This window comes from Mesoplodon bidens, assembly GCF_964165515.1.
Source record: "Mesoplodon bidens genome assembly, chromosome: 2".
Taxonomy (NCBI): Eukaryota; Metazoa; Chordata; class Mammalia; order Artiodactyla; family Ziphiidae; genus Mesoplodon; species Mesoplodon bidens.
The window spans coordinates 154180430-154241377 of NC_138177.1; the positions used below are offsets into that span (position 1 = coordinate 154180430).

The following is a 60948-nucleotide window of genomic DNA, read 5'->3' on the forward strand; positions in this document are numbered from 1 at the left end:
GTACCTCTGTCCCTGGAATACCACCCCCTTGCCCTTCCTTGTCTAGCCGATTCCTACTCCTCTTTCAAAACTTGATCATGTCTTCCAGTAATCGTCTCCTCACTGCAAATGCCAGCTGGGTTAGGCATTCCTGGTTTTGTGCTTATTTACATCACAGCAATTATGGTGAATTATTCATATCATTATTAACAATTATTATCATTATTAACCAGTTATTGAGCTCTTATTATTATTATCAGCTAGTGTGCTAAACACCCTGCAAACATGATCTCATTCTACCCTTACGACAGCCCTGCAAAGCAGGTATTATCCCCATTTGTCATGTTAAAAAAGGAAATCTCTCTCAACCCCACTTCTCCCTACAGCTACCACCCCATACTTTTTGCTCCCTTTTCTGGGAACAAAAGATTGTATAATCTGGCTTCTAGCTAGACACCTAGTAGACATCTCAACTTTAACAGGAGGAAAATGTTAAAATGCTCTGCCCCTCCAAAATTCCTCCCTCGTCCCCCTCTCCCCATCTCAGTTACTGGCAACACCATCCCTTCTGTTACTTAAGCTAAATATGCTGGAGGCATCCTCTACTCCACTTTCTGTCTTGCACCTCACCTCTGACCCATCAGCAAATCCTGTTGGCTCAGCCTTCAAAATATTTCCAGAATCCAACTACTTCCCATCACTTCCCTGACTACCACCCCAGGTTCCATTTTTACTTCTTGCTGGAAGTATTTTTTTTAAACATATTTATTTATTTATTTGGTTGCATGGGGTCTTAGTTGCGGCAGACGGGCTCCTTAGTTGCAGCACGTGGGCTCCTTAGTTGTGGCACACAAACTCTTAGTTGTGGGATGCACGTGGGATCTAGTTCCCTGACCAGGGATCGAACCTGGGCCTCCTGCCCTTGGGAGTGCAGTCTTATCTACTGTGTCACCAGGGAAGTCCCTTGTGGAAGTATTGCAAGAGCCTCCCAACTAGTCCCCTGCTTGTACCCTTGCTCCTCAGCATAGCAGCCAGTGATCCTGTTAAAACTTAGACCATGTCACTCCCTGGCCCAAAACCCTCCAATGACTTCCACTGTAGTCTAATAAAGCCTGAGTCCCTCCAATGGCCTACAAGACCCTGTAAATCTGCTGCATCCCTACCCGTCAGACTTTATCTCCCACCATTTCTTCCTAGAACACCCCACCCCAGCCTCTCTGGCCTTCTGGTGTTCCTCAAACAGCAGGCCTGCTCCCACATCAAGGCCTTTACACTTGCTGTTCGCTCTTCCTGGAATGCTCTTTCCCCAAACACCTGCAGAGATCACCCACTCACTTTCTCCAGGTCTTCGTTCAAACATTACCTTCAGTGACATCTTTTACCAACTCCCCTCCTCCCCCCACCCCACAAACACCTCAGGTCCTCCTTTTTCTCTAAGACATGCATCACCATTTGATATCTGTTTTGTGTATTCTGACTGTCTATTTCCCACACTAGAATGTAAACTCCACGAGGCGGGGACTTTCTATCGTTTACTTTCTAAAGTGTTCCCTAGCACCTGGAGCAGAGCTTGGTACAGCGCATGGGCACAGTATTTGCTGACTAAATGACAGATGGAGAAATAAAGGCTCAGTCAAGTTCCTCACCCGAGGTCTTCCTAGTAAGTGGTGTGTTGCATTCTAGAGCCCTGCCCCGGATCTTGACCCTAAGTTATGCTTCCCTGTTTGTCAATCATCAGGCAGAGAGCCAGAGGGGAGCTCTGACCTGAAGGCACAGGTTATTTGTTAACTGAGATGCCAGCTTCATCCTGCTTGCTGGGTAAGAACAGTCCTGGTTTCACAGGTTTTTAGAACACATGGAGGTATCTTCCTATCTGTCTCTGGTCATATTGTTTGGGAAACCCTCCTCCCTGGAAACTATCCTGGATAATAAGAGAAGAGCCAGAGGTTTCCCTATCCATATTGTCTGAATAGGGCCATACCATCCCACTATGGATTATTCCTGCTTTTCCACCAAACTGTACACAGCCTGACACAAGAGTTACTTGCTCACATCATCATGATCTTGAATCAGGAGTTTCTGGAAAGAAGTTCTCTGTACTTTTCTTTGTATAGCATCTATGACAGAACTGAAGGCCCTCAAGGTAAGCTTTCTGCTAAGGTAAAGCTTTTCTGCAAATGACGATAGAAAACTCAAAACAGTCAAAGCTACATAAAGTATATATGTATAAACGAATCCAAAAGATTGATGACAAAGACCAAGTGGAAGAACGAGTCCTCAGGGAGGGGAAATACCACATAAAGGATTAGGGGTGAGCGTGAGAATATACAGGTAAAGGGCAAGCTGGAACCACCATGGATACTAAAGTCGTTGATTTAATCCCAGCTCCTATCCTAAACAGAGGTAGGATTTACTAGTAGCTCTCAGACTTCAGCAAAAAGCCAAGTCAGATAAAGGCAGTATGTACACACAACAAGGACTCTGCCTTAGATTCAGAGATAAACCCTGCTGAGGTCATGCCATTTTATCTGAGGCCTTGATCTACTTCATTCTGCCCCCTGCACATCCACCAAATATTAGGGTGCAGAGTGCCACCTCTTTCCCTCCTTGGCTGGCCTCTTTACTCCTTCCCCGGATTGGTCAATACCTCAGGAACCTACCAGTATCCTCTGGCCATCCCTACGCCTCCCATAAACTGTAGGTGACCAGGTCAAAACAATCACATATTAAAAAGCTAGTTACTGGGACTTCCCTGGTGATCCAGTGGTTAAGACTCTGCGCTTCCACTGCAAGGGGCGCAGGTTCGATCCCAGGTCAGGGAACTAAGATCCTGCATGGCACGGGGTATGGCCCCCCCCCAAAAAAAAGCTAGTTACTGCTGCCACATGAAAGGAAGACTAAAGAGGCAGCTGGAGCAGACCAAACAGGCCCAAGACAATGAGAGGTTATGGGAATGGAGTAGGAATGGTTCTGAATGACACTTCTGAGAGAACATCAGCAAGAACCAGTGGCACTCTGGAGTGGAGCACTGAAGAGGCCTCCGAGTGAGGTGCAGTGATGGTCCTGCTGCCACTCGGCACTCAGGCCGCTCCTTCACACTACTCTTCACGTAGTGGGTTGGCCAAAAGGTTCATTCTGTTTTTTCCGTAAGATGGCTCTAGTAGCCCTTAGTTGTCTTTAACTTCATTCAAAATAATTTTGTTAGATTGTACGTGACAGCTGTCATATCAGCGTGCATTTTAAAAAGACTTATCGGGCTTCCCTGGTGGTGCAGTGGTTGAGAGTCCGCCTGCCGATGCAGGAGATACGGGTTCGTGCCCCGGTCTGGGAAGATCCCACATGCCGCGGAGCGGCTGGGCCCGAGCCAAGGCCGCTGAGCCTGCGCATCCAGAGCCTGTGCTCCGCAACGGGAGAGGCCACAACAATGAGAGGCCCACGTACCGCAAAAAAAAAAAAAAAAAAAAAAAAAGACTCATCAAAGTTGGTGAATTTTTATGTAGCCATTTTAATATTGAAGATGGAAGAAAAAAGCAACATTTTCAGCATATTATGCTTTATTATTTCAAGATAGGTAAAAATGCAACCGAAATGCAAAAAAAAAGATTTGTGCAGTGTATGGAGAAGGTGCCGTGACTGATCGAACGTGTCAAAAGTGGTTTGCGAGGTTTCGTGCTGGAGATTTCTCAGTGGACGATGCTCCACGGTTGGGTAGACCAGTTGAAGTTGACAGTGATCAAATCGAGACATTAATTGAGAACAATCAACGTTATACCACGCGGGAGATAGCTGGCATACTCAAAATATCCAAATCAAGCACTGAAAATCATTTGCACCAGCTTGGTTATGTTCATCGCTTTGATGTTTGGGCTCCATATAAGTTAAGCGAAATAAACCTTCTTGACCATATTTCCACATGTGATTCTCTACTTAAACGTAATGAAAAGTTCCATTTTTAAAACAAATTGTGACAGGCGATGAAAAGTGGATACTGTACGAGAATGTGGAATGGAAGAGATCATGGGACAAGTGAAATGAACGACCACCAACCACACCAAAGGCCAGTCTTCAGCCAAAGAAGGTGATGTTGTGTATATGGTGGGATTGGAGAGGAGTCCTCTATTATGAGCTCCTTTCAGAAAGCCAAACAATTAATTCCAACAAGTACTGCTCCTAATTAGACCAACTGAAAGCAGCACTTGATGAGAAAAGTGTCCAGAATTAGTCAACAGAAAACGCATAATCTTCCATCAGGATAACACAAGGCCGCGTGTTTCCTTGATGACCAGGCAAAACTGTTATAGCTTGGATGGGAAGTTCTGATTCATCCACCATATTCACCAGACATTGCACCTTCAGATTTCCAGTTATTTTGGTCTTTACAAAATTCTCTTAATGGAAAAAAGTTCAATTCCCTGGAAGACTGTAAAAGGCACCTGGAACAGTTCTTTGCTCAAAAAGATAGAATGTTTTGGGAAGATGGAATTATGAAGTTGCCTGAAAAATGGCAGAAGGTAGTGGAACAAAAGGGCGAATACATTTTTCAATAAAAGGTTCTTGGTGAAAATGAAAAACGTGTCTTTTATTTTTACTTAAAAACTGAAGGCACTTTTTGGCCAACCCAGTACTCGCACTTGGTTCCTCTAGGGTAATAAATATATAACTACTAGGTAACAAATGACAGACAAATTTTGTCAAATTAAAGACAAAGAACATCAATATGCATTGACAATTTTTAATGTTTCACTTGTGCAGAGCTGAAATTTGTATTTAAAGGCACAGAAGGAAGGAAAGGCAGTTATCACAGCATGAATTCACAGATGAAAGATGCTGGATCAAATCATAGCACTGTTCCTCTTTAGCCTTAGGAAAATAAATAATGCGGTACTAAACTAGATGTTTATTTTTATTATATTTCCATGTAAAGACATCACCCAAATATCAGCTGAGCAAAAGACTTTCTGGCCAGATACCAAGCACGCACAGTTGATCCCACTTTGGAATAAATGCCCAGAAGGCACATATCACCAGTGGGTGGGAGCTCTAGGCACAAAGTTGGGTCTCATTCAGAAAGTGGACAGAGATTTGAATCAGTCAAACATGCAGCTTCAAAAACTGGAAATCTTTCATGACATTTGTTTTGAAAATAAAAATTGTCTGCATATCAAGAACTATAATTTTCTAAAATGGAATCAGACCTGATTAAATAGCACTTATGACTTACTGATAAAAATTAGAAAAATAAAAACGGAAACTCTTCTGTCCTTGAAAGAGATAGAAAATTATATATTTTCCTGTAATATCATAAGAGAATCATCAGTCTTTCAATCTTACATCTCTTAAAATGTCATTTCTTCTTCTTTCCACATTCTCCCACTTTTAAAATAGAAAAGCCTGTTCAACATGGCAATTTCTGCTAAGTAAAAGGATGCACTATTTATTGAATACAACAGTATGAATGAGAAAAAGCTGAATGTTTAGAAAAATACTCGTGTACCCCTAATGGGATCATACCCACCAGGTGGAAAGAAAGAGAAAGACTTTCTTAAAAACAAAACCAAAACCCAGTGATTTAAAACATTCTGTACATAATTTCTAATTTCAAAGCATTATTAGAAACTCCTGATCAGTGTATAGCAAGAGGGGGGACAGAGAAATTTGATAGAACAGGAGAGAGCATATTTCTAACTACTTTCATTTACAAAACATCAGCCTTACCAATTATTATCTTTCTTCCTTATTTAAGACATTCACTGGCCAGCTTAAATCATAACAGCATGAAAGTAAAAATAAGTCTCAACTTAGGTATGAACACAGTGATTCAGGACCACTGTTTCTGCCTTACAGTGAGGATTCAGAGGTGGTGTTCCCTTTTAAACATATGCCCCCAAACGCCTTATATGCAGGTTCCATATAAGCATGTAAATAAAACAAGTTCTGTATTTTCTCAAGTAATTTTACAAGTGATGGTAAACTAGATTTTAAAGATAAAACTATGCCTTTAAAAACATTAAGCCTCAAAATTTCCTCCAGTGTTTTCTTTAAGAAATGGATTATTAAAATCATTTTTGAAATGAGATATTAAATGTATTTAAATCTTGGCTTTTCCTTACTTAATAATTTTTCTTAAAAAAAAAAAGTTTAAAAACATCAAGAGCCAGAACAGGCTGCCAGGACAGAAATAATCAGAAATGTCTTCAGTTGCAGACCCTGGGCAACTCAGTCTTGTTTTGAATTTTTCAAAGCCTGAAGTCTCTCTAGTAGTGGAGGATGAGAATAATGCCACATAGAAAACAACCAGTCAGAAACAGGGAAACCCAAGTTATCTTTGTTTAGTTTGATTAAAGCAGAATATAAGTCTTTAGCCTTCCCAAGTTTCTTGGCAAATGCATCAGCTTGAAATTCAAATCTGCGGCTTAGGACTGTTAGGCAAAAAGAAAGAACCTGAAAAAGTAAATAAAAGTGTTTTAACCACCGCTCCCCTCTTTGTTGTCACTAAAGGTTTCATGAGCCAAAACTGTAGAGGAAGTTTGGCTCAGGATAAGAGAAACAGCAGGCCAAAGGAAAGATCACTCATATTTAGGGAACCTAGGGTGGGGGAATTATTAAAAATTGAGCCTTTTCCCCCCAAGCCAACAGACCAGGAACAGATATATATCCAAAGGAATGTCAGTCTTAACAAAGAAATACTAATATTTGAGAACCTGCCATGTGCTGGGCACTGAATTGACGCTTTACATATTCTCCAACAATCCTACAAGGTAATTACTCTTACTCCTGTTTTACGGATGAGGAAGGTGTATCTCAGAGAGGTGAGATAACTTGCTTGTAGTCACACTGCTAGAAGATGGCAGTGCTGAAATTCTTGATGATTCCAAAGCCCATGGACACTACCTTCCTCAGATACAGGTAAGATGTGGTGATTTATATTCAGACTCTTCTTTTTCTTTTTTAAAAAAATTCTTGCTCACTTATCCACCTTTAAATGATAACTGAGAACATTCTAATATATATATACTATAGCCACTAATGACAATCTCAAAATAGAATTTTCTAAAGTGTTCTGAGTTATGGTAGCTTCATCAGAATAAATGTTCAGTCCCTGAAGGTGACAACTATGAAGAGGACAAATTTCATCCAAAAATATAAATTTTGAGGGAAAAGTAATTTATTTGCATATTGAAGTATTACAGGTTGAATGACATGATGTCTATTTCTTACCTTAAAATATGTCAGCAAAAAAAAAAAAAAAGTTTAAAAAGTCTCTCCTCTGTACCTCGTATTGCCACTAGCAGATGCAGAGTTTCAACATAAAGTCTGGGAGTTCCTGATACCTTCTTAGATATGTTCAAAGCTAATATCTGAATTCTACCTGAAATTTCTTTCCAAATCTTGAATGTACTTTTTGGGACAGAATCATTAACTAGTATCTATCTATCTATCTATCTATCTATCTATCTATCTAATCTATCTATCTCCTGATTTCAAGTGTCCCAGGCTAACTGTTCCTTGAATCTCACTGTAAGACATAAATAGAAACATAAGCAGATACTAACCTATATCTACCTACTCTGCTGTAGGTTTCCAAGCTCTTCTTGATGGGGCAATTTCCCCATTTTCTGGGAAAATATGTCTTTCCTATAATGACCTCTTAAATGCTGACATTAAACATAAGATTTTCTGTTTAAATATTTAGTCTTTTTGAAATGAATCTCCTGGGCTCACCAAGGTTTTTAAAACAGTTGCTAATATCTCACATTTCAAATTACTCTAATACCCCACATTTACTTAGACATTTTTTGAAGTGAACTCAACTACTCAATATAAGGAGACAAAGACAAAAACTGAGAGGCCAAATTAGATGCCCAAAGGAGAACCACTAACGTTACTGGTGCCTTACTTATAAGAGGACACTTATACTCAGTCAGAATCTAGTAACTTTTACTTAATGAGTTTGATTATCTGATTTCCCAGTCTATGATTGGTTGAAGAAGAAAATTATAAACAGATAATGACCATAACAGAAAGTTACACTGATATTAGAAAGGATTATCAGCCTGACAGTGAGCGAAGAGATAAGAAAATTAGTTAAACAAATAAACAAACAAACAAACAGCATAACTGCTTAAAGAGCAAAGCAGTCTGGGGCATTTCATACACATAGCTCAGTGTCCTTAAGGCATTCCTGAACTGTGACTGAAGACAGAAATGACAATTGCCACTATAAGGTGTTCTATAACCTCTTTAAGAAGTAACAGTCTGTATACAGCATTTTATAAATATTCTCAGCAAAAGGTAAAATAAAAAATTAAAACATTTAGAGTTTAAAGATAATAAATCTCAGTTCTCTGGAAAAATGAATGTAGATTAGGTGGACAACGCTATACAAACATGATCTATTCCTCTCCATTTTTCTTTGCTGGTGCCTTACACCCCAGCCCACCCCCACCTTTTTTAGAGAAAGTTAAAACCTTAACTCTACAACCTGTCCCAAGAAAGAATTCTTCTGAATGGAGACATCTCAAGATCCCCGATACTACTTCTTGGCTTAAAGTGGAAGTCTAATCAATTAGTATCAGGACATGTTGCCATCACTAGATTTATTCATATACAGTCTCATTAATCTATGTCTTATCACATATACGGAGTCCCCCTACTGAGTGGTTCTTAAACTACACTCATCATAAACACCCAATTCTGATTCAGAGGGTCTGGGGTGGGATGCTAAGGCTATTATGAATCAGGTGGTCAGGGAATACAATCAGAGGAACACTGTCATACAGCCTCCCTTATCCAGTCATACTTACACTCAATTATTATTTGCTTTGTCCCCTCACACACAGAAGGTTTTCACCCAAGCACTGGTGAATATGTGGTCTAGGACATAGCATTCCAATAGTTAATCTCCATCTACCAAGTCTCTAGGTACCTGTTATATCAAGGTTTTCACCACTAAAGTCTAATTCTCCACTTTTTTCCCCCCTAACAGTATGCAAGCACTTATTATTTGGGATTGGGTTTTTCTGCTATTTTCTTATACTAGCTAGTAAATCAAGGGACTAAAACTTTGTTTCATCTGCTTGTTAAAACTATAGTTTTGTTTTGTTTTTTCACCACCCTAAAGGTTCTATATTTGAAATAGACAAGGGCATATGTGAGATAATTTTAAAGAATATACATTACCTCATTATAAGGCGAAAAAATAAACTGGAAGATGATCAATAGTCCAATTAGAGTGGGTTGGCTGTCATAAAAACCAAATGCAACAAAAAGCTCCTTTCGACCAATTAATACAGCAAACAAGAAAAAACACAGGAAAGAATTCATCTAGAAAGAAAGATACAAAATTTCTAAGTTATTTCTAAGCTGATTTCACTGTGGGATCAGTAGAACAAGACATCATGATGTGATTTTAAGAATGATGTTAGTGTAATCACAGAAGAAGTTATTTAGGTAGTTTTATAGTTTTACTTTTATTATCGAAGGAGAGAGGGCCTGAGTTGAGGATATATATACTAATTCATTGTTAGTGGATAAATAATGGTTTAGCTGGATGATTAGGGCCTTGGAGAAAACTAGTGGATGGCTAATAAGAAGATCTGGAAAGAGGTATGTGGTAAAACTTCCAAAATTAGCCCAGAGTATGATAATACTTAGGTCTAACGTGAATGTTCACCAAAAGCGTTCCACAGTAGAGGAGGCCCTCTCAATGATCAGGTGGAGAAGATACCTGCTCTGTGGATGTTAGCCAGCTTCTTTCCTTAGCCACTCTAGGACTTGGTCAAGGGCTCATGAACAGAGTGGCCATGGTGATAGGGATGGAGTCAATGCATTAATCAACAACACAGACATCCCCCCACTGGCTCTTGCTGAGTGTCCAATTTTTCAGAAGAGGCAATCAACCCTAGCCCTGATGAGGTACCTCAGGGACCAGCCCACCACCCTCATGGTAGGCTGATTCTATTGGACCCCTTCCTTCATGAAAGCAGCAGTGATTTTCCTTATTAAACTGAATAACTTACATTAAACTTGGATTTGGACTTATTTAATGTCTTACTCACTGCCATGTATCTGTACAACATAGCTTCCAGCCAAGGAATTCATTTTTATACCTATAGATGTAAGGCAACAGGAAGGCACGTACAGGGGTACACAAGTCTTCCCATATAATCCATCACCCAGAACCAGCTGGCCTTTTAGAAAGGTACAAAGACCCATTTAAGTCTCAGTTGAGGCCATATATGCTCAGAACCAGTCAACAAAACACAGTGCTACTTCACTTAGAGCCTTAAAACTGTGGTCACTCTGTTGGTTTAGTGGTATTAATACCCAGAAGAGGAGTATTACAGAAATTGTTATCTTCTTTATATTTACTACCTTTTCCAATTTTTTTTCTATGGGTATATAATGACTTTTTTTAAAGAGAAAAAATGTTCTTTAAAAAGTATTTTAGGGCTTCCCTGGTGGCGCAGTGGTTGAGAGTCCACCTGTCGATGCAGGGGATGCGGGTTCGTGCCCCAGTCCGGGAGGATCCCACATGCTGCGGAGCGGCTAGGCCCGTGAGCCATGGCCGCTGAGCCTGCGTGTCGGAGCCTGTGCTCCGCGGCGGGAGGGGTCACAGCGGTGAGAGGCCCGCGTACCGCAAAAATAAATAAATAAATAAATAAAATAAAATAAATATTTTAATACCCAAGTTATCTGAGCTCACTCCTTTTGATCTTCACAGCTCCTTACCTGAGCGACTCAGGAGGTGGTGATGATGACAATGATGATAACAACAGTAAATACTTATATAGTACTTACCATATTCCAGGTACTACTTCAAACTCTTTACATGTATTAACTCATTTAATTCTTACATTAGTCCTATGAGATATCATCACTCAATAATGGAATGGAGGCAGAGAGAGGCTCAGGAACTTGCCTGAGATTACACAGGTAGTAAGTCAGGGAGCCGTGATGTGAAGCCTGGCTACAGAGTCTGTCTTAACCTCTCTACTATATGAACTCTCATGCCTGCTATATTTATGCCTGCTATATGGCTATCCTGCCATAAAAAGAGAATTGTCACTCCAAACTTACCTGGCTAATAATGATATTTTTGACTGTGTGTCCCAGCTTCCAGTGTCCCAGTTCATGGCCTAGCACAGCAAGCACTTCCTCATTTTTACATCCTTGTTTCTTATTCTGAATCGAAGAACAAATTGAAAATAAATTATCAACAAACTTCAAAAAGTTTATACCTTTTAACCCAGAAAGAGCCCTTCTTAGATTCTAACTTAAGAAAACAATCGGACTTTTGTGCAGAACTGTTCATTCACTTAACAAAACATTCCCTGAACCACTCCACATTAAACACCGGGTTAAGCTTGAACACAGAATCATGAACAAGACAGACATATTCTGACTTCATGAGTCTACTTTAGATTAGAAAAAATATAAACTTTTATCAATAGGACAACAGTTAAATAAATCATGACATGGTCATGTGACAGCCATATTATAAACCCATTAGAAATTTTGCTTTCAAAGATTATGTTGCAACATGGGAAACTGCTCATGATAGTGCCAAATAACATTTATGTTATACATCCACTAGATGTATATCCACTAGATGTTTTCAAAGATTATGTTCTGACATGGGAAAATGGTTCATTAGGTGAAGAAAGCAGGAAACAAAACTAAAAATATATAGTATGATTCCAATTATGAAAAAATGCAAATGTGTATGTAAAAATACACAAATATAGAAAACAGACTGAAAGTATATCAAAATGTCAACAATAGTTTTTCTGTATGGTAGAATTACAGTGATGTTTATTTCATATCTTTCCTATTTTCCAAATTATCTGCTAATAAGCACATTTCACTTATGACCTCCAAAAACACCAGGAAATGCTATTTAAAAAACTGAAACTTCCAAGCTAAGATGGCAGAGGGAACATTCACATCTAATTTTTTTTTTTTTTTCACATCTAATTTTATTCCCTCTAAAAACTCCAGTAAAACTACAATCAAGAGTTGTTTTTTTTTAAAGATATAAACCCACAAGGATAGGGAAAACAGGTGAGGTGGAAATAGCAACAACATTTTGGAAGCAGGAAGGCAGACAGACAAATGATAATGGACTATGCAGGCCAAAGAAAGTTACATCATAAGCTAGCAGTGGAGAAAAGAGAACCAGCCTGATTTACACTGGCTGAGAACACTGATTAACACTGAGAGTCTTTAAAGGGCTCGAGAACTAACAGTACCAGGTAATTCTGGAACTGGGGAACAGGAGGTGGTGGCTGAAATAAGAACTGAGAGCTGTTTGAGAAATGGTTAAAGCTCCAGATTCCTTCTCCAACTCCACACCAAAAGGCAAGTGCTCCTCCTCGTTCTGGCAAAAGCCTGAAAGCTCATTCTCCCTGGATAGGGCAAAAGAATAGGACACTTCAACTGGGAGTTCGACATAGTTGAGGGCCTGGGTACACTAGCAACAGACCATGTATTTGCTTACCTAATAGTATGGTACACTGAACACTGAGAACTCCCTCTCCCAAGCTAGTCCTCTCCCCATAACTGGCTCCCAGATAACTACCCACCAGGCAAAAGATTAGAAGAGTACTCCCTGGGAACTGACCATTCTACCAGGAAAGACCTGAAGATACTAACAGTAGGTATTCCTCAACTACAAGCACACCCAAGTCAAGCTACAGTGAATCTCAAAGTTGATAAGCCTTATCTATAGGCTCAGAGATTCCAATCAGGTTTTCAGTCCCATTCCTTTACTAAGGAGTACACGAACAAGGATTATCAGGTATACAAGGTAAGTAAGCTGCTAAGATGGAGACCAGATACAGAAAAAATGCAGTATGGAAGAAACAGAAATTATAGAAGGAGAAAATTCAGAGATAAGATATTACATTCGTGGAAAAACAGAGGATACTGTAAAAATGGGAAATTCAGAGAAAAATAAATCTTGGAAATTAAAGCTTAATAGAATGATTGGAAGGACTTCCCTGGTGGCACAGTGGTTAAGAATCCACCTGCCAATGCAGGGGACATGGGTTTGATCCCTGGTCTGGGAAGATCCCACATGCTGTGGAGCAACTAAGCCTGTGTGCCACAACTAATGAGCCTGCACTCTAGAGCCTGCGAGCCACAACTACTGAAGCCCACGCGCCTAGAGCCTGTGCTCAGCAACAAGAGAAGCCACCACAATGAGAAGCCCACACACAGCAATGAAGACCCAATGCAGCCAAAAATAAATAAATAAATTTATTTTTTTAAAAAAAGGTTGGGAGATGATGGAATCTCCCAGAAAACAGAAGAAATAAAGAAATGGAAAAGCAGGGGAGAAAAGCTAAGAAAGTTCAATATAAGGAAGCCAACATTCAAATAATAGGAACTCTGAAAAGAGAGACTAAAAAAATGGAGAGGAGAAAATCATCAACAAAACAATTCCAGAAAGTTTCCTAGTACCAAAGAACCTCAACTTCCAAATTAAAAGGGCCCAATGCATACCCAGCACAATGGGTAAAACCAGACCCACTATGTTATACATTTGAAACTAATATAATATTGCAAATCAACTATACTTCAATTTTTAAAAAAGGCTCACACCAAGGCATGTGAAATTTCAGAACACAGAGAAAGGATCCAACAGTTTTCTAGAAGCGTAAAAATTAAGGTAACATACTAAGGATAAGTAAACTGAATGGTTTCAGACACCTCACCAGCAATGTTGAAATCAAGAAGATGATGGAGAGAGTTCCCTGGTGGCCTAGTGGTGAAGATTCTGGGCTTTCACTGTTGCAGCCCAAGTTCTATCCCTGGTAGGGGAACTGAGATTCCACAAGCTGTGTGGCGCAGTCAAAATATTAATTAATTAATTTTTAAAAATAAAAATAAAGCAATAAAAAAGATGATGGAACAATGCCTTCATGATCTTGAAGAAAAAGTATTTCCAATCTAGAAATGTAAACCCTAGTCAAAGTGACAGAAAAGAATGTGACAGAAAAGTGAAGGCATTTTGATGCAAGGACTCAAAAATTTTACTATGCAGTCTTTCTCAGGAAGGTACTGGATTGAGGATGTTCTTTACCAAAATGAAGGGGTAAATTAAGGAACAAAAAGTCATGGAGTACAGAACACAGGAGACCCAATGTAGGAGAGAAGTGAAGGAAATCTCTAATGGTAAAGGGCAACCCCAGAATGACATCTATACACCAGCTAGAGAGGGTAACCCACCCAGATTTGAACAGTGTGACTCGAAAGAAAATCTGTTGAGGGCTGCCATGATCACACTCTCAGTCACCATATCACCTTTTTAACCTGAAGAAACTAGTAGAAGATGTACACTATCAAGAGAACACAGCAAATCAACATGGAATCAAGGATGAGCACAAGGGAAGTCCAGTATGAGAGCTGAAGAGCAGGGCTTCAGGGAAACCACCCCAAAGAAAGAAAATAGAGACCTCTCTCGGGGTGTGGCAGGGATGAGGGGGACTAAAACTAATAAAGTTAATGATGCAATTAAACTTGTAGGAAATTATACTGAAAGACAGCAGAATTTGTGAGAAGAATTAGCAAAAAGATAAAAGGATAACTAAGCACACTTTAAAAAAAAAAGCAATTATTAAGCAAGAGGGAAAAAAGGTAAGGCATGCTCAGCAGTGAATAGGTACAACACTGTTTTACAATAATGTTTACAAAAATGTTTTGATACTGATTAAGCCAAGAACTGTAACAGGACTATATTGGAAGAACTGAGGGAAGGGAGGAGCAGAGCGGATGTTAGGACAAGAGCTAAATCCTCATCTACCGTACGTGAAAGTTAAGAGTTATAGTGTCAGGGACTTTGCTGGCGGCCCAGTGGTTAAGACTCTGCGCTTCCACTGCAGGGGGTGCAGGGTGGATCCCTGGCTGGGGAAACTAAGATGTCACATGCCGTGCGGTGCAGAAAAAAAAAAAAAAAAAAGAGATAGGGTCAATAAATAATAGTACACATACAATATAGAAAAATGATATGTGTAAATGTCAGAAGAAGCTAAAAGAGTTGCAGTCTGTGGGGAAAGGGCCCTGGCAGGACGTGAGCAGCACAGAGAAGAGAGAAACATGAAACTGCTATATTTTATTATATACTTTTTTTGTACTCTGAATTCTAAACAATATGTTTGTGTTACTTTAATAAAGTAAAATTTAATGTTAAAATTTATTGGAGCCCTGCTTCCCTAACTTTATGATAGCCTCTCAAACCAACATTACAAATATATATGTAAATACACACATACACACACACACATATACACACAAAAATATATACATACACATGCATACATATTTTTTTTTCCTTCAACACATATGAAGAATAGGCCAGGAAAGATTTAAAAAGTAACAACAAAGTGGCTAACATTTATTAAACAGTGACTATGTACCAGGTCCTCTGTGCTAAATACTGTATTATAATTCATTTATACATCATAATCACCATATTAGATAAGTACACTTATTACTGCCCTTTAAAGATGAGAAAATCTAGACAACTGATGGGAACATACTGTATAGCACAGGGAACTCTACCGAATGCACTGTGGTAACCTAAATGGGAGGGACATCCAAAAGGGAGGGGATATCTGTACGTGTATGGCTGATTCATTTTCTTGTGCAGTGGCGGCTAACACAACATTGTAAAGCAATTAATTAATAAAAATTAATTTAAAAAATAAATAAAGCTGAGAAAATCTAGGTACAGAGAAATTAACTAATTTTCCTATGGCCACACAGCCAATAAGTAGAAAAGCTGGGATGCGAAGCCAAGTAGTCTGATGCCAGAGACCAGTGCTTTCAACTTTCACACAGCTATAGATATAAAAGTAAATTATTCAACATTTATCAAATAAACAATTTTTTAGTTAACAGATATGTAATCATTTGCATATTATTATAGTACTGGTTTTAAAATAACTAAACATAGGGAATTCCCTGGTGGTCCAGTGGTTAGGACTCCATGCTTCCACTGCAGGGGGCACAGGTTCGATCCCTGGTCTGGGAACTAAGATCCTGCATGCCTCATAAAAATAAATAAATTAAATAAAATAACTAAACCTAAATGGTAGGTGGTCATATGAATGATAAAATATAATGTTTACAAAGCCAAATAAAATTCTCACTGTTTATAAACTTTCCAGATTCAATTTAAATAGTGCCAGGACACAATGAACAATTTAATCTTATACACACACTCTCACATGTGCATACCCACATTCACTCACCAACACACACATACTATGAAAAAATCTTAAAATGCTTAATAAGGTAAAACAAATATCTTTTAAACATACAGTTTAGTTTATTTTAAAGTAAGAAAAAGCCAAAGATGAGGAGTTGAAATTAACATCCCTTGCATGATCCCATGAAGGGGTATACTCTGAGTCAAAGAGTGAGCCAGAAAAAAAAAAAAAAAATTGCCGGCAAAGTAGTCCAACTCTGTCAAGCTCATCTAAAGTGGAAAAAAAAAAGAAAAGTCTCCATTAAAATTCAAAAACATTATCTGCATGATCCAGAAAACCCCAAGATGAGATATTAAAGTGCTTCTGGCTTGGTAGCACTGGAGCCAACTGATAGAAGCAAATACAAATCCTCTATTGAGGAATGTACCCTAAACCCAGATGCTTCAAGATTCCCGAAGATTAAGATCATTGACATATTATGAACTCACAATAAAAATTACCAAATACTTCAGAAAACAAGCCACAATGAGTAACAATTGGAGCTAGCTGCATTAGCTCCTTAAGAATTCAGATACTGGAATTATCAGATACAGAATAAAAAGAAGCATGTTTTATACAAACAAGGGAACTAAAAACATGAGGAAGGAATAAGAGACTACCAGAAATGACTGATTTGAAAAAGAACCAATTAGAACTTTAAAACACAATGGACTGGTTAAAGAACAGATTAAATATAGCTAAAGAAAGAATCCATGAACTGGAGTGTAGAGCTGAAAAGTTACAGAATGCAGCTCCAAGAGACAAATATAGAAGAGTGGTTAGCACCCATGGGAGACAGAATGAGATGGTATAATATTCATCTAATTGGAATTCCAGAAAGATAGACTAGGGAGAACGGGAAAGAAGGAATACTTTAGATAATGGCAAGGAATTTTTAAAACTTCAGGAAAGAGTCCTTAGATTTAGGAACCACAGTATATCCCAAACAGGACTGGGATAAAGAAGTCCATACTTTCACAACACGAAAATCAAAGAGAAATCTTAAGAATAACCGGAAAGAACTAAAAAAAAAAAAAATACAATAGGCTCAGAGAAGACTTTTTTTTTTTTTTGGCCATGCTGCAGGCAGGATCTTAGTTCCCCGACCAGGGATCGAACCCTTGGCCCCCTGCAGGGGAAGCACGGAGTCCTAAGCACTGGACCACCAGGGAATTCTCAAAGAGCAGACTTTTTCAACAGGAACAAAGGAAATCAGAACAGAATAGAAAAAAATAAGTAAATATTAGGATGCTAGGATAAATAGCTGTCAATCTTGAACTGATATCTAGAATGAGAGTGATATAAAAACAAAAACAGGGACGACTCCCCTGGTGGCACAGTGGTTAAGAATCCGCCTGCCAATGCAGGGGACATGGGTTCAAGCCCTGGTCGGGGAAGATCCCACATGCCGCGGAGCAACTAAGCCAGTGCATCACAACTACTGAGCCTGCGCTCTAGGATCTGAGAGCCACAACTACTGAGCCCGAGTGCAACAAGTACTGAAGCCCGCGCACCTAGAGCCTGTGCTCCACAACAAGAGAAGCCACTGCAATGAGAAGGCCGCACACCACAACGAGGAGTAGCCCCCGCTCGCCGCAGCTAGAGAAAGCTCGCGTGCAGCAACGAAGACCTAATGCAGCTGATAAGTAAGTAAGTAAATAAATAAATAAAACAAAAGCAACTTTCCAAAGAAATTTCTAAAGCGTATGCTCTGGAAGAAGCAAAGTAATTTCTAAAAGGAAGGTGTGAGATGAATACAGAATGGTAAGCAAAGACACAGGTAAGCACATAGGTAAACTTAAATAATGACTGTATAAAATAATAATAATGCTAATTTTAGGGGTAAAAAATAAACAAGATAAAACTAAAATATAATATGAAGGGGGTATAATTAGATCAAAGTGTTTATTTAAGGTTCCTGGATTGTTCAGGAAGCAGTGAAGATATTGTATATTTTAAGATTTTAGGTTATAGGGGCATGATTTATTTTTAACAGCAACCATTAAAAGAATAGTCATATATGAACCTTCAAATCTTAATGACAACCCAAATATCATTTTTTAAAAACCTTCAATAAGTTCTAAAAATAAAGCAAGATGAGGATGTGTGTGTATATGTTTGGGGTGGAGGTGGGGGGGATATGAAAAGGATAGAGGGGAAAAAAGGCATAAAATAATACGGTAAAAATAATTCCATATATATCAGTAATCACAATATACATGAATAAATAAAGCTTGTCAAAAAAAAAGATAGTGAGTGCTAGATTGGATTTAAAAGCAACCATAACAACAAAGTCTATCTATGTATGAGACATCTAAAATATAAAAACAGTAAGGTTAAAAGTAAAAGGATGGGGCCTCCCTGGTGGCGCAGTGGTTGAGAGTCCGCCTGCCGATGCAGGGGATACGGGTTCGTGCCCCGGTCTGGGAGGATCCCATATGCCGCGGAGCGGCTGGGCCCGTGAGCCATGGCCGCTGGGCCTGCGCATCCGGAGCCTGTGCTCCGCAACGGGAGAGGCCACAAGAGTGAGAGGCCCGCATACCGCAAAAAGAAAAAAAAAAAAAAAAGTAAAAGGATGAATGTGATATGGTGATGGTTGCACATTATATACTAAAAACCACTGAACTGTACACTTAACCAAAACATTAAACAGAAGCAATATTGTAACAAATTCAATAAAGACTTTTTAAAAATGGTCCACATCAGGGACTTCCCTGGTAGTGCAGTGGATAAGACTCCACGCTCCCAATGCAGCGGGCCCGGGTTCAATCCTTGGTCAGGGAACTAGATGCCACACGCATGCCACAACTAAGAGTTTGCATGCCGCAACTAAAAAGTCCGCACGATGCAATTAAGACCTGGTGCAGCCAAAATTAAAAAATTAAAAAGTAAATATTTTTCAGGACTTCCCTGGTGGCTCAGTGGTTAAGAATCCGCCTGTCAATGCAGGGACACGGGTTCGAGCCCTGGTCCGGGAAGATCCCACATGCCGCAGAGCAACTAAGCCCCTGCGCCACAACTACTGAGCCTGTGCCCTAGAGCCGGTGCTCCCAACGAGAGAAGCCACCTCAATGAGAAGCCCGCACACTGCAACGAAGAGTAGCCACTGCTGACTACAACTAGAGAAAGCCCGCGCGCAGCAACTAAGACCCAATGCAGCCAAAAATCAATTAATTAATTAATTTAAAAAATAAAGTGTGTTATTATTTAAAAATAAATATTTAAAAAATATTCTTGGGGCTTCCCTGGTGGCACAGTGGTTGGAAGTCTGCCTGCTAGTGCGGGGGACATGGGTTCGAGCCCTGGTCTGGGAGGATCCCGCATGCCGCGGAGCGACTGGGCCCTTGAGCCACAACTACTGAGCCTGCGCGTCTGGAGCCTGTGCTCCGCAACGGGAGAGGCCAAAACAGTGAGAGGCCCGCGCACCGCAATGAAGAGTGGCCCCCGCTTGCCAAAACTAGAGAAAACCCTCACACAGAAATGAAGACCCAACACAGCCAAAAATAAATAAATAAAATTAAAAAATATATATTCTTAAATAAAAAATATTCTTGTTTTAAAAAAATAAACAAAATAATAAAAAAGCTTCATCTATGGGACACATACCTATCCCGCAACAATTACACAATATATACCTCAGAAAGTGAAAGCTAACAGTTTTGAAATAAACTCCAGCTACTTAAAAGAGTGAAGTACAAAAAAATATAGACAAAAAGGGAACTTATTTTGTTTTATACACCTTAGAAAAATGCAACCTAATGGAAACACAGGCAGCAAGATACTGGAATCTAGATATTCTACCACTTTTCCACTCCTTCACCAATTCCTCATTTTTAAGGAAAATGATCACTTAAAAATGAGGCTGGGTAGAGGGATAGATTAAAATGACTGGCAAGATAGCATTTACATTTATTATCTCTTTTCCTTTTAAACATCAGTATTTAGGTCAGAATACATTTGGTAGAGAAAGTAAAGAATGAGATAACTAGCCTAGTTTCTTAAATGGCTAAGAGACACGTGTACCTGTACCTTCAGGGAATGGCCATCAAGAGGGAATAACGAACAAAGCACCAATTAATAGACATGTATTCTAAGGGGGAAATAAAGAGGTGCAACTGAAGATTTATATACAAAAATATTCATTGCAAGAATATTTTTAACAGCAAAAAACTGGAAACAACCCATACACCCAATAAGAGGAGAATTATTTTATTTTATTAATTAACTGATTTATTTATTCATTCATTTATTTATTTATTTTTGGCTGCTTTGGGTCTTCGTTGCTGCGTGCGGGCTTTCTCTAGTTGCGGCGACCGGGGGCTACTCTTCGTTGCAGTGTGCTGGCTTCTCATTGCAGTGGTTTCTCTTTTTGAGGAGCACAGGCTCTAGGTGCGCAGGCTTCAGTACTTGTGGTACGTGGGCTCTAGAGCACAGGCTCGGTAGTTGTGGCGCATGGGCTTAGTTGCTCCACGGCATGTGGGATCTTCCCATGGGACCTTCCCGGACCAGGTCTCAAACCCGTGTCCCCTGCATTGGTAGGCGGATTCTAACCACTGAGCCATCAGGGAAGTCCCGAGGAGAATGGTTTTAAAAAATGATGATTTAGGGCTTCCCTGGTGGCGCAGTGGTTGGGAGTCTGCCTGCCGATGCGGGGGGCCGCGGGTTCGTGCCCCGATCTGGGAGGATCCCGCGTGCCGCGGAGCGACTGGGCCCGTGGGCCGTGGCCGCTGGGCCTGCGCATCCGGAGCCTCTGCTCCACGGCGGGAGAGGCCGCGGCGGTGGGAGGCCCGCGTACCGCAAAAAAAAAAAAAAAAAAAAAGATGATTTAAAATAAATATATATAGTATACTATATATATTTATAGTATACTATATATATATAAAGTATATATATAGTATACTATATATATAGTAAGATGTTTATGGTTAGTTGGATTATTCATGTTTTCTAATTTGTCTATTAGTTTAATAATAAGCAAAATAGGCTGCTTTGTTTAATGATAACAGTTCCCGCTCATTAAATGGTCTATGTACTAGACGCTGTATTATTAGATATTTTACATATAGTTTGTTAATCTCTACTACTACAAGGCAGCTATCATTATCCTCATTTTATATAAAGTAACACAGTCTTTAGGTTTCTATTTTCACTAGTTACCTGCTTCCCAGTATGGACTATGAATTAATTCTTTTATAAAACAAGCAGGTCTCTATTAGATAACATAGGCTCTTGTCTCTTGGTTTAATGTCTGGGTTTAGGAAGCTATTCAGAACTGCATGGAGTCACATTCAAAGATATGGAATGAAAAGAGCTTAAATAAGGGTCACTTTCTGCAGAAAGGAGACTTGTTTATTGGTGGTAAATTCTTAGACAAATCTGGATTTTCTTTTCTTCCCATGCAAATTTCACATACAAGAACAAAAATAAGTACCACATATCTTTCACTTTTCTATAGCACTTTCCTTTTCATAAAATTCATATGCTGATTCATTTGATCCTCACAACACCAAGCTGCACAAGATGGGAAGTAATATCTTCATTTTAGAGATAAAGGACACTGAGAAGTTAAAATGTCTTAAGATCATCTTGCTAATAAGTAGTGGGTAAAAGCCAAACCCACATCTCTGGATCTTGTCCTCTATTATACTTATCAACTGGGAATACTTTCACATGACCCTAGCACTTGCTGGGGAAATACTTGTTTTCTTCTATAAAAGTACAGCTTTTATATATTAAAATTTTTCCTTTTACTTAAACTGCTTTTGAGACAGGTTGTTCCAGTGATCGAATTTGTCTTCTGAAGGATAAAACTGCAGACAGTAAGTTTCCTACACATCTTTTAAAATGTGAATAGCCAGTATGGAGATATTCATCAAAATGTTAATAGTAGTTATCTCTAAGAGGAGGGATTTCAGATAACTTTAGTTTTCTTCTGTTCAAAATGAAACACTTCATCCTTTCTACATGATCCAGACTTAAAACCATTTTTGCATCCTCCACTGTGTTGTACATAGTAGGCGTTCAGTAGCAGGTGCTGAATAAACCACTATTTCCTAAACTTCTGCCACACCTATGTATTCTCTGTGTGATTATTTAATATCTTTTAAAAAATCAATTCACTTTTTAAAACTTAACCTTACCCTAAATGACAATTTTCATGAAATCATGATAAGCTAGTTCTAGCTTTTTCCTAATATACATTAATACACATATAGCCATTCAAATTTCAAATATTGATATACTACCTAAAATCACCTCACCTGTGGTACATGCACTGGCATTCTGCGTCAATTTTTGACTTTCTCCTTTACTCCCCATAATAGCAATCACCCAAGTACTTTAAATCCATCTTTTATTATGACTCCACACTTATTCTCACCTCTCACTCTAGTGTAGGCCCTTATTTCATGCTTATCTTGGTTATCTTGATGCAATAGGCCCCTAGAAGTCCCCCTTGCCTCTAATCTTTGCTCTATCATATATGTTGCCACCAAATTTTAAACTTCCTAAAACAAGCTTTGGCCTCTACCCAAATCAATCTAAACTTTCCAGGCCACTGAAAATGACCACTCAATGTCTTCAGGAAGAAGTACTTTACAAACTGGTCCTGGCCTATCTTTCTATCCCCTTCTACAAGAATCCATTTATTCATTAGTCTCAGAATAGCCATTGTATAGTTGTCTTTATAGCTTTATTCATTCCATATCTTCAACCTGAAAAGCTCCATCCCCAAGTCAAAATTTTGCCTAGTTCAAATATCCTCTTTTAAGAAACCTGTCTGACCATTAGCATCTGCATTAATTTCTTAATTTCTAAAAGCCACACTATTTCAGCCACTCATTTACCACCCTCTGCCTTAAACTATGGGCTATTTGTATACATATCTACTCTCCTCTACTACAGGTTCTCTAGGGTAGGACTATGTAACTTATATATAGATGCTAAAATATTTGCAGCTACTCTTCAAGAAGCGAACAAAATAACTCAAACTCCATTCAACATGGTTCAAAAGACTAATCTTTTCTAAGATTTAAGCCAAAGAATACTGTTCTCACAGATACTAAAGGTCAGTTATTTCATTACTGAAATCAGCAGACCACTATCTAACACCCAGTTTTGGCTATAAAGTAATCCACCCTGTATGTGGATACCTCTTCAGCAGGTTGACTTGCTGAACTTGCATGATTCCCCACTGTTGTCACCTGGTTACTCTTTTTGGACTTCAGTTTTCCTGTCTATAAGATGACCTTAAGAGCTCTTCCTAGCTTAAAATCCTATGACTCTTGGTCAGACCAAAATGACTTTTATTCCAATATCCGGACAGGATAAACCCACTTGTTTCCCTTTTTTTTTTTTTTTGGCCCCACCACACGGCATGTGGGGTCTTAGCTCCCCAACCAGGGATCGAACCCGTGCCCCCGGCATTTGGAGCACAGAGTCTTAACAACTGGACCGCCAGGGAAATCTGATAAACCCACTTAAAAATAAATATAATCAAAGGAGTTAACCTTCACCCAATGCTGTTTAACCCCTTCACAGAATTTTGTTCCATCTACATATTTATAACAGGCTAGGCACTCTATTAGACCATCTCTTTAGAGGCAAAACAGATGCTTAGTGATAATAGTTATTTTCTGGTACTTAAAGTACATAGAGTACAAGGTTATTCCCATATATTATTTCATTTAATCTTAACAGCCCTAAAAGGTAGGCATCTTTATCCCAGTGTTTTTCAACTAGGAGTGATCTTGCCCCCTCCTTCCAGCACCCCCCAACCCCGGGGACGTCTGGCAATGTCTAGTGACATTTTTCATTGTCACAGTTGTTGGGAAAGGAGGGATTGATACTGGCACCTAAAGGGAGAGGCCAGAGATGCTGCTAAACATCTTATGATGCACAAGATAGCCTCCCATGATGAAAAATTGTCTGGTCCAAGATGTCAATAGTGCCAAGATGAGAAACCCTGATGGCATTGTCTTTCAGTTAAGAAATCAAAGATTTAGAGAGCTTAAGTTACTTGCCCAGAGTTACACAGATCCCAAATCATCTCTGAATGACACCAAAGCCAGTGGCACATTCCGTCACACACACAACTACTGGAGACTGTTTCTAATGAAATATGTACTGTTTTCTTATCAGTGTTTCCCCTCCCCATTTAGTCTTGGTATACTTTAGATTTTGCTAATCAGCATTAGCTGACCTCATCCAGGAGAAGATTCAGAAAAAGCTTTCTCAGACTAAAAGGTCAGATTTAACAAACGTCTTCTCTTGTGCTCTCACTGCATCCAGTATTTATAGCTTCAATGCAGCTATTACCATATTGTACTGTGCTTGTATGACTTTCTCCCCTTTAGACTATAAACTCCTTAAGAGCAAGGTTTGCCTCTTTATTTTTGTATTCCTAGTGCCAAGGAAAGTATCTCAGCACAGAGTTTACATTTCATAAATATTTGTTAAACAAAAGAAAACTGACCAAGTTACATAGTACACCCAAGAATGCACAGCTACTAAATGACAGAACCAGGATTCAAATTCAAGTCTCTCCACTGCCAAAGCCTATAGTTATTATATCTCAATGAAGCTAAAAATGAGATGTTTATCGCCTTTTTATCTTGCCTGTGGGAATTCTTCAATCATAAACATGTCAGGAATTATATATAATAAGTCCCTGTTTTAAAGACAGCTTATAATCATAAGAATTTTCCTACCTTATACATGTGTACATTCTGTGAAAGCTTGCAAGGTAGTTAGCATGTAATGATAGTAATAATCTCTCCCAAATACCACAGTTATAAAGGGGCCACTGTGTTTTTATTTGATAGTCTCCCTGAATTCAACACTCACTACATAGAAATTAATGTTATTTTGAGTTGTCACAGGAACTGTTCATAAAAACTAAGCCAGGGTCTCTTAGGAAGAGAAGAACTCACTTTAACTTTAGCTTTTATTTCTTCACTGTCCCCTTCTCCATCATTGCAGGGTTCCATGCCAGACTCCTCCTGGATGTCTTTGTTTAGTACAGAATACTCTTCTAGTAGAGTGTCAAACAAAACTATTCGCTTGTTCTTGAAGAAGCCATAAAAATAAGCATTGCTGTGGGAAGAGCGTTTAGATCCTAAGGAAAAGACAGTTCAAAGCATGGAAAATAATTAAAAAGTATGGGGTTTTTTGGAGAGACTCCTAGAAACTGAATTACTGGAAAGGACATTAACATTTTCAATTGTTTAACACCTGAAGAATATTATATCAACATAAATCACCACCAGCAGTGGAAAGTGCCTGTTTCTTTGCAGTCTTGACAACAAATATTTATGCTCATTGCAGCTTTATAGCAATAAGTAAATAAATAAAGACTAAATATCCAACAGTCATGGAATGATTAAATTATGGTAAAGCTATGAAATGGAATTTTAAGCTGCCAGAAAAAAAGTATACTTTTGAAATATTTTAACAAGATAGGAAAAAGCTCACCAACATAACTGAAAAGGATGTAAAACTTCATGTATATAAAATTCCATTATTGTCATGAAAAAATGTACATGTAAATAGAAAAGCAGAAACACAAACCTATTAAGAAGTATATTAAAATACTGAAGCGTTTATCACTGGCTTCTAGAAATATGGATTTTTGTTCCCTCCCTTATACTTTTCTCTGTTCCAAGGCTTTTAAAGTCAGTATACTTATTTAATCAGAAAAAATTAAAACTATCTTAAAAAGACTGAAAAAAAAACCCTAAATTTTTAACAGTGGCTAACAGTAGCTGAACTACGGTTGATTTTTATCTTCTTCTTTATATTTTTCTTTATTTTCTATACTTTATTTTCTTTATATTTTATGTTCTAGCATGTGCAGTGAATTTAGTGGTTCAGAATGACTTTAGGTTCAAATCTTGGCTCTGCCATGTATTAGTTGTGTAAATGTAAGAAACCTTCTTAATTTCTTTAAGCTTTATTTTCCCGTTTATGATATGAGGCCAGGACTTTTTGGTTTGGTTGCCTGGAAGTTAAGAGCCAAATATGTGGTCCAATTTTATCAATAATATAGGATCTTAGGATCTGGAAAGCTGGGTATCTAGGTCTTATACTTCTATCTCATTTCTATCTTCTCTGATTCTAATTTTTAAATTAATTTTAAAATATTTCTTAGAAGCTACCTGAAGTTATCTATGGAAGTAGGCAGATAAATAAAACAAAATGAATGTCTTAGTATCTCCCACTGGTCTAAGTATCTCCAAGTGTGGCCCAAAGAATGCCTACACCAAAATCACCTATGGGTACTTGTTAGACGTAAATACTAGAAACACCCAATATCTGAGAATGGAGCCAAGGAATCTTTAAACAAACTCTCCAGAGAATTCTTATACTCACTAAAGTTTTAAGAGTCCCTGCACTAGACCATAAGCTTTTTGGCATAGTATCACTATGCCTTGCATGTAGTATTTATTCAATAATGCTTGTTTACTGAATGGATTTATCGTACCACTTGAGGTATGAAGTAATGTATTTGGGAACTCTGAAAACCAAAACGTTCTATGAAATTATAAGGCATGGCCAGCTGTCTCTTCATCTTTCATTTATGATGTCTTATCTTAATCAACTTCTTGGCAGCATTTGATACTGTTGACCACTCGCTCCTTGAAACACTTTCTTCTCCTATCTCAAGAGAAACACCATCTTCTCCTGGTTTTCTTCCTACCTCAATGGTCTCTCCTCTTCAGCCTCCTTTACTGGCTCTTCCTCCTCTGCTGACTCTGACCTGAGCCCCCTTCTCTTCTCTAAGTGCCTTCATCCAAGGAGGTATCTACATGCCAGATACAGATACTTCCATATCACTATTTCTAGCCCTGACCTCTCCCTAGAACTCTGGATTTATATATCCAGCTGCTTATTTGACAGGCCTACATCTCCACATGGATGGCTAAAGTGCCTATCTGTTGTTTATATTCTCAAGTATAGTTTTTTCCCTGACCAGTATTAGAATTCCCTTGCAGAGTTTAGGGAATTTCGTATCATGCAAGTCTTGTGAGAGACTGCTTCTCATTTGAGAAATCTAAAAAGCTAGCTATCTGCTTCCCCAAGCACTCCTGGCAGCTAGCCCAGTGCCCTGGCTCAGTTAATCAGATGCACCCACTGGGGACTCTGAAACAGTTAGCTAATTACATAAAGAAGCAGGGCAGTAAGGAATGAATTCTGCAGGTGCTAGTGGAAGGGGTGTCAGGGATACACACTGCTGACTCCAACATCAGGAGCTACTAGCAGTGTCCTCCCCAGACTGGTTCTGCAGGACGATTCTGAGTTCCTAGTCTCCTGATGGAGAGCCCACTTCCCAAGTTTGGTAAACTTAACTTTCCCGGTGACTTTGTGAATTATCAAATATTGTTTCAATAAGGAATTTCTCTGGTTAAGTCAGCCATAGTTGGTTTCTATGGCTGGCGTGCAACTAACTACTGCTTGTAGAACTCTAGTACAATGTTCAATAGGTATATAACACACCCATCAGAACTTAAACCCTCACAGACCTGCTCTTCTCCCAATTTTTTCCCATCTCAGTAACCTACCATTTATCCAACTGCTTAGTCCAAAAATCTAGGTCGTTATCTTTGATGTCTCTTTCTCTCTTATCCCTTTACATGTCATCTACTGGCAAATTCCATCAACTCTACCTCTAAAACACATCCCCAGTATATCCACTTCTCTCCATCAATTACTACTATTCTAGTCTAGGCCACATTATCTCCTCCTGAACAGCACTGGCCTCCTAACTGCTCTCCCTGCTTCTACTCTTGCCTCCCCTACCGTCTATTCTCTATATAGCAACCTAAAATAGGTAAAAAGTACAAACTAGGCCATGTCACTTTCCTGCCTAAAACCTTCAATAGCTTTAACCCTAGACTTAAAATAAAATCCAAGCTCCTTACTCTGATTTACAAAGGCTTATGTGGTCCGACTCTCGGCTATGTCTCAGATTTCATGTCATAACACTTTCCTGCCATGTGGTAGCCACACTGGACTTTTTTCTGTTTCTTGAAGATACAAAGCTCTGGAGGGTCTCTCCATTGATCTTGGCATGGATGGCTCCTTCCTTCAGATCTCAGCTTAAATTCATTTGCTCAGAGATGTCTTGTCTGATGACCTAATCAAAAGTATCTACTCAGCCTTTCTTTACCACTTCACATCAGTTTAATTCTCTGCACAATACTTACTGATACTTTCTGAGAGCAAGACTCTTGGTTTTTCACTCGGTTTTTCCTTTCAATTTACAAATCCATCATGTGTGTTGTTATTGTTATTAACAACATTCATTCACTCAAAATATTTTTGACAACATGATTAACAACAACAGAAACATGCATTGCAGATTAGTAACTTCTGTTTAGCAGAGGTAAGTTGTCCAAAGTCACACGGGGAATCTGTGCTAGAACTAGAATTTAAACTCAAGCCTATTGGCTCCACAGCCTGACCTCTGAAATGCCACCCTCCACCTACTCAAATCTTGATTTTCCACAAAGTCCCAGCTCATGTTATAACCCTCCATAAAGCCTTCCCTGACTATTTCAGCAAAAATCTTATAGCACTGATGGTATACATCACATATCTTCTCGACTACCTCTATTGTTATAGCATTAGCATTCAAGTTATCTGATTATAAGTGATCGGCAACTTAGGTTGCCCCTTCAGTAAAAGCGCCTCAGAGATTGTTCTAATACTGATCATTGTGCTACTAGTTTAATATTATTAAAAGACTAGTAATCTCAGAGGCCAAAGCAGTAGTATGAATTGGCTTCTTTTTCTACTATTTCCCCATAGACATGTTCCAACTGTGCCTTTAGTTGGCCACCAAATGCCCGAGATTTCTACACTCTTCTCGTTGCTGTTAATTAATTCTTTCCAATTGTGACCATCTCTGTCCTCCCAGACCCTGCAATTACTTCTCAGTTTCTACTCCTTCATCCGCCATAGCTACTTCTCAATGGTGATTTTTTACTTTAGAGGAGGAATGGGCAAACTATGGCTTGCAGGTCAAATCAAACCTGCTGCTTATTTTTATAAATAAAGTTTTATTAGAAAACAGCCATGCTTGTTTCTTTATGTATTACTATGGCTGCTTTTGTACTATCATGGCAGAGTTGCAACAGAGACCATGTGACCTGCAAAGCCTAAAATAATTACTGTCTAGCCCTTTACAGAAAGCATTTGCCAGACCATAGTTCAGAGGAAGCGAAACTAAAACCCAGAGATGCAAAGTGACTTGTCCAAGATCCCACAGCTGGTAAGTGGCAGAGGCAGAACTACACTCATTCATTTACATGGATTTTAATTTACAGATTCTGAAAGTCATGGTACCACACAGTTTTTCTTTGCATCTTTGTAGCTTTCCTTGAGACTTTAGCAGTCTTACACAAGCTAACAGATAGATAGCTTAATTTTCAAAAGCAATCATCAGTAAAGCAGAGTATAACTAATCTAAAATACCAAGTGGTACCAATCTTGGGTAATCTGCAGGTGAAATCAGAGTCCTGCAGAACACTGGAAGTTTTCTTGGTGGAGACAAAGCCAATAACATTGGTTTTGTTTTTGAGCCCCCAAACCAGTGCCAAATGGAATCTAAGCAAGAGACCAACTCAATTACATATAGGAGCCAGGCAGGTAATAGAAGTGAATAAATCAGTCTAATATCATGACATAGCAGGGAGTGATAAAGGCCTTGGTGCAGAATTAAAAACAATAAAGCCAACCAAACATAGCTGCAGGCAAGAGCGGGACTTGGCATCAGGCCATCAGTTTCTATCCCTGGACTATGTCATCAATTCTTATAAATCTTCAAAAGCCAAAATGTAAAATCCTAATCTTTAAATAACAAAAACAAACAAACAAAAAAACCCCCAAACCAACTGATTTGTTCTTTTATTAAAGTTTTAAGAATAAACTAGTCAAATAAAACAAACCACTCAAATAAAATCTTCTTACCCCAGGGAGCCTTACCTTGAACAACATACACCTTAGTCAAAGGGAAATCAATACTCTTTGCCATGACTTCAATTTCTTGTTTAAGCTTTCCCTCAGGAAGAGGTGTGAATTTGTCAAATAAAGGGGCAATGTAATCAGCATAGATGGTGACAAGCACCTGAAACGCAAATATGAGAACAACCTATGAATATGTCCTTAAAGAGAAGCTACTCACTATACAGATTCAATATTAAAACTATGTGATCCCAGTCCTGAGAACAGGGACCTTATCTTATTTGCTCTGGTATTCCCAGCCCCAAATAGTACCAGTACAGCATTCAATATATGTTTGATGAATTAAATCAAAATAAATAGTCTCTATATGGTAATAACTGAAAAGCCAAATGGTCCATTCAAAACTATCTTGGGGATTTCATAAGCCCATCATAACTTGGAATTCTGTCTTTCAAGGTAGTCATAATAGACTTGAAGTGTTTGCTAAAAAAAAGAAGTACTAGAGCTTGACTGTGTGCTATTATTTGGTCTGCCTGCTAACATTACTGACCTGCAGTTCATAACTATACACACTGGTTGAAACAGCACTTCCTTAAGCATTTTAGGAGCATTTCCTCTGCTCTCTCTCCTGTCACTTCAATTTGCCATACAACATATATTTGGAAGTCCAACTAGCACCCATTTTCCGGTCATGATCCCACCAGCAGGAGGTGAGGCAATGAGCATCATGGTAATTCTGACTAAAAGAAACCTCACCATCAGTGCAGCTGAAGGACGTATTTTCTGGGGGCTGTTAACAGGCCATTTTGATTGTGTTGTAGTGTTTGTGCTGTGAAGCAGTTTGGAATATGGGAAAGAGAAGAGGAAAAGAAGACGTGAAGAAGGGACAATGGGGAAGCAGAGAGAGGAAAAAGAGGGGGAAGAAGCGGGGGCTGTGGGGGGAAAAGGGAAGAGGCAGGGGGAGGGGGAGGGGCAGGAGGAGAGGGCAAGGGACAGAGAAGAAGGGGTAGAGGGCAAAGGGGAGAGGAGGAAGGGAAAGGCAGGGGAAGGAAGGCAGGAGAAAGCAGATACGTTCATGCTTTCTTTTTCTTATCCAGCTTACATCTATTCTCTCTCCAAAATATCCATGGTTTTTAGACACTGGAGCTCAGTCAAGAGTCATCAAATTGTCAAACTTAGTCATCATTCTGGTGGCAACTCACAAATGCACAGCCCCAAACTGCTTGGCAACTGGATCATTAAAGCTAACTAACAACTAGCTTCTAGAATCTATAAGAGCCAGTATAAGGAGAAGAAAATCTATCGTCAGAGTCAACTCTCCCATTTCTAAGCTAAAAGCAGAAAACAGAAGGGGAATTTATATGAGCACCTATTTATATTTCTTCTGCTTCTTAAGAACCATTTAGATGCTAATGAAGATTAAATGACAGTTATCTCACCTAGGTACATTTTGTACATTTTGTAAAAGAAAATCAAAACAAAGATTTCACTTACCAGAGACACAACTAGTGTGAACAGCCAGGCATAAATAAAAAAATAGTCTCCCCCAATTTTAATAATGTAAAGTAGAAGTGAAGACACAGGTAATAAAATGCACTGAGTCACAATAAATTTCTTGATTGCATCTTTCATGAAGAACCCCAAAGTCTGAAAAAATAAAAGGTCATCATGAGAAACTAAGAAACTGCTTTTAAAATAACAAATAAGTGAATAGAAAGGATACATTATTAAAGCAATTTTAAAAATTAAAAGGCAGTGAGACTATATGACAACAGGTAGCCTAAGACAATAAGTCAATGTCTTGCATTTTATAGTTTAAAATAAACTCATTTAAATGTTATTAGCTGAAAAACACTAGACATTAGTGCTAGAAGAGTTTATGGCAAGACTTTAAACTATGATCTTTACCGTATCTGCAGTTCCTTTTCCCTCGATTAATTCATGCTCTAAAATAGCAAATTATGTTTTAATTATTCCCAGCAGAGGACGAAAGCACAAAAGAGAACATTTGCATTCTCTATTTTACCTGCTGATTGAAACCATGTTTTTCTTCTATCACAAAAGTATTATAAAGACTCCACGGCAAACCAGTCAATGCACTGAAAAGTGTAGCCAACAGCAGAAACACCAAGGACTGAGTAATCTAAACACAAGAAAAAAAGAGGCAGTTTTTAAATATTAATTTGTTCTTCAAATGAAATATCAGGGAACCAATCAACGAGTATTTGCTGAGTACTTACTATAACTCAAGCAATGTGCTTGATTCTACGGGCCTGAAACATCACCGCTACCCTCAGAGTTTATTTGCAAGACAGGGAGGCACTAAAACACTTCCTCTTTTATTACACGGGCACCATATGAAAGTTAACTGAAGTCATAGAGACAAAATGGTTAAAAGAACTTAAATTGAGCCACATATGCTGGTGAATTCGAGAAAGGCTTACAACACTGATGAGAAATGGAATGCTACTCTGAAGAAAGAGATAGATTAGTGGGACAGAAGAGGCAAGGAGGAATTCCACACAATTTGCAAAAGCAAGGAGAAAGAAAAGAGCACCTTAAAAGTGAAAGATGACAAGATGATGGGCGTAGATGGGACCAGGCAGAGAAACAAAATGGAGCATCAGGAAAGCTGGGCCAGGGCAGGTGGAGCAGAGTCTGCTAAAGTTTTAACAGAGCCAAAATTCAAGAGAGAAAATAACCCTCTAGAACTCCTTTAATTGCCTTAACAACAGGTCCTTAGGAGATCAAAAGCCAAGAACTGCCTCATTTTTCTTTACAAATATCTTTTCCTATGACAGTGGAGGATGAGGGCTAATTGGTATGAAGGGACTTGGGGGGAGGGGAAGGCAATGAAGCAAATAAAACCCTGGCTCTCCCTCCCACCACACCATCACTCTCCCTCTTACTCCCCAGTGTAAAACTGAATTCTTTTAAGTGTGAGTACACCACCAAAGCATATTTGACTTGGTAGTAAAGATGCAGCCATTACGTTTCTAAACATAGGAAGAGGGAGAAGGGAAGAGGAAAAAAGGAGATTTGTCTGGCTACAACATGCAGGGTGGTTTATTCCAGCATTTGTCCCCAAATGGGAAATGAGAAATTTTTTAAAAGTAGATTCCAGGACCTTCCTCAAAACTACTGAATCGGAATCCCATCTTCAAAAAATACAACCATACTGTATAGATTGTTTGAATACCTGCTTTACTCATTTAACGTATCACAAACATCTTTCTATATCAATAAATATAGATCTACTTCTTCATTGCTAATGGCTCCATTACATATATCTCCATTATAGCATTCATTCCAATGCTACAATGAACCCGTTTCGTTCATTCCCCATAAATTCGTAAAAGTGAAATGTCTGGTGTCAAACTTTTAAAAGATTTTTGATACACACTGCCAAGGTGTCCTCTAGAAAAACTATACTAGTTTTCAGTCTGACAGCAGCATGAGACTAGTTCCCTATCCCTCAACAATTCTGTCCTATGATTCTTTTAACTGTTTTTTACCCAATATGATATGGTAGGCCAAAACAAAGAAAGAAGCACAACTCCTCGATTCTTCATTGTTGTATTAAAACACATTTCTTTGATTGTCAGTATGGATTTATATTTTTCATGTATTTTATAATCACACGAATTTCTGCCTTTGCCCATTTTTCTGTTGAGGTACTCAATTTTTTCTAAAGTGTTCTTTCGGGACTTCCCTGGTGGCATAATGGTTAAGAATCCGCCTGCCCATGCAGGGGACACGGGGTCGAGCCCTGGTCCGGGAGGATCCCACATGCCGCGGAGCAACTAAGCCCCTGCGCCACAACTACTGAGCCTGCGCTCTAAAGCCCGTGAGCCACAACTACTGAAGCCTGCGTGCCTAGAGCCTGTGCTCCACAGCAAAAGAAGCCGCCAAAATGAGAAGCCCGTGCACTGCGATGAAGAGTAGCCCCCGTTCACCGCAACTAGAGAAAGCCCGTGCACAGCAACGAAGACCCAACACAGCCTAATTAATTAAGTAATTAATTAAAAACTCTAGATCATATTAAAATTTATAGTTTCTTCAGACTCACAGACTTAGAGAACGAACTTATGGTCACCAGGGGGAATGAAGGGGGGAAGGGATAGTCAGGGAGTTTGGGATTGACATGTACACACTGTTATATTTAAAATGGACAACCAGGACCTACTGTACAGCACAGGGAACTCTACTCAGTATTATGTGGCAGGCTGGATGGGAGCGGAATTTATGGGAGAATGGATACATGCATATGTATGGCTGAGTCCCTTTTCTGTGCACCTGAAACTATCCCAACATCGTTAATCGGCTATACTCCAATATCAAATAAAAAGTTTTAAAAAATTTATAGTATTTTTTTGTTTAAGTATTGTCAGTGTATATTTGTTTATATTTAAAAACTCAATTCATCTAAGTCTTTCTTTTTCTTGGAGGATATAAAATTGGAATTTATTTTTTTCTCAGTTGTCCTAAGAAAATTTATAACCTATATATTCCTCACCAATCTGAAATGCCACCTTTATCATATACCAAGATTACATATACTTAGGTAGGCCATTAATTTAAGACAACTTGATTTCTTCTTAATCTCACTTATCTTATGCATAAATACCATTTTTAAATGAATAATTCTATCAATAAACCATTTTTCTTCTTAAAGAAGATGAACAGTAAGTCTAATTCCCCAATCAGTAGGCTTATTCCCTCCTTAAAACACTAAGATTCCAAGAGTGTTGTAAATTATTTTGCCTTAAACAGTAAAACAGCCTCTTAAATGGTCCCCCTGCCTAATATCAATCCCTCCCCTTTCGATCCATCCTACATACACACCAGATGAATCTAAAACTCCACTTCTCTACTTTAAAAGCTCGTAATGGCTCTATAACAGGGGTCCCCAACCCCTGGGCCACAGACCGGTACTGGTCTGTGGCCTGTTAGGAACCAGGCCACACAGCAGGAGGTGAGCAGTCGGGGAGTGAGTGAAGCTTCATCTGTATTTACAGCCGCTCCCCATTGCTCGCATTACCGCCTGAGCTCTGCCTCCTGTTCAGATCAGCTGTGGCACTAGATTCCCAGAGCAGCGTGAACCCTATTGTGAACTGTGCATGTGAGGGCTCTAGGTTGTGCATTCCTTATGAGAATCTAATGCCTGATAATCTGAGGTGGAGCTGAGGCGGTGATGCTAGCGGTGGGGAACGACAGCAAATATAGATTGTCATTAGCAGAGAGGTGGGTTTTTTTTTTACATCTTTATTGGAGTATAATTGCTTTACAATGGTGTGTTAGTTTCTGCTTTATAACAAAGTGAATCAGTTATACATATACATATGTTCCCATATCTCTTCCCTTAGCAGAGAGGTTTGACTGCACAGAGACCATGAAAAATCAATTGCTTGCAGACTCATATCAAAACCCTATCACTGGGGCCTCCCTGGTGGCGCAGTGGTTGAGAGTCCGCCTGCCGATGCAGGGGATACGGGTTCATGCCCCGGTCTGGGAGGATCCCATATGCCGCGGAGCGGCTGGGCCCGTGAGCCATGGCCGCTGGGCCTGCGCATCCGGAGCCTGTGCTCCGCAACGGGAGAGGCCACAACAGTGAGAGGCCCGCATACCGCAAAAAGAAAAAAAAAAAAAAAAAAAAAAAAAAAAAAAAAAAAAAAACCCTATCACTGAGTGGCAAGCGACAATTAAGCATCTAGTGGCAGGCTTTATTGTGGCAAGGAAGTTGATGTACTTCAATTGTACAGCTGCATCTGGTGGCAGGCTTTAAGTCAGAATCTGACACGTTTTAGTCTGCGCGTGGCCCGCCCATTATTTTATCTACTTCCATCCACGCCTCTTTCCCACACTGTGCACTTGTCTCAGCCACAGTTTTGCTAAGCCCACAAGCTAACCCTAGCCAGGATGAGTAAAAAAACAAACGTCACCGGAGAGCTTCTTTGAAAAGGGGGAAAGACCCAGTGGTGAGACAGCAGAAGACTCTAAGACTGCCCACAAAAAGAAAGCTGCATTTAAAAGAAAATACCAAGAGTCCTACTTAAATTACGGGTTCATTGCAACAGGGGATTCACATTCTCCAAGCCCGCTTTATATAATATGTGGCCACCGGCTACCCAACAAAGCCATGAAACCTTCAAAACTGCGTCGCCACATGGAGACCAAGCACCTGCATTGAAAGACAAGCCTTTGGAGTTTTTCAAAGGAAAAAAACCATGAACACGAAGAACGGAAGCAATTACTGAAGGCCAGCACTTCATCAAATGTGTCTGCACTGAGAGCATCATTCTTAGTGGCTAACCGCATGGCTAAAGCTAAGAAGCCCTTTACTGCTGGTGAAGAGTTGATCCTGCCTGTGCTGAGGACATTTGTCGTGAACTTTTAGGAGAGGGTGCAGTTCAAAAGGTGGCACGTGTTCCTCTTTCGGCTAGCACCACAACTAGAGGAATTGATGAAATAGCAGAGGATATTGAGGCACAATTGTTAGAGAGGATTAATGAGTCACCATGGTATGCAATCCAGGTTGATGAGTCTACCGATGTTGACAACCAGGCAACAATGCCTGCCTTGCGATATATTTCTGTGCGATATATTTTTCAGGAGGATGTGCATGAGGATATGTTATGTGCACTTTTGTTGCCAACCAGCACCACAGCTGCGGAACTATTCAAGTCTTTGAACGATTACATATCAGGAAAACTGAATTGGTCATTTTGTTCCGGTATATGCGTGGACAGAGCGGCTGCCACGGCTGGATGGCTTTCTGGTTTCACTACTCGGGTCGCTTCTGAGGTCGCTTCTGAATGTGAGTCTACGCACTGTGTCATCCATAGGGAACTGCTGGCTAGCCGAAAAATGTCACCTGAACTTAACAACGTTTTGCAGGATGTGATTAAAATTATCAACCACATTAAAGTACATGCCCTTAACTCACATCTGTTCGTGCAGCTCTGTGAGGAGATGGATGCAGAGCACACACATCTTCTCTTTTTTAAAAAAAAAAATTTTTTTTTTCTTTATTTACTTGGCTGAGTCAGGTCTTAGTTGCAGCGCGCGGGATTCTCTCTAATTGTGGCACATGGGATCCACAGCGCAAGGGCTCAGTTGCCCTGCGGCATGTGGGATCTTAGTTCCCTGACCCGGGAAACCCACGTCCCCTGCATTGGAAGGTGGATTCTTTTTTTTTTTTTTAAGATATGATTTATTTAAATTTATTTATTTATGGCTGTGTTGGGTCTTCGTTTCTGTGTGAGGGCTTTCTCTAGTTGTGGCAAGCGGGGGCCACTCTTCATCGCAGTGCGCGGGCCTCTCACTATCGCGGCCTCTCTTGTTGCGGAGCACAGGCTCCAGACGCGCAGGCTCAGTAATTGTGGCTCACAGGCCCAGTTGCTCCGCGGCATGTGGGATCTTCCCAGACCAGGGCTCGAACCCGTGTCCACTGCATTGGCAGGCAGATTCTCAACCACTGCGCCACCAGGGAAGCCCTGGAAGGTGGATTCTTAACCACTAGCCTACCAGGGAAGTCCCACGTCTTCCCTTATACCCAGAAGTGAGATGGCTTTCTAAAGGTAGATCACTGGCCAGAGTTTTTGAGTTAACGAGACCCGCTCCAGAAATTTCTTTTAGAAAAACAGTCACCACTGGCAGCACATTTTACTGACACAGAACGGGTCACAAAACTTGCTTACTTGTGTGACATATTCAACCTGCTCAACGAACTCGATCTGTCACTTCAGGGGAGAACAACTGTGTTCAAGTCGACAGATAAAGTAGCTGCATTCAGAGCCAAACTGGAATTATGGGGTCGACAAGTGAACACTGGGATTTTTGACATGTTTCAAACATTAGCAGAGATTTTGAAAGAGACTGAGTGAGGGCCTTCTTTCTCCCAGCTGGTACATGATCACATATCTCAGCTTTCAAAAGAGTTTGAACATTACTTCCCAACCACAAAAGACCCCTGAACTGGGAAGGAATGGATTCGCGACCCATTTGTGAATAAGCCAGGTGAACTAACTTTGTCTGTGCTAGAAGAGGATCAACTGCTTGAGATCATAAATGACGGTGGCCTTAAAAGCGTGTTTAAGACAACTTCAAATCTCCATACGTTCTGGATGAAAATCAAGGTGGAATATCCTGAGATTGCCACAAAAACACTGAAAAGCCTGCTTCCATCTCCAACATCCTGTCTTTGTGAAGCAGGGTTTTCTGCAGTGACAGCAACCAAAACGAGATTATGGAGCAGATGGACATAAGCAACACACTTCGGGTGTCACTGTCTCCTGTCACCCCCAGATGGGACCATCTAGTTGCAGGAAAACAAGCTCAGGGCTCCCACTGTTTCTGCATTATGGTGACTTGTATAATTATTTCATTATATTTTACAATGTAATAACAATAGAAATAAAGTGCACAATAAACGTAATGTGCCTCAGTGGTTAAGAATCCGCCTGCCAATGCAGGGGACATGGGTTCGAGCCCTGGTCCAGGAAGATCCCACATGCCAAAGAGCAACTAAGCCTGTGCGCCACAACTACTGAGCCTGTGCTCTAGAGCCCGCAAGCCACAACTGCTGAGCCCATGTGCCTAGAGCCTGTACTCCGCAACAAGAGAAGCCACCACAATGAGAAGCCCGTGTACCGTAACGAAGAGTAGCCCCGGCTCACCGGAACTAGAGAAAGCCCACGCACAGCAACGAAGACCCAACATAGTCTAAATAAATTAATTTAAAAAAATAAAGTAATGCTCCTGAATCATCCTGAAACCATTCCCCACTGTCCCCCAACCCCATCCATGGAAAAATTGTCTTCCACGAAACTGGTTCCTGATGCCAAAAAGGTTGGGGATCACTGCTCTATAAGACTGCAAACTCATTATGCTTTTAAAGATTTTCATAATCCAACCCCAAAATGCTACTTTTCACTACTCTTCTCTAAGACCCTTCTACTCCTAACAGACAACTGTGAGCTGGAGTTTAGACAGGTGACTGAGTTACGGAAGATATTCTAGCTGAAAAAAGGAGTTGTGACAGTCACACTGGGGAAGTTGGAGAATACACATACTTCCAGGAGTTTTTCTCAGAAGATCTCTAATTCTAATTCAGGAAGGAGAAAATATCCTAGGAATAAGATCTACTGGGCAGTGAGGGGAAGGGGTTTTGACTCATAGCTTCTTAAAGGCAACAAGATCTGGGCTCTAGCCCTATCAGTGAACACTTGAAGACTCCAGGACACAGAACATTATAAAGTGCTGCGCCATGAGGGCAGAGTGATCCAGACCAAAACATCCTGATGGCACAGTTCACCTCTTGTCTGAGGTGAACCTACTCATTCCACCTTATATGCATAATGTGGCAACAGAACTCTGGAGCATCCTGAGTCATTAAGTCTGAAAAAGGCTGGGCCAAATATCACTGTCAAAAAATAAGAACACTGATTATGAGACCACTTGTTGGTAGTTTGGAAAGCAGAAAGTCCTGCCAAAAGACACACTGCCTATGCCTAAGGATAAGCTGAGGTCCACTTAGTTTTCTTCTTCTTCTTTTTCTAGTGAATAAATTGGTTTTAATTATATGAGAAGTAGAAGCTCATTGCTGAATTTTCTTAAGAGATAAGCAAAAATAAGGAAATTAAAATTGCCAAAATTCTCTCCCGAGAAAACCACTTTTGGAATTTTGGTATGTACTATTTCAGACTTCTTATAGATGTGGAATATGTGCACAATGACATGTGTACAAGGATGGGCACGAGTGAATGCAATTAAGAAAAATTGAACCGTACTTCCCTGGTGGCGCAGTGGTTAAGAGTCCGCCTGTCAATGCAGGGGACACGGGTTCGATGCCTGGTCCAGGAAGGTCCCACATGCTGCGGAGCAACTAAGCCTGTGTGTCACAACTACTAAGCCCGTGTGCCACAAGTACTGAAGCCCGCGCACCTAGAGCCTGTGCTCTGCAACAAGAGAAGCCACTGCAATGAGAAGCCCATGCACTGCAACGAAGAGTAGCCCCCGCTCTCCACAACTAGAGAAAGCCCGCGCACAGCAACGAAGACCCAACATAGGAAGGAAGGGAGCTGGGGGAGGCGGGGGGAGGAAGAAAGGAAGGAAGGAAGGCAGAGAGGGAGGTAGGGAGGGAAGAAGGGAGATTGAACCAATCTAAATGTTCATCACCAGGACACTAGTTATATTAAAAATCTGTATGGGACTGGGAGGAAGATGGCGGAAGAGTAAGACGCGGAGATCACCTTCCTCCCCACAGATGCATCAGAAATTCATCTACACGTGGAACAACTCCTACAGAACACCTACTGAACGCTGACAGAAGACCTCAGACCCCCCAAAAGGCAAGAAACTCCCCACATACCTGGGTAGGGCAAAAGAAAAAAAAGAATAAACAGAGACAATAGGATAGGGACGGGACCTGCACCAGTGGGAGGGAGCCGTGAAGGAGGAAAGGTTTCCACACACTACAAGCCCCTTCGCGGGCGGAGACTGCAGGTGGCGGAGGGGGAAAGCTTCGGAGTAGCGGAGGAGAGCACAGCAACAGGGGTGTGGAGGGCAAAGCGGAGAGATTCCGCCACAGAGGATCGGTGCCCTCAGGCACACACCAGCCGGAGAGGCTTGTCTGCTTGGCCGCCGGGGCGGGCGGGGCTGGGAGCTGAGGCTCGGGTACCGGCTTTCAGTCGGAGCGCAGGGAGAGGACTGGGGCTGGCGGCAGGAAGAGAGCCTGAAGGGGTTAGTGCACCACGGCTGGCCCGGAGGGAGTCCGGGGAAAGGGTCTGGAGCTGGCGAAGAGGCAAGAGACTTTTTTCCCTTTTGTTTCCTGGTGCGCGAGGAGAGGGCATTAAGAGGGCTGCTTGGGGAAGCGCCGGAGACAGGCGCGGACCTCGGAGACGGGCGTGGGACGCTGGGGCTGCTGCTGCCGCCGCCGCCGCGGGGCCTGTGTGCGAGCACGGGTCACTGTCGGCCCCGCCTTCCGGGGGGCCTGTGCACCCCGCCACTGCCGGGGTTCCGGGACCCGGGGACGGCTTTCCCGGGAAAGCGCACGGAGCGCCTCAGGCTGCTGCAACGTCACGCCGGCCTCTGCCGCCGCAGGCCCGCCCCACACTGCGCGCCCCTCCCTCCCCTCTGCCTGAGTGAGCCAGAGCCCCCGAATCAGCGGCTCCTTTAAACCAGTCCTGTCTGAGCGAAGAACGGACGCCCTCCAGCGACCTACGTGCAGAGGCGGGGCCAGGTCCAAGGCTGAGACCCGGGAGCTGTGAGAGCAGAGACAGGGAAATCTCTCTGTGCAGCCTCGGAGGCAGCGGATTAAAGCTCCACGGTCCATTTGATGTGCCCTGCGTCTGTGGAGTGCATAAATGGACAGCGAATCATCCCAAATTGAGGAAGTGGACTTTGAGGACAAGATTTAAGACTTTCCCCCCTTTTCCTCTTTTTACAACGAATTATCCCAAATTGAGGAGGTGGACTTGGAGAGCAAGATTTTTGATTTTCCCCCCTGCTCTCTTTTTGTGAATGTGTGGATGAAAGGCTCCTGGTGCTGCAGCCAGGAGTCAGTGCCGTGCCTCTGAAGTGGGAGAGCCAACTTCAGGACACGGGTCCACAAGAGACCTCCCAGCTCCACATAATATCAAGCAGCGAAAATCTCCCAGAGATCTCCATCTCAACACCAGCACCCAGTTTCAGTCAACGACCAGCAAGCTACAGTGCTGGTCACCCTATGCCAAGCAACTAGCAAGGCAGGAACACAACCCCACCCATTAGCAGAGAGGCTACCTAAAAACATAATAAGGCCACAGGCACCCCAAAACACACCACCAGACGTGGACCTGTCCACCAGAAAGACAAGATCCAGCCTCAACCACCAGAACACAAGCATTAGTCCCCCCCACCAGGAAGCCTACACAACCTACTGAAACAACCTTAGCCACGGGGGACAGACACCAAAAACAACGGGAACTACGAATCTGCAGCCTGCAAAAAGGAGACCCCAAACACAGTAACATAAGCAAAATGAGAAGGCAGAAAAACACACAGCAGGTGAAGGAGCAAGATAAAAACCTACCAGACCTAACAAATGAAGAGGTAATAGGCAGTCTACCTGAAAAAGAATTCAGAATAATGATAGTAAAGCTGATCCAAGATTCTATTTCCAAGATCCAAAATCTTGGAAATAGAATAGACAAAATGCAAGAAACAGTTAACAAGGACCTAGAAGAACTAAAGATGAATCAAGCATCGATTAAAAACACAATAAATGAAATGAAAAATACTCTAGATGGGATCAATAGCAGAATAACTGAGGCAGAAGAACGGATAAGTGAGGTGGAAGATAAAATAGTGGAAATAACTGCTGCAGAGCAAAATAAAGAAAAAAGAATGAAAAGAACAGAGGACAGTCTCAGAGACCTCTGGGACAACATTAAACGCACCAACATTCGAATTATAGGGGTTCCAGAAGAAGAAGAGAAAAAGAAAGGGACTGAGAAAATATTTGAAGAGATTATAGTTGAAAACTTCCCTAATATGGGAAAGGAAATAGTTAATCAAGTCCAGGAGGCACAGAGAGTCCCAAACAGAATAAATCCAAGCAGAAATACGCCAAGACACATATTAATCAAACTGTCAAAAATTAAACACAAAGAAATCATATTAAAAGCAGCAAGGCAAAAACAACAAATAACACACAAGGGAATCCCCATCAGGTTAACAGCTGATCTCTCAGCAGAAACTCTACAAGCCAGAAGGGAGTGGCAGGACATAATTAAAGTGATGAAGGAGAGAAGCCAGCAGGCAACCAAGATTACTCTACCCAGCAAGGATCTCATTCAGATTTGATGGAGAAATTAAAACCTTTACAGACAAGCAAAAGCTGAGAGAGTTCAGCACCACCAAACCAGCTTTACAACAAATGCTAAAGGAACTTCTCTAGGCAAGAAACACAGCAGAAGGAATATACCTACAATAACGAACCCAAAGCAATTAAGGAAATGGGAATAGGAACATACATATCAATAATTACCTTAAATGTAAATGGACTAAATGCTCCCACCAAAAGACACAGAGTGGCTGAATGGATACAAAAACAAGACCCATATATATGCTGTCTACAAGAGACCCACTTCAGACAGATTGAAAGTAAGGGGATGGAAAAAGATATTCCATGCAAATGGAAATCAAAAGAAAGCTGGAGTAGCAATTCTTATATCAGACAAAATAGACTTTAAAATAAAGACTATTAGAAGAGACAAAGAAGGACACTACATAACAATAAAGGGATCGATCCAAGAAGAAGATATAACAATTGTAAATATTTATGCACCCAACATAGGAGCACCTCAATACATAAGGCAAATACCAACAGCCATAAAAGGGGAAATCGACAGTAACACAATCATAGTAGGAGACTTTAACACCCCACTTTCACCAATGGACAGATCATCCAAAATGAAAATAAATAAGGAAACACAAGTTTTAAATGATACATTAAACGAGATGGACTTAGTTGATATTTATAGGACATTCCGTCCAAAAACAACAGAATACACATTTTTCTCAAGTGCTCATGGAACATTCTCCAGGATAGATCATACCTTGGGTCACAAATCAAGCCTTAGTAAATTTAAGAAAATTGAAATTGTATCAAGTATCTTTTCTGACCACAATGCTATGAGACTAGACATCAATTACAGGAAAAGATCTGTAAAAAATACAAACACATGGAGGCTAAACAATACACTACTCAATAACGAAGTGATCACTGAAGAAATCAAAGAGGAAATAAAAAAATACCTAGAAACAAATGACAATGGAGACACGACGACCCAAAACCTATGGGATGCAGCAAAAGCAGTTCTAAGGGGGAAGTTTATAGCAATACAATCCCACCTTAAGAAACAGGAAACATCTCGAGGAAACAACCTGACCCTGCACCTAAAGCAATTAGAGAAAGAAGAACAAAAAACCCCCAAAGTTAGCAGAAGGAAAGAAATCATAAAGATCAGATCAGAAATAAATGAAAAAGAAATGAAGGAAACGATAGCAAAGATCAACCAAACTAAAAGCTGGTTCTTTGAGAAGATAAACAAAATTGACAAACCATTAGCCAGACTCATCAAGAAAAGAAGGGAGAAGACTCAAATCAATAGAATTAGAAATGAAAAAGGAGAAGTAACAACTGACACGGCAGAAATACAAAAGATCATGAGAGATTACTACAAGCAACTCTATGCCAATAAAATGGACAACCTGGAAGAAATGGACAAATTCTTAGACATGCACAACCTGCCAAGACTGAATCAGGAAGAAATAGAAAATATGAATAGACCAATCACAAGCACTGAAATTGAAACTGTGATTAAAAATCTTCCAACAAACAAAAGCCCAGGAGCAGATGGCTTCACAGGCGAATTCTATCAAACATTTAGAGAAGAGCTAACACCCATCCTTCTCAAACTCTTCCAAACAATATCAGAGGAAGGAACACTCCCAAACTCATTCTACGAGGCCACCATCACCTTGATACCAAAACCAGGCAAGGATGTCACAAAGAAAGAAAACTACAGGCCAATATCACTGATGAACATAGATGCAAAAATCCCCAACAAAATACTAGCAAACAGAATCCAACAGCACATTAAAAGGATCATACACCATGATCAAGTGGGATTTATTCCAGGAATGCAAGGATTCTTCAATATACGCAAATCAATCAATGTGATACACCATATTAACAAGTTGAAGGAGAAAAACCATATGATCATCTCAATAGATGCAGAGAAAGCTTTCGACAAAATTCAACACCCATTTATGATAAAAACCCTGCAGAAAGTAGGCATAGAGGGAACTTTCCTCAACATAATAAAGGCCATATATGACAAACCCACAGCCAACATTGTCCTCAATGGTGAAAAACTGAAACCATTTCCACTAAGATCAGGAACAAGACAAGGCTGCCCACTCTCACCACTCTTATTCAACCTAGTTTTGGAAGTTCTAGCCACAGCAATCAGAGAAGAAAAGGAAATAAAAGGAATCCAAATCGGAAAAGAAGAAGTAAAGCTGTCACTGTTTGCAGATGACATGATACTATACATAGAGAATCCTAAAGATGCTACCAGAAAACTACTAGAGCTACTCAATGAATTTGGTAAAGTAGCAGGATACAAAATTAATGCACAGAAATCTCTGGCATTCCTGTACACTAATGATGAAAAATCTGAAAATGAAATCAAGAAAACACTCCCATTTACCACTGCAACAAAAAGAATAAAATATCTAGGAATAAACCTACCTAAGGAGACAAAAGACCTGTATGCAGAAAATTATAAGACACTGATGAAAGAAATTAAAGATGATACAAATAGATGGAGAGATATACCATGCTCCTGGATTGGAAGAATCAATATTGTGAAAATGACTCTACTACCCAAAGCAATCTACAGATTCAATGCAATCCCTATCAAACTACCACTGGCATTTTTCACAGAACTAGAACAAAAAATTTCAAAATTTGTTTGGAAAAACAAAAGACCCCGAATAGCCAAAGCAATCTTGAGAACGAAAAACGGAGCTGGAGGAATCAGGCTCCCTGACTTCAGACTATACTACAAAGCTACAGTAATCAAGACAGTGTGGTACTGGCATAAAAACAGAAAGATAGATCAATGGAACAGGATAGAAAGCCCAGAGATAAACCCACGCACATATGGTCAACTTATCTTTGATAAAGGAGGCAGGAATGTACAGTGGAGAAAGGACAGCCTCTTCAATAAGTGGTGCTGGGAAAACTGGACAGGGACATGTAAAAGTATGAGATTAGATCATTCCCTAACACCATACACAAAAATAAGCTCAAAATGGATTAAAGACCTAAATGTAAGGCCAGAAACTATCAAACTCTTAGAGGAAAACATAGGCAGAACACTCTATGACATAAATCACAGCAAGATCCTTGTGGACCCACCTCCTAGAGAAATGGAAATAAAAACAAAGATAAACAAATGGGACCTAATGAAACTTCAAAGCTTTTGCACAGCAAAGGAAACCATAAACAAGACCAAAAGACAACCCTCAGAATGGGAGAAAATATTTGCAAATGAAGCAACTGACAAAGGATTAATCTCCAAAATTTATAAACAGCTCATGCAGCTCAATAGCAAAAAAACAAACAACCCAATCCAAAAATGGGCAGAAGACTTAAATAGGCATTTCTCCAAAGAAGATATACAGACTGCCAACAAACACATGAAAGAATGCTCAACATCATTAATCATTAGAGAAATGCAAATCAAAACTACAATGAGATATCATCTCACACCAGTCAGAATGGCCATCATCAAGAAATCTAGAAACAATAAATGCTGGAGAGGGTGTGGAGAAAAGGGAACACTCTTGCACTGCTGGTGGGAATGTGAATTGGTACAGCCACTATGGAGAACAGTATGGAGGTTCCTTAAAAAACTAAAAATAGAACTGCCATATGACCCAGCAATCCCACTACTAGGCATATACCCTGAGAAAACCATAATTCAAAAAGAGACATGTACCAAAATGTTCATTGCAGCTCTATTCACAATAGCCCGGAACTGGAAACAACCTAAGTGTCCATCTTCAGATGAATGGATAAAGAAGATGTGGCACATATATACAATGGAATATTACTCAGCCATAAAAAGAAATGAAACTGAGCTATTTGTAATGAGGTGGATAGACCTAGAGTCTGTCATACAGAGTGAAGTAAGTCAGAAAGAGAAAGACAAATACTGTATGCTAACACATATATATGGAATTAAAAAAAATGTCATGAAGAACCTAGGGGTAAAACGGGAATAAAGACACAGACCTACTTGAGAATGGACTTGAGGATATGGGGAGGGGGAAGGGTAAGCTGTGACAAAGCGAAAGAGAGGCATGGACATATATACACTACCAAATGTAAGGTAGATAGATAGTGGGAAGCAGCCGCAGAGCACAGGGAGATCAGCTCGGTGCTTTGTGACCGCCTGGAGGGGTGGGATAGGGAGGGTGGGAGGGAGGGAGATGCATGAGGGAAGGGATGTGGGAACAGATGTATATGTATGACTGATTCACTTTGTTATAGAGCAGAAACTAATAAAAAAAAATCTGTATGGATATTCACACACACTTTTACTTACTTATGTTGCTTCATAAGTGACTTTTCCATTCAACAAGTTCCATTCAATAAGTTGTATGAAATAACAGCACAATAACATTTTTTCCCTGACTGGCAGAAGTTAAAAATCATGTGTATAATAAGAACTGGTGAGGATCCAGGGAAAGAGTATTTTAGTGCTTCATACATTATGAAACAACAAAAATGAAAAAAGCTTGTTTCAGGTGGGAATTTGGTCAGCTGTTTCCTCTGTACCATGTACATTAGATTTGAATTTCTTTTTCTTTTTTTTGGCCGCGCCGCACAGCATGCAGGATCTTAGTACATCAGCTAGGGATTGAACCCATGCCCCGAGTGGAAGCGTGGAGTCTTAACCACTGGACTGTCAGGGAAGTTCCTAGATTTGAATTTCAATTCCAGTGTTATCGTCTTCCATTTCTTTGCTACATTTTCATCTTTGTTGGCCAATTCCCTCTTTCAGTGATCCATCTTTGTAAAATGTCATGTGGATTTATAGCTGGGAGACCAGGAGGCAAGACGACTGCACGCTCTGAATCACTGAATAGCAGATGTGCAGTGACCAGTCACCAGCAGAATTTGAAAAGAGTGACATGATTGGTCACTGCATGAGCATCTGTTATTTGCACAGTGATTTGTGGACTGAAGAGCTAGCAGGGAACTTGTACTTTATGCAGTTATGTATGTAACATACTGTGGTAACTGAAATTTGAACCTGCTGAGGGACTGGTGTTACTAACTAAACCATGGTAAGTGAAATGTGTGTATATCAGAACTGTGCAAAGTGAGGACTGCCAGTACCATGCAGCCATTAAAGAAAACAAAGATCTATATAAACAGACAGGAAAAGATCTCTAAAGCACTGTTAAATACAAAAATAATGTCTCAGAACATTATATAAAATATGTCCCATTAACGTAAGGAATATTTTTATATGTATGTATATAAATTGGGTTTATTCGTTCGACAAATACTTATGGAGTACCTACACCGTGACTGGCATTGTTCTAGGCACAAGTCACAGCAGTGAAGAAAATACGTAAGGTCTCTGTCCCCTTGGAGCTTAAAAGTCTTGTCAGGGTGACAGATAAAAAGTAAACGAATAAGCAGTAAGATAAATGCAAATAGTGGTAAGTGCCTCTATAAAGAAAATAAAATAAGGTGATATGCTTCACTAAAGAGTGACAGGGGGAATTCACTGGCAGTCCAGTGGTTAGGATTCTGCACTATCACTGCCAAGGGCCTGGGTTCAATCCCTGGTTGAGGAACTAAGATCCCACAAGCCACGTGGCTCGGCCAGGAAAAAAAAAAAAAAAAAAGAAGAGTGACAGAGGGATGCTATTTTTTTTTTCCTTTTTTTTTTTTTTTGCAGTACGCAGGCCTCTCACTGCTGTGGCCTCTCCCGTTGTGGAGCACAGGCTCCGGACGCGCAGGCTCAGCGGCCATGGCTCACAGGCCCAGCCGCTCCACGGCATGTGGGATCCTCCCGGACCGGGGCACGAACCCGTGTCCCCTGCAGCAGCAGGCAGACTCTCAACCACTGTACCACCAGGGAAGCCCGAGGGATGCTATTTTAGATGAGAGTGGTCAGAGAAGGCCTCTCTGAGAAAGTGACATTGAAGATGGGAACTAAAATAGGAGCCAGTCATGTTTATACGAAACCACCTTAAATTTTTTATGAAACAATACAGAGAACATGCAATTAAACTATAACAGCGCACATAGCAGGTCAGGACAGAGTCTATGAAGATACAGAGATATCACAGGAAGAAGAGGTCTTAAAGAGTTTGGCTCCTTTAGAAAATGGTACACAGAAAAGGGATACAGGATGAGCTGAATTAAAGCCCAAGGTACCTACATGTATAGATAAGACCCATCATTTCAAATAAACAATCAGGAAGGAGAGAACAGACTTGGCAATTTCCAAGAAAAAGTCAAAAGCAGTGTCCCAGCATCCATTATAGGCAGAAAGTCTCAGGTCAAAGGCTTTGATTTCAATAACTAGAATTCCTGGAAGAGTGGGCAGTCAACTCAAGCAGCTCAGTGGAGATTCTAAGAGGTATACTCTCTGTCTCTGTTGAAAGTATCTGCTAAGCATGTGTGGCACAGGGTATCTGCTTAGCGTGAGTTCAACATAATTCATGCTTCCCCTTTCATAGAGTTGTTCCCAAGAAGCAGCTGCCTACCAGAGACTACATTACCCAGCTCTCCTGTATCTGAGACTAAATGACTGGCTCAACAATGAAATGTGAAGGACAGGTATCACTTCGGAGCCAAGGCAGTTAAGAAGAGGATGTACTTTCTCCACCCTCTCATTCCATCTGCCTGTTGGATGCAGAGAACTTAGGGGCACTTAGGGAATGGCAGAGCCATATAAGAAGAGACTGGGTCTCTGACTTACCACATAAAAGGATGTCACCTGCTGACACCCAAAACACACTGGGCTATTATGTGATTAAGAAATAAACTATTGTAATAAGCCATTGAAATTCTGGGGTTTGCTACAGTAACTTGCATTATGCTAACACAGGTCAACAAGGACTGCAGAGACAGAGAAACCTAATAACGGTAGGAGCCAAAAAATTAACTTTAGGGCTTCCCTGGTGGCGCAGTGGTTGAGAGTCCGCCTGCCAATGCAGGGGACACAGGCTCGTGCCCCAGCCTGGGAAGATCCCACATGCCGCGGAGCGGCTGGGTCCATGAGCCATGGCCGCTGAGCCTGCACGTCCAGAGCCTGTGCTCCACAACGGGAGAGACCACAACAGTGAGAGGCCCGTGTACCGCAAAAAAAAAAAAAAAAAAAAAAAAAAAACTTTAGTAGAAAGCTGGCCAAGGAAAAAGAAAGACTGACAAATATATGCTAATGAATGACATACCTCATATTCTGGTCCAAAGCCAGCATAGTCACAGAACCGCCCAGAGAGTCTCCAGAGATAAGGGATTCCTCCAAAGAGAAGAATAAGCTATAAAACAAAGCACATGTTGGTCACATTGAAGCAGTACTAGAAACTATCATATGGAAGTATGTTAAAAAAAAAAGAGAGATCTTATTTAGGATAAAATATGCATTTAGACAGATACAAACCAATTGAGATACTAAGTTTAGACTGTTAAAAGGTTTTTGCCTGTACACTTTATATGGATGAACTGCATGATTTGTTAATTTACCTCAATAAAGCTGTTTAGAGAAAAAAAAAACTTTTGCCAAAAGACCTTAATAATCAGGAACTAAGCTTAGAAAGGCTAAGCAACGTGTCAAAAATCCCACAGCTAACAAGTGAAAGAAATGGAATTTGAGCCAGGCTTTATGGCTCCATAGCTGGCTTTTCCTTGAAAGGAAATAGCCTCTTGGTTAGGACAAAGTATTAGTATCGGTATAAGTACAGAGTCACGTCCACCTACCATGTTGGGGGACAGAATGAGCTATCAGAGCCTTCTCTGGGTCAGGAAAAAGTGAATCCTGAGGTAGGAGTCAGGGTATCATAGGAGTAAGGCACTTTCTCAGCACCACCCTTTGTCTTGGGCAGATAAAGTGAACACAGATATTCACCAAACCAACAAGACATATGAATGAGGGAGCAGCTCTTAAAATGTGAAAAGAATACATGCTTACAAAACACGACATCTCACAACAGATACCAAGTTCGTGGAATCATTTTGCCCAGAGGAGTCAACGTACTGTTTCTTCACTTGTGGAGCTCCGAGAACACAATGATCACACTCCTTGGTTAGAAGCACAATATTCCCATCCATTCAGACATGGTTCCTTGTGGCTTTGAGGGTTTGGGGCACTATCATATATTTCTTAGGTGTCCTTCCAATCTACTTTCCAGTTTTATATATGTATCCATAAATAATAAAGTGGTTTACATATGCTTTTTTAAGAATACACACACACACACACACACACACACACACACACACACACACACACACAGGGACTTCCCTGGTGGCGCAGTGGTTAAGAATCAGCCTGCCAATGCAGGGGACGAGGGCTTGAGCCCTGGTCCGGGAAGATCCCACATGCCGCGGAGCAACTAAGCCCGAGCACCACAACTACTGAGCCTGCGCTCTCAGCCCACGAGCCACAACTACTGAGCCTGTGTGCCACAACTACTGAAGCCCGAGCACCTAGAGCCCGTGCTCCGTAACAAGAGAAGCCCGTGCTCTGTAACAAGAGAAGCCACTGCAATGAGAAGCCTGCGCACCACAATAAAGAGTAGCCCCTAGGGCTTCCCTGGTGGCGCAGTGGTTGAGAGTCTGCCTGCCGATGCAGGGGACGCTGGTTCATGCCCCGGTCCGGGAAGATCCCACATGCCACGGAGCGGCTGGGCCCGTGAGCCATGGCCGCTGAGGCTGTGCGTCCGGAGCCTGTGCTCTGCAATGGGAGAGGCCACAACAGTGAGAGGCCCGCGTACCGCAAAAAAAAAAAAAAAAAGTAGCCCCTGCTCGCCGCAACTAGAGAAAGCCCGCGCACAGCAACGAAGACCCAACGCAGCCAAAAATAAATAAATTTGTTTTTTAAGAAAATTAAAAAAAAAGAATATATATATACACACATAAATTATATCATATTGTATTTATCATTCTACAACTTACTTTTTACACTCTACATCTTTTTAGACCAATATATGGTGAGTTTTAACTCTATTTGGCATTATCAGCTTTTTCTTTAAAGTGTTTACATCAATTTACACTCCCATTAGCCATACTTGAGCATTCCTATTTCCCCACAATCACACTCATACTTGATGCTACTCATCTCTTAGACTTTTACCAGTATGCAGGGGATTGATACAATACCATGGGTCGCAAATATGGTCTCTGGACAGCAGCATCAGCATCGCTGGGAATATGCTAGAAATGTAAAGTCTCAGCCTCCACTCTAGAACTACTGAATCAGAAACTGGAAGTGGGGCCCAAGAGTCAGTCTCCAGTTAAATGTGATGTGCACCAAAGTTTGAAAATCACTGTTTTAATAGACTGCCTTTTTAAAGGCCCCTTAACTCTACATCCAGCTATTTCCACTTTACTTTAACTAACTCAATCTTGGATATAACCTGTTTTCCCAGAAGACATGCTTTGGCACCACTGTATGTGGTATATGCTCCACTTGTTGAACTAATTCACTTGGAGTGGCATTTCCTTCATCCTATTCTCAATACTAATAAATAATGCAGAATTAAGGATTTATAATGCTTTGGGGGAAAGGCTGGAACACCTACTATTAAAAGTCCAGCTTTTTTTGTTTTAATTTATTTTTGGCTGTGTTGGGTCTTCTTTGCTGCACGTGGGCTTTTTCTAGTTGCAACGAGTGGGGGCTACTCTTCGTTGTGGTGCACGGGCTTCTCATTGCAGTGGCTTCTCTTGTTGTGGAGCACGGGCTCTAGGCACTCGGGCTTCAGTAGTTGTGGCTCGCGGGCTCTAGAGTGCAGGCTCAGTAGTTGTGATGCACGGGCTTAGCTGCTCCGCAGCATGTGGGATCTTCCCGGACCACGGCTTGAACCTGTGTCCCCTACATTGGCAGGTGGATTCTTAACCACTGCACCACCAGGGAAGTCCCAAAAGTCCAGCTTTTAAGTAAGTATCAGGGGTACCTTTAATATGAACTTTGAATGCATTTATGAATGCATTTGGAAACTGCTATTGCAAACCTGTTTAGCATGCTTTGGGGAATAAAAAACAAAACACGGTGAACAGTAAAGTTTCTCTGTGTTGATAGGATGTCCTGTAAAAAGAACTAATGATGCCTACAAAAACAAGTCCTGTGCTTCCACATATATTATTTCACTAAAGTCTTGAGAAGCAGGCAGGGCAGGGAGCATAGTCATCTCGATTTTACAGATAAGGCAACTGAAACTCAGAAATGTTAAAGTAACTTGCCCAGAGAAACCCAGTGACTAAGTAATTGCTCTGTGTTGAGTACTATACTAATTGCTTCATTATATTATCTTACTCAGTCCCTGCCACAAAACCTATGAAATATGGTTTAATATCTACCTTCGTCTCATCTTAAAGAGGAGAAAAAATGAGACTCAAAGAGGCTAAACTGCTGACTCAGAAACAAGCAGAAATTGGAGAAGCTACAATTTGAACTTTTCTACTCTGCCCTAGTCTACTCCCCAGCCATTCTGTTTCTTGAGAGGGCTCTTTATTGACACCTATGAGATATCAGGAAAGTTTGTCTCAGAAAGGGGGGACATTTTATCTCTGGGTGCTCTGTCACATTTGTGTGAACAGTGGCATCTGTAATTGGTCACAAGGGCCTCTTATGTTCCCTCAGGTAGAAAGTACCATGGCAAAAAAAAGAGTCTAAATTAATCTTTGCACTTGTTCTTTGTGACCAAAGCTTACAAACCAATTAATTTTAATCAACACAAAACAGGAATTAATGAAATTGTTTTCAAACAGAACAGGATTTCAAAGTAACACAAAATACTTCCTATCTAATGGCAAATATAGTTTACTAATTCCCCAAGGATAAATTTAGCACATTCATGTTGCAGTCCCTAGAGTTTCAAGAATGGTTTCTTCTGTGTAATTTTAAAGACTCAGAAGAGCAGAGTTTGAAATTCAGTTCTTCCATTTAGCAGTGAGTGTCACCTGGCCATTATATGGGCAAGCCATTTAATCTCTCTGAGTCTTTGCTTTAACCACACTAGTCTTAGTAGTCAATATTTGTCAATGCAAATGTTGTGACTAACTAGACAATTTTGTAATCATTTAACAAAGCTACAAACAGCCAGTTTCTTCTCTTTAAGTGAGGAAGCAATTATGGTAGCCAATCTCAATTATTTTTACATGTCTGTATCTTCGCCATAAGCTTCTTTGCCTTAAATACCTTGCTGCAAACATTTTCGCTGCATAACCAAATGGCTGTAAGGAAATTTTGCCTGTGAAAGATAAAATAACTGGTTGACAGTTTTGGGGCTGACAGTTTGGTTTCAACTGGTTTGCATACCCTCCAGTTAGCGATGTTATTGATGGCTTTATTGAGCTGACAGATGATTTGCCCCAAGGGTTGGTTTCTTACTTTGAAACACACTACTTTGGAGGAGAAAGAGGTCTCGAAGGTGCAGAGTTGAACCCACATTTCCCATAGAGCTTCAGAACGTCTATCAGTGGACATTTGACTACATACCAAGAACGAGCTATGGTATAGAGGCTTTCACAACGCAATACAGAGCTTTGTTACAAACATGCCTCCTAGTATTTGAAAACTGATACTTCTCTTAACAAAGGAAGAAGTTTCAGCAAAAAAGAAAAAGTGCAATGCTGAACGATGAGACAAATCAACAAGAAAAAATTGTATAAAATACTATAAACAGAAGACTTGGAAGACAAGTGCTTAGGTACAACTCACAAAATAAAATCAGTTATTTGTGCAGTATTGTCATGAATCCACACACATTTTAAATGTATTCAAATGTTTTGTATTTTGCAATAAAGTCTTTTTAATTTTGTTATTCATTTTACGTGTTTATGTCCTTTTTTTTTTTTTTTTTTTTTTTTGCAGTACGTGGGCTGTTCACTGTTGTGGCCTTTCCCGTTGCGGAGCACAGGCTCCGGACGCGCAGGCTCAGCGGCCATGGCTCACGGGCCCAGCCGCTCCGCGGCATGTGGGATCTTCCCGGACCGGGGCACGAACCCGTGTACCCTGCATCGGCAGGCGGACTCTCAACCACTGTGCCACCAGGGAAGCCCTATGTCCTTTTTAATGTCCCTCTTTTATTTTTCATTATTTTATCTTTTACTGCAAAATTGCCTTACAGTCAATTGGTAATGTGGTGAAAATGCTTGCAGCAAAGCTGTCTACAGCAAACATGCTTATGGTGAAAGTACCTACAACCTTATTTTCAATTTAGGAATCTGTCTCTTAGTGGTACTGAGGGACCTAAAAGAGTTCTGGAGGAACTATGACAGAGCATTTTTTCAAAAAGAATATAAAATCAAGCCATGCAAAGACATGGGAGACTCTTAAGTGCATATTACTAAGTGAAAGAAGCCAATTTGAAAAGGCTATAAACTATATGATTCCAACTATATAACATTTTGGAAAAGGCAAAACTATGGGAATGATAAAAAGATGAGTTATTGCCGAGGATTAGCGGGGAGGCAGGGATGAACAGGCAGAGCACAGAGGATTTTTAGGACAGTGAAGCTATTCTGTATGGCACTGTAATGGTGAATACAAGTCATTATATTTTTGTCCAAACCTATAGAATGGAAAACGCCAAAGGCGATGGTAATGTAAACTGTGGATTTTGAGTTATAATGATGTGTCAGTGTAGATTCATCTATTCTAACAAATGTACCACTGTGACTCGGGACATTGACAGTGGGAGAGTTCTGCACATATGTGGGGGCATGGGGTGTATGGGAACGCTCTGTACTTTCTGCTCAAATTTGCTGTCAGCCTAAAACTGCTCTAAAAAATAGTTTATTTTTTAAAAAGAATACATACCCATTTTTCATTAATATAAACTTCTGGATTCTATTCATGTTTATATCACTTTATATTGCACTATTTCAACAAGGGATTTCCCTGGTGGCACAGTGGTTGGGAGTCCACCTGCCAGTGCAGGGGACACAGGTTCGAGCCCTGGTCCAGGAAGATCCCACATGCCAAGGAGCAACTAAGCCTGTGCACCACAACTACTGAGCCTGTGCTCTAGAGCCCGTGAGCCACAACTACTGAAGCCTGCACGCCTAGAGCCTGTGCTCCGCAGCAAGAGGAGACACTGCGATGAGAAGTCTGCGCACCGCAACGAAGAGTAGCCCCCATTCGCCCCAACTAGAGAAAGCCCACGCAGCAACCAAGACCCAATGCAGCCAAAAGTAAATAAATAAATAAATAAAATTCAACAAAATATAACAACTTATTTTTTTGCCTAATGAAATAAGTAGAGTATGGTGGTTTGGCTCAGTTAAATATATGATAGATATGTAGATATGTAGAATTAGTTACATTTCAGAATGACAGAATGGTGCTGAATTTTAAACTAAGTTTTATAAATGAATAAAGAGTATTAGATCTGTCTTTAAATGTTTATTACATGTTCCAGTTATTTATGGCTGTTAGTAAAACCACCCCAAAACTTAAAGTAAATAAATAAGTAAAAGAGTTCTGGAGGAATAGTGATGATAATCATGCTTATGATGATAGAAAACACAATAGCCAATGCTTCTGGAGCACTTACAGCAGATCCAGCACTATTCTAAGCATCCTACATATATTAACTAATTTTCAGTCCTCTCACCAACACTATGAATGAGGAACTATTATTACCATACGATTTTAACAGAAAACCGAGGCACAGAAATGTTGAGTGACTTGCTTGAGGTCTCATAGCTGGTATGGTACAGCTGAGACTCAAACTCAAGCCACCTGAGTTCAGAGTCTGCTCTCAACCTCAACGCCATGCACTTTCAATTGTTCTTAGGGGTAGAAAACCAAGAACTGGTCTGTGGTGGCAGGGGGAATCTTACTCATTTTATGTGTAAAGCACATATATATATATATATATATATATATATATATATATATATATATGTATATATATATGTGTGTGTATATATATGTGTGTGTATATATATATATGTGTGTGTGTATATATATATATATATATATATATATATATATATATATATATGTATACATACAGTACAGAAACAGACATACAGTATATCTCTGGTATTAAAATTTCATGGAGGGGCAACTAGGAAAATTGGCTAAAAAGGTACCAGGGTCAGGGGCCAGGGGAGATCATGAAAAGAAGACTGAGAAACACGGCTCTGTACTTTACAGCCTCTCTTCTTTTAGCATGGGGGAAGACTGGCCCTGTTTTACTAAGTAAAAATTATCTGTCACTCATTATTTCATTCAATACATATGAATTATGTGCTTATTATATGTCAGGTACTAGGTATAAAATGATGAACAAGACTTTAAAGTACCCTATCTTTAGGGAACTACCAGTCTGTCAGCTAAACAGGCAAATTCAATATAATATGCTAAGTACTCTGATAGGAATAATGATGGGATGCTACTTTATCCAGACTTGAGGGATGGGGAAGTTTCAGACGGTTTCTTAGAAGAGATGATGTCTCAGCTGGATCCTAATGGAACAGTAGGAATTTATCAGGCCCCAGTGAGAGAGTGGAGACGAAGTGGGAGAGGAAGGGCACCCCAGACAGAGATACCAGCATGTGAAAAGACTCAAGGTCATAAGAAACCAAGCTGGGTATGAGATGGACAATAAAGAAGCGGAAAGAATTTGGGGGAAGGAATAAAAAGATGAGGCTCAAGTAAGCAACTGCCAGGTCAAAAGGACCTCATAAAGCGTGCCAAGAAATTTGGACTTTACCCTGAAGGAAACAGCGGGCCAGCAAAAGGTTTTATGTAGGAGAATAACATGATCAGAATCGTGTTTCAGGATTCCTTGCGCTACAATGTAGAGGACAGGTTACAGAGTTGAGAGGCAGGAAGAGGAGCTGGGATTGCTACAAGAATAACCTAGAACAAAAGGTTCTTTTTTGAGACTTCACTGGTGGTCCAATGTGTAAGACTCTGTGCTCCCAATGCAGGGAGCCCAGGTACAATCCCTGGTCAGGGAACTAGATCCCACATGCCTCAACTAAGAGTTCGCATGCTGCAACTGAAAGATCTCGCATGTTGCAAGGAAGATCTGGCATGCAGCAATGAAGATCCCACGTGCCCCAATGCAGCCAAATAAATAAATATTTTTTTTAAAAAGTTCTTTTTCATACCTGGCCTCAGGGTGACAGTTACCATATTCTACAGTTTTCAACTGCCTAAACAGTTATGTTTCTGCCTCTTTTGCTCCACACTCATTACCATCAATAACAAAGGTTAAGAAAGCATTCTGGGATTTGTAGGTGTGGTACCCTCTTTTGTGTCACAAAAATACAAAAATGAAAATAAACATTCCGAAGTATTAAATAAGTTGACAGACTGTTTCCCCAAGAAGTAAATTACTCACAGTGCCTTCAATCTCTGAATAGAGTCCTGACCAGAAGCTGAAAGTACTTTTATCCAGCTGATACAGTCGAGATTTCTCAAATGTTTCTGAATCCATGATCTGTCCTAACTCCAGTGGTACATGAGTTGTTGTTTTATATATCCGTCTCTGAAATATTTTGAAGAAAACACCTTAAGGAAACAGTCAAGCTAACTCATTACTTATTACAATAGTCATTTACGATCAAACTTTGGTTTATAACAATAACTTGTCACTTAAGCCTGTTGAATTTGCTTTATACATACACAAATACTGCGTTTGATGAAGTACACTGACCACTAAAACAACTCGTGCAGGAAAGTAAAAGCATGAGAGAACCTGCAACTAGTTGACTAGGTGAAACCTTAAAATCAAAGCTGTCACACGCTTTGGTTTGCAGAGGTAAACCAAAATTGTAACATTACAAAGAGTACTACTCATCCAGGTATAGCATACATCCTATAATATAGAAAATAAATTCATGGACAGAAGGAAGTAAATATGCTATTCATGAGTTTTAACAGGTAATGTGGCTAGTCATTAAATTTGATTCTAGAAGCCAAATTAAGGGAGATTTGAGGAATGACAGAAACAGATCAGGTCTTCAAGAAAGACAAACTTTCTCGTTATACCAAATTCTAGAAAGTAATTTCAGCCCATGGTACATAATACAGAGAACAGATACCAAACAATATAATGGACAGCATTTTCTACAATGGTTTTACAATAAATCTCTATTCTCTATTTATTATTGGATACCTTACCAAACCCTTGATAAAGGGCATTACATGAAAGCATAACTGAAGAAAGAAGACATTATTGAAAGGTAGTTACTGTAACTAGGCTTATTATTAAAGTAAGACAAGTAGGTAGATGTTCAATACCCCATCTCCAATTTAGACAGTACATACTGTGTGCTTACTTTCTGCAAAGGATCTTCCATAGGCCTACAGCATTCTGTACTAATGAAGCTATCTTAAGAGCTAGTCAGAGAACCTAGTGCTAAACAGCTTAACACCTCTTTGAATATCCTGGACTAAAAAAAGAAATCTAGATATAACCCAGACAATGACAGATATAGAAAAATTTTTAATTTTCAATTTAAAGATTCATACAGAACGTACTCTGAGAGGAGAAATTTGCAGAGGAAAAAGATTGTAGTGCTCAAGGAAAAGGTTCCAGCAGTTAAAAAAAGAAAGGTTTTCCTAACCATTACAGTTGACTTGATTCAGTGCCAACACAGAAGAAAACCAGCAGTGAAAGACTGCCATAAAGTGGTCAATTAAACTTCAAATCTATCTCATTTAAAAGTTCAGATCTCAGAAATTCCCTGGTGGTTCAGTGTTTAGGACACCGAGCTTCTACTGCCCGCCAGGGTGGGAGAACTAAGATCCCACAGGCCACATGGTGCAGCCAAAAAATAAATAAATAAATAAAGTTCATATCTCGAATCCATCAAACTGTTAATTGTGATTATCTCCAGGGAACTGTTATTAAGTAACTTTAACTTTCTACTTTACTGTTTAATTGTTTGAATAAAAACAATAAAGAAGCTTTTAAGAAAATGTTCTTTGGGCAAAAACAACAATATACACTTTTTTTTCTTTCTTTTTTATTTTTTAAAGGGAAAAGAGTTCAGGTCTTTGGAAGGACTGAGAAATCTTCATTTTCAGAAAATGGCTTCCCAGTGCTGTGGTTGAGCATGACACAAATATCATGGGGAAGTTGTGATTCTAAAATTTTAGCATCTTCTTTCTGAAGGTTTATGAGTTGCTGCCAAAAATAAAGGAAGTAAGTCTGGGCCCGAGAATCCTTAGGAAGCTGTGGGGCAGGTACAAGAGCTCAGGCCTGAAAAGGCGGCAGCCCTGCCTACCCTCTCACCAGACCCTAAGCGGCCTGGGGCCCATGATCACGTTGCTGAAAACGTCCTGAAGCACCAGATCCCCTCAAGGCCTACCCCATCATCGGGCCAAGTTAGGAGGCTCAGTTGGGACCCATAAGGTCGGGGCCGGTGCTGGGGCCGCAGCAATCATCCAGGGACTTGGAGTCGAGACCGAAGCTGGCCTAGAGCTGGCCGGGTGTCGGGGTCAGGTGGGCCCTGTCTAGGCTCACCTGCCGCCGTGCTAGGAAGGTCTCCCAAAGATACACTGTCCAGGAGAAGAGCAACACTGCCCCGAAGATACGCTTCTCGGCCGACATCTCCCACATCGCGTCCAGCGACGCCCACATCCCCATGACCACCCCGTTCCGCCGGCTCCTTCAGCGAGCACCGGTGCCACACCGACACCCGTCCCCTCAGAGCATCCCTGCAGTGTCACAGCGATATCCGTCCCTCCCGAGAGCCCCTATACCGACACCCGTCCCATCCCACGCCCTCTGCTCAGCCCGCAGTGTTACACAAACACTCTTCCCCCGGCTGACGCTCCCTAGGGCCGCCTAGTGTCTGCAGAACAGGATAAGCTCCGCCTTCCTCACTTCCGGCCCACAGTCCGAGTTCCGACCTGCGCCAGCCGCGGCTCCCCTGAGCTGCGTTGCACCGACATTCTTTCCCCTCCCCTTCACGGCGTGTTCC

At 40.6% G+C, this 60948-nt stretch overlaps 1 protein-coding gene across 1 annotated transcript; it reads right to left on the bottom strand.

The window, feature by feature from the left end:
- Positions 1-4695: 4695 nt before the first annotated feature.
- ZMPSTE24 (zinc metallopeptidase STE24) lies at positions 4696-60686 on the bottom strand. Its single transcript, XM_081225242.1, has 10 exons — positions 60489-60686; positions 58359-58505; positions 50232-50318; positions 32221-32337; positions 31689-31841; positions 30216-30357; positions 25163-25347; positions 11059-11163; positions 9160-9303; positions 4696-6420 (listed from the first exon to the last, which is right to left on the bottom strand). The coding sequence occupies exons 1-10, from the start codon at positions 60609-60611 to the stop codon at positions 6196-6198; spliced, it is 1428 nt and encodes a 475-aa protein (XP_081081368.1). The 5' UTR covers positions 60612-60686; the 3' UTR covers positions 4696-6195.
- Between the last annotated feature and the right edge of the window lie 262 nt (positions 60687-60948).

Bases quoted from the DNA above. Each gene is read 5' to 3' on its own strand.
- ZMPSTE24 (XM_081225242.1), bottom strand. From the start codon at position 60,611: ATGGGGATGTGGGCGTCGCTGGACGCGATGTGGGAGATGTCGGCCGAG. The intron at 58,506-60,488 runs GTGAGCCTAGAC...AAAATATTTCAG, and splicing joins CCTTCCTAGCACGGCGGCAG to AGACGGATATATAAAACAAC. The intron at 11,164-25,162 runs GTGAGTTCTTCT...TCTTCGATTCAG, and splicing joins AAATAAAAGCTAAAGTTAAA to AATAAGAAACAAGGATGTAA.